Source organism: Thunnus maccoyii, chromosome 8 (assembly GCF_910596095.1).
Source record: "Thunnus maccoyii chromosome 8, fThuMac1.1, whole genome shotgun sequence".
Taxonomy (NCBI): domain Eukaryota; kingdom Metazoa; phylum Chordata; class Actinopteri; order Scombriformes; family Scombridae; genus Thunnus; species Thunnus maccoyii.
Window position 1 is genome coordinate 15443845 of NC_056540.1, and position 69190 is coordinate 15513034.

The window sequence follows — 69190 nt, forward strand, 5'->3', positions numbered from 1 at the left end:
AGAGAAAAAGACCAACATGTCATTGTGTATCAGAGAATCATCAGCAAGCTCTAATTTTAATACAAATCCCACTGAATTAAGTCTAAAATACAGATAACTGTTGTTATTGTTGATGCAACATGGAGAATATTAATGTCAAATTATTACCACAGATGTTTTGATACTGCAACCTTTAGGAAGTTTAATGTTCATTATTGCATACTGAGGAAGACTGTGGTTTGGTTACAGTGATTACACCAAGAAATGTCAGTTTGGAAGATACACAGATGTTGAAAAATACTATAAATTGCATTTTTATTCATCAAGTGTGTGAGTATATGTGTGTGCATGCTCAGACTAACATGTGCAGCAAGTCATACCTCAGAATAAGAAGGTGGCACATTGTCAGTAGGATTGTGTACCTGCAGAGTGACATAACAGTTTAATGGTGGAGAGGCAGGAGAAAACAGGGACAAAAGAACAGGAGAAGTTCTCCCTATACAATGCAACACACACTAACCAGCGTATGAGAAGGCTGAGCGAGGTAGTGTCTCCCAGAGGGCTGACTCAATTCATCTGACCTCGGTCCAACAGCCTCATACTGCAATTTAAATTAAACATATACAGTCCAGAGATACAATGGGAATACAATATTTTACAGCATGACAGTGATCTTTAACCTGACGGTATTGTACACACAAAAAAGTGTCTAGAAGCTGTAAGGCACAACATGTCACCTCAGGTGCAGATGCAGCCACTACTTCAGGCCCAAAAAGGAGTCTGGGGCACTGCTGACAGCAGGTCTTCACGCAAATGCAGAAAAACACCACAAGCAGAAAAACTCCAAAACTAAAAGCAATGTCAGAAAGGTCACCGTGATTTCCGAATGCTGAAACAAAGAGTTGATAAAGAGATTAATCAATGAGAAGAAAACATATCACCAACAATGAATCAATTGTGTAATTTGATTTAATCAAATGATTGATCATTTAAAAATATAAAACTATATAAACCCTTGTGAAAACTTTTGAAACCACTTTAGATAAACCAAAATCTAAAAACAAACAAAAGAAGCTAAAAATAAGTTTTTTTTTATGCCAAGGCAATAATGAAACCGAGGTAAGACGCCCCGCGTGAGAACAATGTCTATTTTCTTTTCAAATATATATAATTTGAATATCAATATAATATTTTCACAAGAAGTATGCTTAAGTAAACACATTTAGAGGGTAATTAAATCATAACAGACTACAACTTTGTTATTATAAAACTAAATGTAAAGTCTTTTCCCCGTGATCTGGGGAAGATTCCCCCCTACCCCCTAAATGTTACATTACACATACAGAAATTACCATTAGAATGGTTTGATTATTGTCAATTAATTTCAAATTGATGGGCCTAGGACAAATCACAACTGGAGAGATTTGTTTAAAAAATATATAACTTTATTATCATTGATATTTAAATTACTGACATAAAAAATATTGTTACATAAAAAACATGCAAGTGTGAACAAATCATTAAAATTATGTGAATAATAGGATTATTTTCAATATTTTCAAATCAATAAAACAACTATTAAAATTTCACACTGATGTGAACAAACCAAAAAACTGTCATTCCAAATCAGAGAAACAAAATTAACAGTCAGGCCTAAAAAATGCCGTTTAAATCAGCAAAACACATCAAATTTCCAAACAGGACTCACAGCAGAAACCTGCCTCTGTTGCATTGCTTCATTCCTCATGAGCCCATTTCATAACGTTTTCACACCACAATATGAGAACAGCTCAGTGCAGTACAGACAGTCAGCATCCTCATCTTCCCGGGTCTTCTTCTTCACTTGATCTTCTTATTTTCTAGGGGCTTTTTCACAATTTTCTTGCCATTGGCCTTCTCCTCCAGATCTCTCCTGTAGGTGCGGCTGTAATCACTGCTGCTGACTCAGCCTTCTTTTTTCTGGGCCTTGCCTGCTGTAGCTTTGGCTGAGGTGAAAGTGCCGGGATGAGACTTGCCATGGACAGAAAACAGCATTGAACTTTATAAATAGCAATGTTGATAAAACATGTAGCCTCTAAAAGATGAAAGGAGACTTTTGTTGTCTTGCCATGAATGGGCAGGTGGTACAACCTTGGAGGTGTGTGGAGCAGGCTGTATGGCAGGTTCTGGATCAAGTTCTCTTCTCCAAAAATGTCCCTGTTACATGGCATAAGACCACAGGCCGTGACCTTTCATCCCCTTTCCCAAACTGGCAGCCTGGCTGTAAAGGCCAGTAATTTCATAGATGTTAATTCTCTTTCCAGGTTTTTGATCATCCATCAGTTGGCCACTTTGTTGTACACTGTGGAAAAAAAAGTTATTTCAAAGAAATGTACTGTATTATTTTACAGTTTTTTTGTTATTTCTACATTAAGTGTAAATGCCATAAAAACACTAAATTATTTTTTATCAAAAATATTCACCATAAAATAAAGGCTGTAATCTGTAAATTAAAATAATGGAATATTATAGTTTTTTAACAGGATTATTCAATTATTTAATGGTCTTGAATGTTAAATTACATTGAATCCTATGTAAAAAAAAAAATACAAAAAATACACATCCTATTACTGAATGTATTAAGGCAACTTTCTCTTTTTTTAACAGCAAAACTTTAAATTTAATGTAAAAAAGAAGAGAAAGATTTTTTTTTTAAAACAAATACAGATATTTACTGTAGACATTATCTGCATTTTTACAGTCCAACTATTGTAAAATAAAAATAAAAATTCATTATAAAATATTGCTAGAATGTTAAACAAATGTATAAATCTGCACAAAAAAAGAAAACAGGAAGACTTCTTTTATACAGTATTCTTTTGTAAATTCATAGAATTATCCAATTTATCCTTAAGAATGTCACATCAAAGCACAGATTTCTGGATGGAAAACATAAAAAGTTATGTAAAATTATATTCAAATTACCCTCCTTTAACACCCATTAATAGTGTCTTGAGAGTTTTAGGCTTTAATTGTATGTGATTATTTCATCTAATTACAGTAAATTCCTGGTAAATATTGGTTTTATGCTGTACAAAAAATAGGATCATGGGAAAATGGCTTACAAAAACATAATTTTAATAATCATTACTTTATATAAACATTATTTGAAAGTAATTACAAGCAACTATCCAATATATCTACAGACTTTTCCAATTAATGTATGAGATTTACTGTATATAAACAGTATTTTACAGTAATTAACTATCCAATATATCCGTCTGACACTCTTCTTCAAAGGGAAATTTTTTATATAATGTGTGTACACTGCCATCATTCTTCAGAACCTGCCACTTATAGGCTATTTGAAGCTAAAGAGAGCTATTGTATTTAGGTCTTGATGCACAGCATATTGGTGTTGGGGCTACATATCAAAATCAAATGGTCATAAAATGTGTGTTTGTTGTATCCTATGTTCCATCCTGGTTGTTGAGACTGAAAGATCTCTTAATGATTGACATTGACAATTATGTCCCTTGCCTGTTTGTAATTATGTAGACATGAATAAATCACAGATGTTGGTATAGTGGTCTGCTAACTCCTTGTGGTAGAGTAGGACTTGTATTTAGCTTAGCAGTTATATGAAGAAAGGTTAACAGCGGTACTGAGACAGGTAGGACCAACCATGCCTTTTTAAGCACTGTAGGAGCCTTTAAACTAGCCTGAACATGAACCCTCACTGCATGGCCTCAGCCACTCCGCAGTTCAGTGAGACAACCCACAAGCAAGGGCTCTTCTAAGTATAGTTGGATCAATCAATGCAATAATTGTTACAGATTGTACACAGTTGATATACCTTCAACAATATCATGTATTCATACAGTTAAAGCCCAACTGTGGGTCTTCTGTCTCCCCCCCAGCAATGAGAGTAATTACAAAAACACTATCAACACTTGCTTACATCACAGGCTCCGCCGCAGAATACTCTGTTGCTACTGTTGTGGCTGTAAAACAGTGGATACATTTTTTTGAGCATCACGCAACCTCCGCAAAATGAGTCGTTTCACCGTCAGAATTTGATCCATGTGGTCCAAACATACTAACGAACTAACTGGAAGCTAGCCACTCAGACAGTGGAAGTCTATGCATTCATCTAACCAGCACAAGAATGTTGCCACCGACATCAGATTAAAAAATCTGTATAATGGCAAATATGAGAGATTTATCTGGCAGTTATAGGCTTAATCAGCATTGTGTGAACTGTGTATTATTGATGTATATGCATTTGTATGTTCTATGGAGGTTTTGCACATGATTAGTCTTTATATTCGCATACATACATTTTTGTATAAACCTATTGATCTCTTATCTATAATAGCTATAATAAAGGCTGTAAATCCACTTTAAAAATGTTGGAAGCTGTCTCCCAATACATTATGTTAGACCACAACTTGAAATTGCATATGTACCATCCATGAGTTTTTTCCTTGTGAAGGTGCAATCATTTGTAGATCTAATTTTTCTTCTCTAAATATTAAGACCCAAACAGTCAGTCTATGTTCAACAAAATTCAAAGCTGTCATTGCAGTCCTACTGCTCCCTCAAATCTTTAGGTCACTCCAACATTTCTACAGGTCGAAGGGAACAAAGAGCAAAAAGCAGAGACAATATAAGGTGAATAAGGAGGGACCTCAATATGAGTAAAGCTTTATAATGGTTTACAAATGTTTTTTGTGTTTTTTTAGCAATAGGTGATAGATGCTAATAGTTGAAAAAAAACCCCATAAACTTAAACATAGAAAATGTCTCTATAGACTCTGTGCTTCAGACAGATGAAGAACGTGCGTGCAGATTCAAATTAATGTTGTACAATCATTGGATGAATGATTGTACAACATTAGGGGGAGATTATCTCGACCAATGATATTGTTTGAGTTCTGGGGGCAGGTCCTCTCGGCGTGATTCGTCCAATGACTGTGCAACATTCAATTGTTTGAATCTACGCGCACTTTGTTGACCTCTGTCTGAGGCGCAGAGACTACAGAGAGACAATTTCTACAGAGAGTCACGCAAGTCATTTGCCAAGCCTGTTGATTTGAGGATGATGATTCACATTCAGCTTTCACAAAAGGTAAAGTAACTTAATCATTTTGTTATTCTTCATACCTGCGCTGAGCTTTAGTTGAGCTTAATATTACCAGACCATTTCTGATTTAGACAAGAAAGCTTATGAATTGACAGCTTTTCATGACAGAGCTTCATTATTCTGTTCGAGGTCCCTCACTAGTTCAAAGTCAATGTAACTCAACCACAGCAGAATGGTCTCTCCTTCTCTCCAGTCAACTGTGTGACAAATGCAATCCTTCAAGATCAGGCAAAAAAGATGGTATTTTTCCTTGATGATGCTTGACGTTTGAACAATTTCAGTGTTCTAAATGAATGAATGTATTAGTCTACACATTCCACAGCAGAAAAAAGTAATCATCAGACAGAATACTGTTTCGTGTTGCCGTTTTCTCATGACATGGATTGCCATTGTACCCCTTTCTGTAGTGTTTTAAGCACTTCTTTCATGGTGACTTGATTTGTGACTTAATTGACTTGTCTTGCTTGATGTTTAGCAGTGACTTGACTTGGCTTACTTGAGTCTAAATACAGTGACTTAGGACTTGCTTGAGCCTTTAAGGACTTGCTTGTGACTTGCACATGTGTAACTCCCATTTCTGATATTTGTGAATTTGTGAACTACTTCCTCCCAAAGCCACAAACCAGAGACGTGAGACTCAAATTTCTGATGCCATCTGCAATAAAGTCTGGGGCTGCTTCATAGACAATGAATGTGAAACTAATTTTGTAGTAATATTTAAATACCCAAGTAGGCTTTATTCTATAGTGACCTTTCATATCTGAAAAAGAAAATGTACAAAAATGGGCGATGTCTACAGAATTGGCATATGATGATGTCCACGGTGAAATATCGTAATGGACAATGATATCGGGTGGGATAAATTACTGCATTTTTCTGTCATTTATGGTTGTGCTAAGTTTCTCTCCTATCGTCTGTTTCATCACAGGTGGCGCTGAGCGATCCTTGCATGTGTGAGTGTGTGTCCTCTGAGTGGAGCAGAGGAGAGACAGTGAACCACGTGAAGTACTTGAGTTGACGTCAACTACAGTCGTTGCGTTAATGTAAGTGCAATAAAAGCTCCATGAGTAAAAAGCCAATAAGAGTAATTTAATCCACGCAAAAGATGGACAGATGAAGGGGGCTTTTAAAACACGATGTTATGATGGTAGAGGCTCAGTGGTTTGACCGTCAGCCATTGGCGATGGACGATGGCATTGCCCATCAGCCCAACCCTACCGTATACTCAGAACATCCCCCTGGGTGTTCTCAGTGTCATCTATAACATCTTTCTCAATTAATTGTTTTTGGAAAAGCTCCAGACATTATCAGATGACATCACAAATTTGAATTTTAGCAAAATAATTTTTGGATTTGGGAGAGATTTGTTCATGTTCACTAACATTTTGAACCATCTTAAAGCATGGGAATAATATGTATGAATTTCTAAATTGGCCATAGTTTCCCTTTTGCCATAATGCAACATGTAAGACATTGTCCTGATAAAATGTACAAAACTGTTTTTGCTTCCATTGATGTCTGTTGAAATCATCTGAATGAGAAAAAAAAAAAAATTCTAGTAAAGTATTCTGTTTGAGCTCTTATTGGGTTGATCAGCTTCAGACCCACATTATAATTCAATATGGCTTTTTATTGGTTCATTATGAAACTTTAAGAATAACACTGTAAAAAAAATACTGAATTACTTTGTAAAGCAAGTAGTGAAAGGTAATTTTATGATACATTATTAAACATCTTGAAATCTCATACACCTCAAATGGGGATCTGCATTGAATGGATTGTAAAATGGCAGTAGAAAAATGTATATAATGATTCAGTGTAAAAGAAGTTGATATAATGGTACTTTTACACACACCTTCTGGTTTTTGTACATTCAGAACCCCATACATAATGTGAAATGTCTGTAGATATATTGGGGAGTTGCTTGCAATTACTGTAAAATAATGTTCATATGAAGTAAACCCCATACATTTATGGGAAAAGCCTGTAAATATATAATATAATATATAATTACTGTCAAATAATGTTTATATAAAGTTAACCTCATACATTAATGGGGAAATGTATGTAGATATATTGGATAGCTGCTTTTAAATACTATCAAATAATGTTTATATAAACTGATCCTGATACATTAATGGGAAAAGCCTATAAATATATTGGAGGGTTGATTTTAATAACTGTCAAAAAGTGTTTATATAATGTATACCCCATACATTTATGGGAAAACCTGTAAATATACTGGAGAGTTGCTTGTAATTACTGTCAAATAATGTTTATATAAAGTAATGATTATTGAAATTATGTTTTTTGAAACTATTATCACATGATCTTATTTTTTTGTACAGTGTAAAACCAACATTTACCAGGGATTTACTGTAAATAGATTGGATAATCACATAAAATAAAAGCCTAAAGCTCTCAAGATACCATTAATGAGTGTTAAAGGAGAGTAATTTGAATGTAATTTTACATAGTTTTTCTGTGTTTTACATCCAGAAATCTGTATTTTGAGGGGGAGTTCTTGTGGATGGATTGAATACTCCTATGAATTTACCAAAGATTACTATATGAAAACAGGAGTCTTCATTTAAATTAGGTCATTTTAAGGTATTTCTGCAATCTTTTTCATTTTTTATGCAGATTTATCCATTTGTTTAACATTCTAGAGATGTTTTAAAATGAGATTTTATTTTTATTTTACAATGGTTTGACTGTAAAAATGCAGACAATGTCCAAAGTAATTGTCCGTATTTTTAAAATAAATCTCTGTCGAATACCTAAAGGTTTTTTTACTGTTATTTGACGGTAAGTGTTTTTGCTGCCAGACTTTTTACCATTTTTTTACGATTTTTTTTTTTTTTACAGTGTAGCTCATCTTCAGGCTTCTGAAAAAGATCCTGTCGAGGGGCTGCATTTTAAGGCTGCAGTGAGGCAGTAGTTAAATCATGATTATGCCAAGATGTCTTGCCAGATGTACAGCCTCTAAGGTTTGATGTGGGTGGTTCACATCAAGTATGAGGATGTGTGGATCACTCTTGCTGGCGTTCAAGTTCTTCACAAAGTGGGTGAGCCACTCCACAAATAGTTTGCTGTTGAGTCAATCTGAAACTCTTCCCACAGATCCAGGAGGTGCCCCTCTCTTTGGAATCTTGGTCATTCTCTTTCTTGGAAAGATAAACATCGGAGGAACAAATTGCCCTGCAGCATTCATCATGCAGACAGTGGTAACATTAAATCCTCTCTCAGCGTTTGTCATCCGCCCGACTTGTCAAGCCCCTTTTGTTGCAACCACAGGCTGCAGTTTCTGGACATTTTGGCCTCCTATCTGATCCATGTTCCACAGCTAGGTGGGAAATATGTTGTTCAGCATCTAAAGCATGTTTTCATAAACATGTCTGGCAGCAGCATGAACTTTGGCTACAAGCCATTTATATTATATTTTTGTATTTCTGGACCTATTTGAATATATTTTTAAATCATATAAACACTTTTTAATCAAATTTAAGTATTTAATTTAAGTAATTAAGTAAGTAATTTAATTTAAGTAATATATGGTGAAGAGTTCCTAATGTGTGGATGATCGATGCATAAAGAAATTTTTGATGGATTGACAGTCCAGGCCTATGGGATCTTCCATCCTCCATACCTGCCTTGCTTGACTATCTCCTCAGAGTAGGCTCCTCAAATCTAAATCTCGATGAACTCAAAAATCAAAATGTCTAGAAGAGGTGAAGAAGAACCTGTCACTCTGTCTGTGGTTCGTGAGCTGCTGGAGCAGCAGAAGACTTTTTACAAAGAATTACTTGAGCAACAAGAAAAGAGCTACAAGTCATGTTTATAAATTTTAGTTGATTCTACTATCTCCCATGTTGATGGTCTTGTCAAAGATATTTCAAGCATATCTAAGGATATTCAGGAGCTTAAAGCCAGTCTACAATATACTCTGGCTGACTTGGATGACTTGAATGCCAACAAGGAGAAAAGTATGGAGGAAATCAGAGCTTTAACAGAGTCTCTCACGTCACCGAACATCCACTAATGACCTGTCTAATGACCTGTCTTCAAAATCTGAATCATGGTCTGACACTGAGAGCAAAGCAAAAAAGCTTTTCTCTGACCACCTCAAAATTGACCCCAAGCTCATTGAAATTGAGAGAGCACATCGCATAGGAAAATATGGACACACTGGACATCCAAGATCTATTGTACTGAAACTACTTTGGTTTAAGGATAACGAAGAAATCCTGAAACGTGCAAAGAACTTCAAGGGTACTAACTTTTTTATTAATGAAGACTTTTCAGAAAGATCTGCTGCCCCAACTCAGAGCTGAGAGACTGAAAGGCAACGTTGCCTACTTGAAGTATGACTGTGCTGTTTTTAGAGTCACCCTACTGAATCATGAGTTGCTCAACTGAATGTGCTAAAGTTGAATGAAGGTGCTAAAGTAATACCCCTTTACAAATCAGGTGATCATAAGCACTTAGTTGAGAGCAACATCCTGTACAAACATCAATATGGTTTTTGAAAAAAATACTCAGAATTGGCACTGTTACAGCTTGTCAACAAGATTTCTTCTGCCTAGGATGAAAAAAAATTTTGCACTCGGCGTCTTTTTAGACTTATCCAAAGCGTTTGACACAGTTAACCACAATATTCTTATTTCCAAGTTTAACAAATATGGATTACAGGATGTTGCACTCAAATGGCTAGTCAGCTATTTAAACAATAGAGAACAATTTGTATCCATAACTGGCTGCATCTCAAATAGATTAAAATTATTTTGTGGATTACCTCAAGGTTCTATCCTTGGTCCACTTCTATTCTTGATTTACATTAATGACTTACCCATGGTTTGCAAAGATTTTTTTCCTATTTTATTTGCTGATGATACTAATCTCATAGCTACTCATGATGATTTCAAAGTACTGATCCAGCATGCAAACAACGAAATGTCCTTCATTTCCAAATGGTTTCGGATGAACAAACTCACTGTCAATGTCGGAAAATCTAATTTTATGATATTTTGCTATAAAAACAAAAAATATTTAAAAGATGATGCTAAAATATTCATTAATGAAAATTCTTAGGAGTTATTGTAGATGAAAGACTAACTTGGAAAAAACATATTGAACATGTTTGCAAAAGGTCAATGAAAATGATTGGAATACTGAGGAAAGTTTGTTCTCTGATTCATCCCTCTTCTTATTTAAATCTGTACTATAGTCAAATCTATCCATATATCAATTATTGTAATATTGTTTGGGCTGCTACGCATCCTTCACACCTCAATCGGTTACTTTTAATCCAAAGGTTTTTAGGAATGATTTGAAACTCCACTAGCCAAGAACCATCTGCACCTTTGTTTAGGAAATTTAAAATTTTGTCAATTTATTCTGTAAATATTCTTCTAACAAGTGTGTTTATGTTCAAATTCATATATCACAGGAAAAACCTTCCAGATACATGTCATAATTTTCTCCTTTCAACATCAGACATTAACTCTTATTCAATGAGGCAATCAAAGGACTTTCATTTACCTTATTGTCTCATTTCCAGTCATCAGTTTTTATCAAATTTAGAGGTCCTCATCTCTGGAAATTCAATTCAAAGTACAACTTTGAAGTCGTCATCCCCTTTAATAACGTTTAAAACACATTTTTAAAAATATATTTTATCTAAATAGAATTTTGTATGATTGGGTATGTATTACACCTCTTGTACGTTTAAAGTGTTCGAATTTCTGTTCTGATTATTTTTTCTTTTCTCTCTTTTTCTCTTGTTTTCTGCTATACATGTTTTTTTTTGTCTATTTGATGTTATATTGTTTTATGACTCACTATATTTTTATGACTTGTTGAAATGAAGGGGAGAACTTTGTTTAAGCCCTCTGGGCTTCCTTCCTCTCCTGCACAATTTAACATAATAATATAATAAATAGTTTTTTCTGTGTAATATTTTATTGTATCCTTTGTGCAAAAAAATTTAAAAAATGAAGGTTTTCACCAACTTTTACTTCATTGAAGCCCACTGCCCAGGCAAGACTGTTGGCCTGTGGGGTGCAAACTGAAAGGCATAGATTTCTCTTCATGAATGTTAGGAACCTTACCTTGTGAGGCAGCTGGATTCACAGGATCATGCAAGAATCCATCTTGTCAGGCTTCAAGTTATGCGCTTGTGTCCAAACCACCAGTGGTTCAGACCATCAGCTTTTCATGAGGATTTTAACGTGATCGCGTGATCTTGCGAATTCAGCTGCCTTGCAGGGTGAGATAGTGATAGACGGTGATAGACAGATGGTTCAGCCTGCCCTTTTCCAAACAGTTTCTAAGGTCAACCTCTCAGTTGGTTCTGTGTAACAAATCATCTGGCGTGTCAGATTACTAGGAAACAGTTTTCCCCAGCAACTTTTTTGGCATCACTCAATGAGCGTTGGATCCCCATCTTTGTAGCCAAATCATAGGCCAGTTTCCGTACATCCAATGATGTTAGCCCAAAGAGAGCTCTCTCCATATGTTGGATGTGGCACACCAGATAATTTTCAAAGACTGCAGAGAACACAGCCGTTTTCCACAGACGAATATGGCCTGGCTTCTTCATCAGCTTGTCAAGGTGCCGACGAAGGGTTTTTGGTGGTCTGCCAAATTTCCAAGACACTGATTTCAGTGATTCGCCATCTTAAATGCATTTAAGTTCATCCTCTAGAACCTGCTTCCCATACGTTCTTCTGTTACTTGTCCTCGCATAGAGCCTCATCTATAATGCAACAAAAATTTAAATTTAACTTTAAATACCCCCATCCACACATACACATACTAGGGATGTGCAGAGAGCCCATTATTTGTATTTGTATTTGCATAAAAATGGAAATAGGTGTAAAAATCCTGTTTTTGTTTTTATTGCAATTCTAATTTTAGGACAAGAAAGTGCTGAAATAAATGTTTATCAATTAACTATTTTGCAAAGGAGGTCCCCTCACCGGGTCTCTAACTCAGGTCATCCAGGCCATCGGCAACTGCAGTAACTACTCAGCTAAAGCTCAGCAATGTATATAACCTGCGCACTGTTATTTTACAAGTTTTTTTTTCTTTCTGAAGACAAATAATTTCCAAAATATTTGTACGAAAGTACACTTGCCACACTATTATCCCCCACCCACCCACCCACACACACACACACACACACACACACACACACACACACACACACACACACACACACACAACCACATGTTTACACAGGCTAGAATTTACCACATCACCACGGATGCTTAACCTACACTAGCAAAGACTTCAAGCTAGACTACAGCAAGCTAATATTGCCTGCTATAACATTATCATCATAACATAAAGTCAGCTAGTTAGCCTCTTAGACTGATAATAATACATTTCTTACTGTTGGTTAGCTATTATGTTATTGTGTTAGATGATGGTGTAAATACTTTCTCAGAAATCTAACATTAATGAGACTAAACTAGACCTCTTTCCTCAAAAATCCTAATCTTACACTTTCACATATTACAAAAAAGTTTTTGTTTTTTTTGTTCAAACTAATGGATCACCCTCCAGACGATTCACATTTTAACAGTAAAAAAAGTTTGTGTATATCCTTATAAAAAACACAGAGACTTATTTTGTACTGTCAAAATATTACCTCCCACAGGTGAAATGATATTGATGCTATTCAAAGATTAGCAAGACAACAACCATCCAAGAAAAGAGCTGAAATGAAAACTAGCTCCATCTAGTGGTCATGGGGGGAATTGGGGGGTGGGGGGGGGGTTAGTTGTGTTTGGCTTCTTACCTCTGGGGGTTATCCTTGCCCTACGTTTTACCCTACGCTTCATTTTCAGTGATGCCACCAAGGCCTTGTTGCCATTCTGATCTCTGACCTCGAAGCGTCCACCACATGAACTTTGGAGGCTCTCAATCAAAATTCCACATGGCTTTGACAGTTGAAACCCACCGCAATTAACTTCATTCAAGTCCTTCCTCTCTAGCCTGCCTTGACGAACTATCTCAGTCTCTAATGCTTTCAGTTTAAGGTCACTTCCTGGGAAGAAGTAAATGTTGCAGGAGTTCGGTTCCAGATCAAAAGTGAAGTCAAGTCTTTCTCCAGGACTCCGTTCATAGGACCTCGTGTTTGCTGGAAAAGAGGATGAACAAGACAGAAAATATTGAAGTGATTCTCCACTCAAAATCTTTTGAATATCAAACACACGTCACAAAAAAAGAAGAAAGATGTCACTTCAGGATTTTAGAACTTGAAGTGGTCATTTCTCACTATTTCCTGACAATTCATCGACTTACAAACCAAATGATTGAGAATTTAAAAACTGAGAAAACTATAAAAACCCTTGTGAAAACTTTTGAAACCACTTTGGAAAAACCAAAAGCTAAAAGCAAACAAAAGAAGCTAAAAGTAAGATTTTTCCTATGCCAAGGCAATGATGAAAAAACACATCTGATATTGATTATAAAGCACACTTACACTTCATTTTCAGTGACACCACCAAGGCCATGTTGTCACTGTGATCTTTGACCTCAAAGCGTCCACCACATGAACTTTGGAGTCTCTCAATCAAAATCCCACATGGCTCTGACAGCTGAAACCCAACGCATTTAACTTCATCCGAGCCCTTCCTCTCCTGTCTGCCTTGACGAACTATCTCAGTCTCAAACCCTTTCAGGTTGAGGTGACTTTCTGGGATGAAGTAAATGTTGCAGGAGTTCGGTTTAAGATCAAAAGTGAAGTTGAAGCTTTCTCCAGGACTCCGCTCATAGGACCTTTTGTTTGCTGGAAGAGAGGATGCACAAGACAGAAGACCTTAAAGTGATTCTCCACCCAAAATCTGTATCAAAGACATGTCTCCTGCAGTCTTGATTGGGGGTATAAGTTTCTAGTTTTGTTTTTCACATAGCAGCTGTTGTCAGCTTAAAGAAACTGTTTGAGATTTTGAGGCATCTTGAGAAGATCAATACCACTCTCATGTCTGTATGGTAAGTATGAGGCAATTGCACTTACAATGTAAGTGATGGTGAATATGAAGCTCAACATTAGTCTTTTTGGTGCCAAAGTCCCTCTTTTCATACTTTCACCGCAGCGCAACAGGGAAACACAAAGAGGGAATTTGATGCTAAAAAGATGGTAAATGTGGTATCCACTTGATATGACTCAGACTGCTGAAGTCTCATACAGTGCTGCTTGAAAGTTTGTAAACGCATTAGACTTTTCTCTATTTCTGCATAACTATGACCTAAACATGAACAGATTTTCCTAGAACTTAATAAAGGGAACCCAATTAAATTAAAATTGAACAAAACCCTCAACGGCATTTCTATAGGATTAAGGTCAGGACTTTGACTTAGCAATTCCAAAATATTAATCATTCCTTGGTAGAACGGCTTGTGTGTTTAATGTCATTGTCTTGCTACATGACCCACTTTCTGTAGAGCTTCAGCTCACAGTAAGATACCTTGACATTTTCCTGTAGAATTTGCTGATACAACTCAGAACTCAAAGCTCCATCAATGATTGCAAGCCGTCCTGGTCCTGAGGCAGCAAAGCAGCCTAAACCATGATACTACCACCATCATGTTTCACAGATGGGATAAGGTTCTTATGTTGGAATGCAGTGTTTGCTCATCATCAAACATTACTCTTCTCATTCAAACCGAAAGCTCGATTTTGGTCTCATCCATCCACAGAACATTTTGCCAATTGCTTTCTGGCTTATCAACGTGGTCTTGAACAATCCGCAGATGGCAGCAATCTTCTTTTTGGAGAGAAGTGGCTTTTTTCCTAGACATGACCCTGAGTTCCCCTGTGCCCCCCTGAGCTATTACATGTTTGCTCTTGGTGTGATCTTTGTTGTTCAGCCACTCCTGGGGAGTGTAATAATGGTGTTTGATGGTTTGATGTCTTCCATTTGTGCACAATTTGCCTGACAGTCAACTGGTGGAGTCCAAACTCTTTAGAAATGTTTTTGTAACTCTTTCCAGCCTGGTGAGATCAGCAACTCTTCTTCTGAAGTCCTCAGAAATCTCCTTTGTTAGAGCCATGACACACTTCCACAAACCTGTGTGGTGAAGCTCAGACTTTAATAGTGAAGACCCAGATTTCTCTTCTTTAAATAAGGTAGGGCCTCCTAAACTCACACTTGATTGTCATCCCATTGATTGAAACACCTGACTCCAATTTCCCCTTCAAATGAATTGATAAAGTTTCACATACTTTTGCCACGCACAAATATGGAAAATTGGATTATTTTCCTCAATAAATAAATGAACAGGTGTAAGGTTTTTGTCTCATTTGTTTAAGTGATGTCTCTTTATCTTTTAGGACTCGCATGGAGGTCATATTTATGTAGAAATAGAGCAATTCTAAAGGGTTCACAAACTTTCAAGCAGCACTGTATAAGCTTCAGATAAACTTTTAATTACATTTTTACTCTAAGCAAGGACTGTGGATTTTGGCCCCCATCAATTGCATTGAAAGCGCATTCGAAGGGGATCTTTTAATAGCCGTTATGAACAGGAGGAACGATTACAGCAAGGCAAACCTCTTTCAGTGTTCATGTGGGCACCTAACTGTTGTTTTAAGATGGACTTGAAAAACTGTGAACATATCCTTTAAAACCAAAAAATCAAGAAAAGAGTGACAGCCATAGTGTCAGATCCAGGAATGGAAATGAAATAAAATGAGCATAAGAAGGATCCTCACCTATTACTTCAATGGTCACATTATGCAGCAGTTTCTTATCTTTGTCTCTCATTGTGTAGAGGCCGCTGTCTTCCTGGGTTAAATAACTCTGCTCATAGTAGTAATATGCAACCCCCCAATGGAGATCTACTATCCTCTTCAGCGGCTTCATCCCCCTCTCAACATGACGTGTCCACAAGACTATCGCCTCTGAGTTGTCCTTGGGGGTGAACTCTAGTGACCGAGTGTCTCTATGCAACATCCACCTGTACGTCTTCCCATATTGTTCCTCAACATAACTGTCATCTGCGAGGCCTAGAGAGGAAACAGAAACAAACACACGCATGAGTACCAACCTGATGAATATATGTTGAAGAGGAAGGACACCTGCCAGCATTCCCAGATACCCTTTGATCCTTTACATATTATAGTGGTGGAATGTAACTAAGTACATTTACTCAAATACTGTAAGTAAAATTTTGAGGTAATTGTACTTGACCTGAGTATTTCCATTGTGTGCTATATTTCAGAGGGAAATAATGTACATTTTACACCACTACATTTATGTAGCACTTGGCTCCTAACACTACTATTTAGTAAGGATTTTAATAATTTTGGACCAGAATCAGAGGATACCAGATTCGGACAGGAGGCAGAAATGGCTATCTGCAACATTAAATGACCACATGAGACAAGAAGCCATAAACTGGTACCATGTATTATTTTTGAAAATAAACAAAATAAATAAAATAACTTTAAGTTCAGTAAATAATTAAATTCCACAAAGTCAGTTTCTCAGTTTCAATTTAGCAACAAATTATTTCTTCTGTCACTTTTTCTTTTGGTTTTGAACCACTGAGTTCTTTTCTGTTTTGACTAGGTGCACCCTTCTATAGGTAAACTAAATTCTCAATATCTGGATCCAATGTTAGTTAGGTAACAATATCAGAACCATATCCTGTTCAATATTATCACTTCACAACACACTTCAACCTTGCAACAGTTCACTATTCACTGCTCTAGCAATAACAAAAATCACTTTAACCAAGGCACAATAATACACCATATCAATAGTATGAATACTCAGTCCACTCATTTAAACCAGGATATGGATGGTAGGGACATGTTGCTGGATTGTCCCTACCAACAATTTTACAGAACTCAAACAATCTAGCCACTTCAACTTAACATAATGTTTACAGTAAGATCTCTAGAGTTGCCAGGTTTGTTAGTGTTCTGCAAAAAAGTGCGCTATTATGATACAGAGTGAAAGAGCAGGATATGGGGGATACTCAACCTGATGATTTGACAACCCTCAACTTCAAGCTGTATGCATTTTTAACAAGCAGCAGGCCAGCAGCAATAATGAAGTCAGTGAAGTGGAGAATCTGAAGCGCTTAGTATTTATAGTTTAAACCTTTCAAATGTCACAGAATTGAAAATGACTTCACTGGGCAAAACTAAGGTCATTTGATATTATATTTAATTTCAGGCATTAGGTGTTGTTAGCTAATTTGTGACTGTGGCTCAGACATGCTGTTTAATTAAACAACTTTATTACTGTTGGTGAAAATTCCTCCCAAAAGCAAATTAAGACATCTGGTCCCTTTTTTAAAAGAACCACAGTATCAGTAACAGTTGAGCTTAGTTAATAAGATTTTCTGTAATCAGTCCAAACATTAATCTTTGAAATTAGTGGGAGAAATATTTACTATTTGATCATTTCTCCCCTTTTCCATACGTGGTTCAAGAGCAGAGTTGTTATTGCATATGTGTCATTAGGACATGGAAATTAATTATAAGCTAAATTAGCCACAGCTTGTCCAACTTATCTGTTTGTGACTGTCAGGCATCATTTCATTATGAAAATCCTGTCAGCAGCAGCCTGCGTAGCACAGAGACACACAAACAGGTGAGCTCTGATATCATAGTGAAAGATCTGGCCATAAGTTCAGGAGTGGAATGAAAAATAATACAAATAGAAGTTTTTAGATGATTTAATGATACGTTTGAGCATCACGTTGGCTGTGCCATGAAAGTCTTGGGTTGTGTCGCCCAATTCCACAAACTGAAAGAAGGACAGAATCTCAGGTAATATTTGAAAACCTTACAGGAGCTAATTACACAGCAGCACATTACCTACAGGTTTCTGTACATTTATTTCAGTGTATGATGTATTGTGACAGTCTATGATATGTTATAAATTATTAAATTTAAATATCAAATTTGGTCTCAGATTAATAGTTAAGTAGTCCATCAATAAAATAAAATGTAAAAATCAGAAAACAAATCGACATCAAGTCCGGTTTCAGGCGAGAGCAGAGGTTGAGAACAGTCACTAGCGCAAACAACTATAAAATCAGAAATGAACTTGACAATGAGTGACAATAGAGATGACACGGCATCTAGGCCACGTGAAGACGCAGTAAATGGACCGGGGGCTACGTGATGACGCAGTAAATGGACCAGGGGTTGCCTCCTTCACTGCATGGAGATTTGCAGAGATGTGAGTAAAAGAGGGGACACACGCCGCGGATGACCCCTCCACAGGAAAGCAGAAAAAGAAGACAGACTCCGTCATCAAAACAGACTGTTTTCTTAATCTCACAAGTAGGCATCTACTATAGGCTGTTTATTTTTATGATGACAGCACGTTGTGCTGTTGCATGTTGTGATTATTTTCTATCCAATACTGAAGTTTGCTGCGCATAGAGTTGAATTAAACAGTGAGAATGACATGAGGTGTTGTGGCTCGTCTGGCCGAGTGGCGCTATCCACAGTGCTGAAAGGAGCGCTGGGGGATTTAACTCTGGCATGTTACATTTAACCTTTTGTTTTGTTCTATATGATCACATCTCCTGTGTGTCCGTATGAGGAAAGGATAAGGCGTGAACTTGACATCACATCGCTTTTATGAATATTACCGTAACAGCTGTAAGAAATAGCCTAACAGGCTTCATAGTCTACACAGGCCCACTGTGGTTATGATTTATTTCCATGAATAAAACACTTTCAAAAACGTCCCCCTCTCTGATTTTTTTTTTTTTTTTACAAATCGCACCCTGTATACACTAACCATACGTTTACACCACTGCAGATACCATAAACTAATCCTGACTGGGAACCAGAGAAATACTGTTACTATTAATCCCTACAATCATTTATACACTCAGGGCAACAGGATACAGTCATACAAGCAGTCTAAAAGAGAATTAATCATTTTCACACTCACCCAAACAAACACAGGCACTAAGCAACAGCAACACTATCATCATCTGACGTGATTCAAAATGCAAAACCCGAATCCAGTGTCACACAAATGTACCGTCTTCGAACGATTAAGCGCACGATATGATTATAATTGATCAATACTTTACTGACACATCCTGGCAGAGTAACCCCTTAACTATATGCACAACATTAAAACAGAAGTTGTACAAAGTACACAACCCGCACTATACTGTTAGTTACTGCGGTTTATGGACGGGGTTTGTTGGGAAAGGCTTTGTCTGGGCCCACCCATCAGGGCGTTTCCATCGCAGTGCTCGTGGTGCGTTCAAGTACGGTCGGAAATGACAGTTTAAGCGCCATGCCGGGCTCTACGGATGACAATTTGTTTTGTTTTTCCATTTGTCCCTTTCTGTGAAATATCTCAACATACAAGATGGATTGACACAGACATTTATGGTCCTATATCCGACTTATGGTATCCCTTGACTTCTCCTCATGACGTTATCACCACTATGAGGATCACATTTTGATTGAAATGTCTCACCAATATTGGATGGGTCGTCATGAAGACTTTAATGGCCCCCTCAAGGTGAAATGGTATAACTTCGGTGATCCCTTATAGAGCCCCTCCTCGCATGTATTAAGACATTATAAAAACCAGTAGCCTATATTTACCACGTTAAAATCCTAAAAATGACATCTACTCTTTCTCCCTCATTAAAAAATCAAAATCTATGAATACGCAAATATACTTCATTTCAAAACTCTAACTGCTAACTAACTGCTGGGTGCACCCTGGTAGCCTATTGGTTAAGACGCATGAAACATACTCACAATGTCTGTGGGTCAAATCCGGCAGCGTACTTGGTTGCATGTCAAAGCCTATCTCTCTCACCTCATTTCATGTCGTCTCTACCGTCCCTATCTGTTAACAATGCCAAAAAAATAAAATAAACAGTTTACAGAAAAGTCTTCTGATACTATATGTACACTGGAAGTTTCAAGTTTCCACACCACATGATGGGCTTCCACAATGTCACAAATTATGCTCTAAACTTGAACTACACTTCAGCAGATGAATGTGTAAAGAGGCTTCCAGTGTCAAACTCTGCACATATATCATTCTGCACAGTGAAGCTCAAACATCCAACTGAAAGAACAAGAATAACAATACGTTTCTGAGTGGAGGGTTAATGTGCAAGTGAACATATATAGAGGACAGCCACTAAAAAACCCACACCCCTTACATTTAGTCAAGGACACACCTTAACAGAAATGATGCTCTCCCCCCATTCTCCTCCGTAGTGAACTGCATGTCACCGCCTCAATATGAGGGGCTGCCCTAAAGACTTTTGAACGGTTATGCAATGCAGGTTTTGTTAAAAACTCTAATTGTTTCCACCCAGTTTTAACAACTAAACCTGGGAGATTGTCCTCTGTCTCTGTGAGCGAAGCATTTAGAGACTGACCTGTGAGTCGAAGTTTTGACTAACTGGACAGATTTGGTCATTTTAAATAAGAAAATTTTAAGTGTTAATGTTTTGTGTTCAGTCCTGTTTATTATTGTCTTTATCTATTTGTAGGCTTATAATAGATCTTAAATGCAGCAGCAGTAATATATCAGTTGGAACTGGGGGAAGCTGGGGGAAAGTTAGCTGTTAAGTATGGGGGGATACATGCTTATCTAGTCCAGTTTAATCAGCACACACTATAGTAGTGTGAAATCAAGTGTGACTAGGGTGACTAGGGTCCAGTGTGTTTGCTGAAATGCTTCTTGCAACGTTACGTGTGTGTGTACCTGCATGTCGATTGCCATAGTGTGCTTATCTAAGTTGGCTGGTTTGGTCTGCTGTGATAGGCTATACAGGGTGGCTGGTTAGCTGGGGGACTGTCTGAGGGGGACGTGTCATAGCTTGGCCATTCTTGTCCTCAGTCCACTAACAACATGCTGTTGTCTGATGAACTCATCTTTGTAAAATAAAGAGTCTATATTCTCCTTACATCGCTGTAAGTGTGTGATGTTCTCAGATCTCTGACAATGGACCATACTGGGGAGCAAAGGTGGTGGCAGTAGTAGCTTTTCAGCCTGTCTAGTTACTTAATAGCTACTCATACTAAAAGCAAGGTTTATTACAGTAATATTGATAGTTTCTATATTGTGTCAATGTATCATGGGAATTAAAGTAATCTCTGGGATTTTTAATCAGAAAGGCTTTTTATTTACCTGCAGAAAAAGCCAAAATAATTAAACCACAATATTTTTACACTAATAAAAACGAATCAGTGACACTCAGAGCTATTAAAATGCTGCAATAGAAAGACTAGTGTTCACAGAGGATTGGATATTTCCAAATGTCAGATTAAAACATATCCTCTTTCTGGATTGTCTCTTCCACAATTGCATTCAAATAAAAACCAAAGCAGAATTTTTAAATAATTGGTGGAAGGTACAGTATCTTATAATAAACTGTAATAATCCAGTATCATTTTTGAGGTCTCAGTTTCAACCCACCACAGTCAACCTGGTCTCTTCAAACCAGGCAGACCTAGGGGTGCTAGCGGTGCTGCAGTACCCCCACCCCAAGGTGCAGACCCCCCCAGGAGGCTGACAACTAATAGGCCCATTTGTGTTGTTGCAATAATTTATTTTTTCTGTCGTGTCTGAGCCGGTCCAGCAAAAATAGATCCTGCACATAATGATAGTGGAGCCGGTTGTCACATGCCAGTTAGCGTTGTCTCAAGCAACCCGACAGAGCCAGGCCTCTGCAGTTTTTCTTTCCAACATACACACTTGTCATGTCCCATCTGGATAGTTAACTTACCTTTTTGTTTCTCCTAGTGTTCTTTATCTCGTACTTCCTATTTTATTTTTATACTTACCTCTTGTCTTGTTTCAGGTCCTTCACTTCCTGCCCGCTTGTGCTTCCCTCCTATGTGATTACCTGCCCTGCCCTACTGTGTTGCACCTGTGTCTCATTGTCTCCCCTTTCCTAGAGCAGTAGTAGTCTTAGTGTTCCTTCCCTCTGTGTCAGTTCATCTTGTTCCCCTGTGACAGTGAACCACTGTTCTTTCCCAATGTGAGCTTTCTCTGAGCCTTATTGTTACCTGACCTGTTTTTGCCTTTTTGCCTGCTGATTTTTACACTGTTGCTTTGCTGACTGATCTCCCATGTACCGGCCCAGCTGTGATTGAAAGGACTGATTTTTGAACTCTCTAACTGAGTCTGTGTCTGCATTTGAGTCCAAGCCTGTGGTTCAGTATTGACAATACAAACTGGCCATAACATGAACTCAGCGGACTCAGACCCAGTGCGCTCTGTTCTCCAGGCACATGTTCACAAGATTCACAGACAAGATGAACAGATCAGTCTCCTTTGCCGTGAAATAAAGGAGCTGACAGATTGCCAGGAGTCACTCATGTCAGCATTCAGAACCCAGCTCACCTTCCTCCATGAACAAATGTAGAACATGCAGAACCAGCCGATTTCCGCTGAACGACACTGACGGCACTTTCAGGTTCTGGTTCTGATGCTGCTTCTCCTGCACCGACCTCACTGTCCCTTCCTCTGCACCTTTCCAGACCAGAGCATTTCTCCAGAGACTCAGGTGATAGCAGAGCTTTCTTAACCCAGTGTGATTCGCACTTTGAGCTCCTGGCTGCTGTCTTTCCCTCCAACCACTCAAAGATTCCATACATAATATCTCACCTGACTGGGAGAATGGAGGCCTGGGCGATGGTGGAGTGGAGCCGGAAATCACCTGTCTGTAATTCCCTGTCGCTGTTCTTCAAGACCTTCACCCAAATTTTCCAGCAGACGGCCCCTGGATGCGAGGCAGCCCGAGCCCTGGTGAGACTGCAACAGGGTAAGAAGAGGGTCTCTGATTATGCCATAGAGTTCTGCACTCTAGAGTGTGATTGGAACCAGCCAGCTTTGTCCAATGCTTTTCTTGATGGACTTTCTGACACTCTCAAGGACCAACTAACCCCCCTTAAACCTGCCTGCAGAGCTGGATTCCCTAATCGCCCTAGTTATAAAGATTGACAAGCATCTGTATGAGAGATAGAGAGGCAGAACCAGACCCTGGAGTTTCCTGCTGCTCCAGCAGAGGCAACAAACTGGCAGCTCCTCTTCTTCTTTCTGGTGACGCTTTCCTCCTGCTGACTCCACCACAGTACCCCCCTCAGCCACAGAAGAGCCTATGCAGCTTGGCCAAACCCATCTGACTTCAGAGGAGTATCAGCAACGAGTTTCAGAGGGACGCTGAATCCACTGTGGTCAACCCGGCCACCTCATCCCTTTCTGCCAGTTTAAAGACCAGGCTCGCCATTGAAGATGAGGGCACTGGTGAGCCTTACTTTCACTGTTTCAAACCCCTATCAATTGCAGCCTCTAATGTCTCTCACATTCCCTGTGTTTTCTCTTAAGCATCCAGTCCTAGTTGATTCAGGCTCAGACGCTTACCTTATGGACTTTGATCTTGCCAAGAAGCTGGGCCTCAAAACTTTCTGCCTCAACCAGCCCCTGAATACCAGGACCCTTGACAGCAGGCTATTATGTAAGATCACTCATCTCACTCACCTGGCATGCCCCGACTCCCATACCAAAAGAATCAGATTTCATGTCTTTCGAGATCCTTAACACCAACTCATCCTGGGATGCCTCTGGCTCACACTCCATAACCCTCACATAGACTGGAAAACAGGTCAGATAATTTTGTGGGGAAAGACTGGTGTTAAAGACTGTTTCTCCTCCTCTCAACCTTCTCCATCAGAGCTTCAACCTCCTAACATCTCTCAGAGTTCTCCCAGCCCAGATCCAGAGTTTCCTGACCTTTCCTGGGTTCCCTCCTGCTACCACAACCTCAAGGAGATTTTTAGTTTAGCAATGCCTGTGCCACGTCCTTGCCTCTGCCCTATGACTGCATCATTGACCTGCTCCCCAGAATTTCACCACCCAATGGTCGCCTGTATTCCATGTCAGCTCCTGAAACCCAGGCCATGAGGAAGTATGTGGAGGAATCCCTGGCTGCAGGGATTATTCATCCTTCCTCCTTTCCCGTCGACAAGGATAAAACCCTGCGGCCTTGCATCAACTACAGAGGACTCAACAAGATCACTGTCCGCAACAGGTAACCACTCCCTTTAATTTCCACTGCTTTTGAACAATTACATGGTGCTTCACTGAACTGGACTTACAAAGTTCTTATCACCTGGTTGGAATAAGGGAGGGGGATGAATGGAAGACAGCATCTAACACTCCAAGTGGTCATTACGAATACCTGGTCATGCCATTTGGACTCACTGATGCCCCAGCTGTCTTTCAGGCCCTAGTGAATGATGTCCTCCAGGAGATGCTCAGTGAGTTTGTTTTTGTTTACCTGGATGACATCTTAATCTTCTCTCCTGATGAGCAAACTCTTATCCAGCATGTCCAGCGGGTTGAGCTTGCTTTCCAAAGACTAAAAACTAGCTTCACCTCAGCCCCTGTCCTCATGCTGCCTGATCCCAACCTGCAGTTTGTGGTGGAGGTGAATGCTTCCTATGTGGGTGTGGGAGCTGTTCTCGCTCAGGGGTCAGCTAAGGATAACAAGATACACCCTGTGCCTTTCTTTCCTGTAAACTGTTGGCCTCAGAGAGATACTATGATGTTGGCAACCAGGAGTTGTTCGCTATTAAGGTGGGGTTGGTTGGAGGGGGCCAAACAGCCTTTTCTTGTCTGGACAGATCATAAGAACCTTGAGTACCTGAGGACGGCCAAGAGGCTCAACTCAAGGTGGGCTCTCTTTTTCAACCTTCTCCATTTCACCCTGCTCTATCATCCTGGCTCTAGGAACTTAAAACCTGATTCTTTCTCCCCTTTGTTTCCCTTTGAGAACTCTAGTAAAGACACTACTCCCAGTCTTCATGCCTTGTGTATTGTGAGCTCAGTCACTTGGGACATTGAGAGAAAGGCCAACAAAGCTAATGTGCACTATTAACCTCCAGCTGGCTGCCTGTCAAACCATCTGTTTGTGCCTCCTGACTTACGTTCACAGGTCATCCACTGGGCCCACTCTACCTGGTTTTCCTGTCACTCTAGAGTACGTAGGACTATGCTCGTCATACGACGGCAGTTCTGGTGGCTGGCCATGGAGAAGGAGGTGACAGAGTATGTGGCAGCCTGTCCTGTGTGTGTTAGCAGTAAGGTCTCTTGACGCCCAGCTTCTGGTCAGCTCCATTCACTCCCTGTGCCACACTGACCCTGATCAGACATCTCCGTAGACTTTGTGACAGGTCTCCCCCCTTCCAAAAGTAACATCACCATCGTTACAGTGGTGGATAGATTTTCTAAAATGGTCCATTATGTTCCCTTGCCCAAGTTACCCTCGGCCGTTATGTTGCATCATGTTTTTCGCCTCTATAGTTTCCGCAGGAACTTTGTGTCTGACCAGGGTCCACAGTTTGTGATACAGTTCTTGCAGGCTTTCTGTTCACTCCTGGGAGCATCCATCAGCCTCTCTTCTGGACACCATCCCCAAATCAACAGTCAGATGGAGCAGCTGAAGAACCAGGAGCTGGAGACCAGCCTGCGTTGCCTTGCCTCCCAGAGCCCCAACACATGGAGCAAACAGCTCAGCTCGGTCGAGTATGCACACAATTCTCTTCCGTGTTCCTCGTCTGGTCTCTTCCCCTTTCTGCGCGCCTATGGTTATCAACCTTCTCTCTACCCTACCCTGGAGAAGGAGGTTAGCGTGCCCTCCATGCTGGCTCTGTTTCGCCACTGTCGCCGCACATGGGCTTATTGAACTTGCTCATTGAGTCAGTGTCTGCATTTGAGTCCACGCCTGTGGTTCAGACACACACTCAGTCACATTTTAGCTTCTGCTCAGTTGAGTTTCTCTTGAGAACCAGTTGGTATGGTGGGAAAGAATTTATATGCTTGGACAAGCTTTTGGCTATGTGGTGACATGCTGGGTTGGTGGTGCCTGCAAGTGAATTAAACTGTATGTGTGTTTTTTGGAGACAGAAGAACAAATACAGATAACCATATACTGTAGCAGGGTGTTAGTTTTAATATACCTGACCTAAAGTTAGAATTTCTATGATACAAGCACAAAATGTTCACATGTATTCACAAATATTTTACAACTCTTCATATTATGCTTCTCAATAATAATAATAAACGTTATGTATAGCACCTTTCATACAAAAATGCAGCTCAAAGTGCTCAAAGAAATTACATGCACCAACTGCGTCACATGAAAATAGACATTAAATGAACATTAAAAACATTAATGTAACATAGGATGGAAAATAAAACCCACTGAAAAGCTATAATACTTTTTTAAGTTTAAAAATCAAATACATGTAATGCATAAAATCAAGTAAAATTCAACATTTTAAAAGAAGTGCAGCAGTGCCTAAGTGCAAAACAGAGTGCAAAAAAGAATTTCAGGCCTGTATCAGGACATAACTTGAAACACTATCGAACACCCACTTTTAAAAAGCTTTAGGTACAGGGTCAATACATGAGGTGGAGGAGTTACATTCAGTGACAGTCTTGCAAAGCTCATTTAGTGTAATACAGGTGAATTTTCCCATGGTTACATCATTTTTATAAGATTTACTGAGATCATCTGTGTTCACATCAGCAGTAATACTGTCTCTACTTGAGGTTATTTTGTTATTGAAGAACAATGCGAGTTCTTCACATTTACATGCAGAGAACTGTGGGGGGTCGGGGGCAGTGTTGAGTAGCTGGTCAATAGTAGAGAATAATATTATAAAGTTCCCAGCATCCTCTCTAATGATCTTGGAAAAGTAATCTTTTCTTGCCAGATGTATTGCTTTGTTATAGGCACTCATGGCTTCTTTGTATATATTACATTGAACTTTGAGTCTAGTTTTCCTCCATTTTCTTTCAGCTGCCCAACAGATTCTCTTGATCTCATCAACACATTGTTTAGCAATGGGGAGATTCTGTCAGTCGACCCCTTTTTAACCTTTAGTGGAGCAGCAGTTTTAAAGCAGATGACAAGGTATTGTTGAAATATTCAACCATATCATTTAAAGAGCAGTCTTCACTGAATGGGTCAAATGATCTCATAATATTAGAAAACATTGTTTCAGCCTTGTCATCTAGGAATCTCTTTGGAACCAAAAATTCCCTTTTAGTCTTTGTTAAGGTTAGGTTAGCATAAAAAAAACACACAGTGATGGTCAGAAAGAGGTAATACTGAAACACTATCAATGTTTAAACCTGTTGTTATTACTAAGTCTAGAGTGTTACCATGCTGATGAGTGGCTTTATTTACATGTTAGGTGAGTTCAAAGCTGTTCAGTAAATTCACAAGCTCCACAGCTTTGGAGTCATTCTTTTTTATTAATATGAATATTCAGGTCTCCATTCAGGATTAAACTATAGATCTAGTGATACCCAATCAGATCAGTTCTCAGAATTCCTGTAGAAATAGTGATGAATATCTTGGTGGCCGATATATTGTAATGATGAGTACTGATTATCCTGCTTTGACCTCAAGAGCAAGATATTCGAATGATGTAAATTCACTCAGGTCAATGTCATTACACACAAACTATGTAGAGAAAATGGCTGCAATCCCTCCTCCTTTCCTGTTTTATCTGACTAATAAAAATGATAAAGGTTTGTTAGTGTTTCAACAGAAAACCAACGAAACTCCTTATTTACACAACAGTCATAAACTCTAACATGAGTTCCAAAACATTAAAACAAATATATTAAAAACATCTACTTAAATAAATAATCAAATAATCAATCCAAAAAGAGGGAAGTGTACATGTGAGAGTGACTGATAAAATGGAGACACATACAAAATAGGCACATTGCAACTGTAGCCAGTTTACTGCTTGTGTGTAAAAGTAAAAGTGTAATAACAGAAAATGTATTGACACAATTACGTTAACTGACTGCAGTGCAGCGGTGTTAAGGCGTTGGTGTCACTCTCCAGTGGATACATGCAGGGCGAAAAGGCAACTGGTGCATTTCATATTTTTGGTAGATGTCAAACAATCACTCTCTTTAAAACATTTAGAAATGTGTGTGACTTGCCTGAGTAAATGAACATGTTTCTGAAATAGCTACAGTATATATGAATGTAACATCTACAGCTCATCATACATAATCCACACTAGAATGTATAATGCAAGCACCAAATATTACAACAAGGATACCCATCAAAATAAGGCCTTCAGAGGAAGTTGAGTTTGTCTGAGGTATAAACATTGGCTGAGTCTGAGGGAAAGGTCATCCCCTTCAGCTCAAACTGCAACTAAGCGTCAGAGTAGAAGGGGGCAGATGGAACAACTGCCTGCTCTGCTGAAGCCGCAACCTGTAGAGAAAAAGACCGACATGTCACTGTGTATCAGAGAATCATCAGCAAGCTCTAATTTTAATACAGATCCCACTGAATTAAGTCTAAAATACAGATAACTGTTGTTATTGTTGATGCAACATGGAGAATATTAATGTAAAATTATTACCACAGATGTTTTGATACTGCAACCTTTAGGAAGTTTAATGTTCATTATTGCATTCTGAGGAAGACTGTGGTTTGGTTACAGTGATTACACCAAGAAATGTCAGTTTGGAAGATACACAGATGTTGAAAAATACTATAAATTGCACTTTTATTCATCAAGTGTGTGAGTATGTGTGTGTGCATGCTCAGACTAACAAGTGCAGCAAGTCATACCTCAGAATAAGAAGGTGGCATATCGTCAGTAGGATCATGTACCTGCAGAGTGACAAAAGAACAGGAGAGGAGAAGTTCTCTCTATGCAATGCAACACACACTAACCAACGTATGAGAAGGCTGAGCGGGGTAGTGTGTCCCAGAGGGCTGACTCAATTCATCTGACCTCGGTCCAACAACCTCATACTGCAATTTAAATTAAACATATACAGTCCAGAGACACAATGGGAATACAATATTTTACAGCATGACAGTGATCTTTAACCTGACGGTATTGTACACACAAAAAAGTGTCTAGAAGCTGTAAGGCACAACATGTCACCTCAGGTGCAGATGCAGCCATTGCTTCAGTCTCAGAATGATCCTCTTTGCTGCAGCATTCCTCACAGCAGGTCTTCACGCAAATGCAGAAAAACGCCACAAGCAGAAAAACTCCAAAAGCAAAAGCAATGTGAGAAGGTTCACCGTGATTTCCGAATGCTGAAACAAAGAGTTGATAAAGTGATTAATCAATGAGAAGAAAATATATCACCAACAATGAATCAATTGTGTAATTTGATTTAATCAAATGATTGATCATTTAAAAATATAAAACTATATAAACCCTTGTGAAAACTTTTGAAACCACTTTAGATAAACCAAAATCTAAAAACAAACAAAAGAAGCTAAAAATAAGTTTTTTTTTATGCCAAGGCAATAATGAAACCGAGGTAAGACGCCCCGCGTGAGAACAATGTCTATTTTCTTTTCAAATATATATAATTTGAATATCAATATAATATTTTCACAAGAAATATGCTTAAGTAAACACATTTAGAGGGTAATTAAATCATAACAGACTACAACTTTGTTATTATAAAACTAAATGTAAAGTCTTTTCCCCGTGATCTGGGGAAGATTCCCCCCTACCCCCTAAATGTTACATTACACATACAGAAATTACCATTAGAATGGTTTGATTATTGTCAATTAATTTCAAATTGATGGGCCTAGGATAAATCACAACTGGAGAGATTTTTAAAAAAAATATATAACTTTATTATCACTGATATTTAAATTACTGACATAAAAAATATTGTTACATAAAAAACATGCAAGTGTGAACAAATCATTAAAATTATGTGAATAATAGGATTATTTTCAATATTTTCAAATCAATAAAACAACTATTAAAATTTCACACTGATGTGAACAAACCAAAAAACTGTCATTCCAAATCAGAGAAACAAAATTAACAGTCAGGCCTAAAAAATGCCATTTAAATCAGCAAAACACATCAAATTTCCAAACAGGACTCACAGCAGAAACCTGCCTCTGTTGCATTGCTTCATTCCTCATGAGCCCATTTCATAACGTTTTCACACCACAATATGAGAACAGCTCAGTGCAGTACAGACAGTCAGCATCCTCATCTTCCCGGGTCTTCTTCTTCACTTGATCTTCTTATTTTCTAGGGGCTTTTTCACAATTTTCTTGCCATTGGCCTTCTCCTCCAGATCTCTCCTGTAGGTGCGGCTGTAATCACTGCTGCTGACTCAGCCTTCTTTTTTCTGGGCCTTGCCTGCTGTAGCTTTGGCTGAGGTGAAAGTGCCGGGATGAGACTTGCCATGGACAGAAAACAGCATTGAACTTTATAAATAGCAATGTTGATAAAACATGTAGCCTCTAAAAGATGAAAGGAGACTTTTGTTGTCTTGCCATGAATGGGCAGGTGGTACAACCTTGGAGGTGTGTGGAGCAGGCTGTATGGCAGGTTCTGGATCAAGTTCTCTTCTCCAAAAATGTCCCTGTTACATGGCATAAGACCACAGGCCGTGACCTTTCATCCCCTTTCCCAAACTGGCAGCCTGGCTGTAAAGGCCAGTAATTTCATAGATGTTAATTCTCTTTCCAGGTTTTTGATCATCCATCAGTTGGCCACTTTGTTGTACACTGTGGAAAAAAAAGTTATTTCAAAGAAATGTACTGTATTATTTTACAGTTTTTTTGTTATTTCTACATTAAGTGTAAATGCCATAAAAACACTAAATTATTTTTTATCAAAAATATTCACCATAAAATAAAGGCTGTAATCTGTAAATTAAAATAATGGAATATTATAGTTTTTTAACAGGATTATTCAATTATTTAATGGTCTTGAATGTTAAATTACATTGAATCCTATGTAAAAAAAAAAATACAAAAAATACACATCCTATTACTGAATGTATTAAGGCAACTTTCTCTTTTTTTAACAGCAAAACTTTAAATTTAATGTAAAAAAGAAGAGAAAGATTTTTTTTTTAAAACAAATACAGATATTTACTGTAGACATTATCTGCATTTTTACAGTCCAACTATTGTAAAATAAAAATAAAAATTCATTATAAAATATTGCTAGAATGTTAAACAAATGTATAAATCTGCACAAAAAAAGAAAACAGGAAGACTTCTTTTATACAGTATTCTTTTGTAAATTCATAGAATTATCCAATTTATCCTTAAGAATGTCACATCAAAGCACAGATTTCTGGATGGAAAACATAAAAAGTTATGTAAAATTATATTCAAATTACCCTCCTTTAACACCCATTAATAGTGTCTTGAGAGTTTTAGGCTTTAATTGTATGTGATTATTTCATCTAATTACAGTAAATTCCTGGTAAATATTGGTTTTATGCTGTACAAAAAATAGGATCATGGGAAAATGGCTTACAAAAACATAATTTTAATAATCATTACTTTATATAAACATTATTTGAAAGTAATTACAAGCAACTATCCAATATATCTACAGACTTTTCCAATTAATGTATGAGATTTACTGTATATAAACAGTATTTTACAGTAATTAACTATCCAATATATCCGTCTGACACTCTTCTTCAAAGGGAAATTTTTTATATAATGTGTGTACACTGCCATCATTCTTCAGAACCTGCCACTTATAGGCTATTTGAAGCTAAAGAGAGCTATTGTATTTAGGTCTTGATGCACAGCATATTGGTGTTGGGGCTACATATCAAAATCAAATGGTCATAAAATGTGTGTTTGTTGTATCCTATGTTCCATCCTGGTTGTTGAGACTGAAAGATCTCTTAATGATTGACATTGACAATTATGTCCCTTGCCTGTTTGTAATTATGTAGACATGAATAAATCACAGATGTTGGTATAGTGGTCTGCTAACTCCTTGTGGTAGAGTAGGACTTGTATTTAGCTTAGCAGTTATATGAAGAAAGGTTAACAGCGGTACTGAGACAGGTAGGACCAACCATGCCTTTTTAAGCACTGTAGGAGCCTTTAAACTAGCCTGAACATGAACCCTCACTGCATGGCCTCAGCCACTCCGCAGTTCAGTGAGACAACCCACAAGCAAGGGCTCTTCTAAGTATAGTTGGATCAATCAATGCAATAATTGTTACAGATTGTACACAGTTGATATACCTTCAACAATATCATGTATTCATACAGTTAAAGCCCAACTGTGGGTCTTCTGTCTCCCCCCCAGCAATGAGAGTAATTACAAAAACACTATCAACACTTGCTTACATCACAGGCTCCGCCGCAGAATACTCTGTTGCTACTGTTGTGGCTGTAAAACAGTGGATACATTTTTTTGAGCATCACGCAACCTCCGCAAAATGAGTCGTTTCACCGTCAGAATTTGATCCATGTGGTCCAAACATACTAACGAACTAACTGGAAGCTAGCCACTCAGACAGTGGAAGTCTATGCATTCATCTAACCAGCACAAGAATGTTGCCACCGACATCAGATTAAAAAATCTGTATAATGGCAAATATGAGAGATTTATCTGGCAGTTATAGGCTTAATCAGCATTGTGTGAACTGTGTATTATTGATGTATATGCATTTGTATGTTCTATGGAGGTTTTGCACTTGATTAGTCTTTATATTCGCATACATACATTTTTGTATAAACCTATTGATCTCTTATCTATAATAGCTATAATAAAGGCTGTAAATCCACTTTAAAAATGTTGGAAGCTGTCTCCCAATACATTATGTTAGACCACAACTTGAAATTGCATATGTACCATCCATGAGTTTTTTCCTTGTGAAGGTGCAATCATTTGTAGATCTAATTTTTCTTCTCTAAGTATTAAGACCCAAACAGTCAGTCTATGTTCAACAAAATTCAAAGCTGTCATTGCAGTCCTACTGCTCCCTCAAATCTTTAGGTCACTCCAACATTTCTACAGGTCGAAGGGAACAAAGAGCAAAAAGCAGAGACAATATAAGGTGAATAAGGAGGGACCTCAATATGAGTAAAGCTTTATAATGGTTTACAAATGTTTTTTGTGTTTTTTTAGCAATAGGTGATAGATGTTAATAGTTGAAAAAAAAACCCATAAACTTAAACATAGAAAATGTCTCTATAGACTCTGTGCTTTAGACAGATGAAGAACGTGCGCGCAGATTCAAATTAATGTTGTACAATCATTGGATGAATGATTGTACAACATTAGGGGGAGATTATCTCGACCAATGATATTGTTTGAGTTCTGGGGGCAGGTCCTCTCGGCGTGATTCATCCAATGACTGTGCAACATTCAATTGTTTGAATCTACGCGCACTTTGTTGACCTCTGTCTGAGGCGCAGAGACTACAGAGAGACAATTTCTACAGAGAGTCACGCAAGTCATTTGCCAAGCCTGTTGATTTGAGGATGATGATTCACATTCAGCTTTCACAAAAGGTAAAGTAACTTAATCATTTTGTTATTCTTCATACCTGCGCTGAGCTTTAGTAGAGCTTAATATTACCAGACCATTTCTGATTTAGACAAGAAAGCTTATGAATTGACAGCTTTTCATGACAGAGCTTCATTATTCTGTTCGAGGTCCCTCACTAGTTCAAAGTCAATGTAACTCAACCACAGCAGAATGGTCTCTCCTTCTCTCCAGTCAACTGTGTGACAAATGCAATCCTTCAAGATCAGGCAAACAAGATGGTATTTTTCCTTGATAATGCTTGACGTTTGAACAATTTCAGTGTTCTAAATGAATGAATGTATTAGTCTACACATTCCACGGCAGAAAAAAGTAATCATCAGACAGAATACTGTTTCGTGTTGCCGTTTTCTCATGACATGGATTGCCATTGTACCCCTTTCTGTAGTGTTTTAAGCACTTCTTTCATGGTGACTTGATTTGTGACTTAATTGACTTGTCTTGCTTGATGTTTAGCAGTGACTTGACTTGGCTTACTTGAGTCTAAACACAGTGACTTAGGACTTGCTTGAGCCTTTAAGGACTTGCTTGTGACTTGCACATGTGTAACTCCCATTTCTGATATTTGTGAATTTGTGAACTACTTCCTCCCAAAGCCACAAACCAGAGACGTGAGACTCAAATTTCTGATGCCATCTGCAATAAAGTCTGGGGCTGCTTCATAGACAATGAATGTGAAACTAATTTTGTAGTAATATTTAAATACCCAAGTAGGCTTTATTCTATAGTGACCTTTCATATCTGAAAAAGAAAATGTACGAAAATGGGCGATGTCTACAGAATTGGCATATGATGATGTCCACGGTGAAATATTGTAATGGACAATGATATCGGGTGGGATAAATTACTGCATTTTTCTGTCATTTATGGTTGCGCTAAGTTTCTCTCCTATCGTCTGTTTCATCACAGGTGGCGCTGAGCGATCCTTGCATGTGTGAGTGTGCGTCCTCTGAGTGGAGCAGAGGAGAGACAGTGAACCACGTGAAGTACTTGAGTTGACGACAACTACAGTCGTTGCGTTAATGTAAGTGCAATAAAAGCTCTATGAGTAAAAAGCCAATAAGAGTAATTTAATCCACGCAAAAGATGGACAGATGGGGGGGCTTTTAAAACACGATGTTATGATGGTAGAGGCTCAGTGGTTGATGACCGTCAGCCATTGGCGATGGACGATGGCATTGCCCATCAGCCCAACCCTACCGTATACTCAGAACATCCCCCTTGGTGTTCTCAGTGTCATCTATAACATCTTTCTCAATTCATTGTTTTTGGAAAAGCTCCAGACATTATCAGATGACATCACAAATTTGAATTTTAGCAAAATAATTTTTGGATTTGGGAGAGATTTGTTCATGTTCACTAACATTTTGAACCATCTTAAAGCATGGGAATAATATGTATGAATTTCTAAATTGGCCATAGTTTCCCTTTTGCCATAATGCAACATGTAAGACATTGTACTGATAAAATGTACAAAACTGTTTTTGCTTCCATTGATGTCTGTTGAAATCATCTGAATGAGAAAAAAATATATATATTTTCTAGTAAAGTATTCTGTTTGAGCTCTTATTGGGTTGATCAGCTTCAGACCCACATTATAATTCAATATGGCTGTTTATTGGTCCGTTAATTCTGAAACTTTAAGGATAACACTGTAAAAAAATAGTGAATTACTTTGTAAAGCAAGTAGTGAAAGGTAATTTTATGATACATTATTAAACATCTTGAAATCTCATACACCTTAAATGGGGATCTGCATTGAATGGATTGTAAAATGGCAGTAGAAAAATGTATATAATGATTCAGTGTAAGAGAAGTTGATATAATAGTACTTTTACATACACCTTCTGGTTTTTGTACATTCAGAACCCCATACATTAATGTGAAATGTCTGTAGATATATTGGGGAGTTGCTTGCAATTACTGTAAAATAATGTTCATATGAAGTAAACCCCATACATTTATGGGAAAAGCCTGTAAATATATTGGAGAGCTGCTTGTAATTACTGTCAAATAATGTTTATATAAAGTTAACCTCATACATTAATGGGGAAATGTATGTAGATATATTGGATAGCTGCTTTTAAATACAATCAAATAATGTTTATAGAAACCAAACCTGATACATTAATGGGAAAAGCCTATAAATATATTGGAGGGTTGATTTTAATAACTGTCAAAAAGTGTTTATATAATGTATACCCCATACATTTATGGGAAAACCTGTAAATATACTGGAGAGTTGATTTTAATTACTGTCAAATAATGTTTATATAATGTATACCCCATACATTTATGGGAAAAGCCTGTAAATATACTGGAGAGTTGCTTGTAATTACTGTCAAATAATGTTTATATAAAGTAATGATTACTGAAATTATGTTTTTTGAAAATATTATCACATGATCTTATTTTTTTGTACAGTGTAAAACCAACATTTACCAGGGATTTACTGTAAATAGATTGGATAATCACATAAAATAAAAGCCTGAAGCTCTCAAGATACCATTAATGAGTGTTAAAGGAGAGTAATTTGAATGTAATTTTACATAGTTTTTCTGTGTTTTACATCCAGAAATCTGTATTTTGAGGGGGAGTTCTTGTGGATGGATTGAATACTCTTATGAATTTACCAAAGATTACTATATGAAAACAGGAGTCTTCATTTAAATTAGGTCATTTTAAGGTATTTCTGCAGTCTTTTTCATTTTTTATGCAGATTTATCCATTCGTATAACATTCTAGAGATGTTTTAAAATGAGATTTTATTTTTATTTTACAATGGTTTGACTGTAAAAATGCAGACAATGTCCAAAGTAATTGTCCGTATTTTTAAAAAAAATCTCTGTCGAATAACTAAAAGTTTTTTACTGTTTGACAGTAAGTGTTTTTGCTGCCAGACTTTTTACCATTTTTTTACGATTTTTTTTTTTTTTTTTACGGTGTAGCTCATCTTCAGGCTTCTGAAAAAGATCCTGTCGAGGGGCTGCATTTTAAGGCTGCAGTGAGGCAGTAGTTAAATCATGATTATGCCAAGATGTCTTGCCAGATGTACAGCCTCTAAGGTTTGATGTGGGTGGTTCACATCAAGTATGAGGATGTGTGGATCACTCTTGTTGGCGTTCAAGTTCTTCACAAAGTGGGTGAGCCACTCCACAAATAGTTTGCTGTTGAGTCAATCTGAAACTCTTCCCACAGATCCAGGAGGTGCCCCTCTCATTGGAATCTTGGTCATTCTCTTTCTTGGAAAGATAAACATCGGAGGAACAAATTGCCTTGCAGCATTCATCGTGCAGACAGTGGTAACATTAAATCCTCTCTCAGCGTTCGTCATCCTCCCGACTTGTCGAGCCCCTTTTGTTGCAACCACAGGCTGCAGTTTCTGGACATTTTGGCCTCCTATCTGATCCATGTTCCACAGCTAGGTGGGAAATATGTTGTTCAGCATCTAAAGCATGTTTTCATAAACATGTCTGGCAGCAGCATGAACTTTGGCTACAAGCCATTTATATTATATTTTTGTATTTCTGGACCTATTTGAATATATTTTTAAATCATATAAACACTTTTTAATCAAATTTCCAAGTAATATATGGTGAAGAGTTCCTAATGTGTGGATGATCAATGCATAAAGAGATTTTTGATGGATTGACAGTCTAGGCCTATGGGATCTTCCATCCTCCATACCTGCCTTGCTTGACTATCTCCTCAGAGTAGGCTCCTAAAATCTAAATCTCGATGAACTCAAAAATCAAAATGTCTAGAAGAGGTGAAGAAGGACCTGTCACTCTGTCTGTGGTTTGTGAGCTGCTGGAACAGCAGAAGACTTTTTACAAAGAACTACTTGAGCAACAAGAAAAGAGCTACAAGTCATGTTTATAAATTTTAGTTGATTCTACTATCTCCCATGTTGATGGTCTTGTCAAAGATATTTCAAGCATATCTAAGGATATTCAGGAGCTTAAAGCCAGTCTACAATATACTCTGGCTGACTTGGATGACTTGAATGCCAACAAGGAGAAAAGTATGGAGGAAATCAGAGCTTTAACAGAGTCTCTCACGTCACCGAACATCCACTAATGACCTGTCTAATGACCTGTCTTCAAAATCTGAATCATGGTCTGACACTGAGAGCAAAGCAAAAAAGCTTTTCTCTGACCACCTCAAAATTGACCCCAAGCTCATTGAAATTGAGAGAGCACATCGCATAGGAAATTATGGACACACTGGACATCCAAGATCTATTGTACTGAAACTACTTTGGTTTAAGGATAACGAAGAAATCCTGAAACGTGCAAAGAACTTCAAGGGTACTAACTTTTTTATTAATGAAGACTTTTCAGAAAGATCTGCTGCCCCAACTCAGAGCTGAGAGACTGAAAGGCAACGTTGCCTACTTGAAGTATGACTGTGCTGTTTTTAGAGTCACCCTACTGAATCATGAGTTGCTCAACTGAATGTGCTAAAGTTGAATGAAGATGCTAAAGTAATACCCCTTTACAAATCAGGTGATCATAAGCACTTAGTTGAGAGCAACATCCTGTACAAACATCAATATGGTTTTTGAAAAAAATACTCAGAATTGGCACTGTTACAGCTTGTCAACAAGATTTCTTCTGCCTAGGATGAAAAAAAATTTTGCACTCGGCGTCTTTTTAGACTTATCCAAAGCGTTTGACACAGTTAACCACAATATTCTTATTTCCAAGTTTAACAAATATGGATTACAGGATGTTGCACTCAAATGGCTAGTCAGTTATTTAAACAATAGAGAACAATTTGTATCCATAACTGGCTGCATCTCAAATAGATTAAAATTATTTTGTGGATTACCCCAAGGTTCTATCCTTGGTCCACTTCTATTCTTGATTTACATTAATAACTTACCCATGGTTTGCAAAGATTTTTTTCCTATTTTATTTGCTGATGATACTAATCTCATAGCTACTCATGATGATTTCAAAGTACTGATCCAGCATGCAAACAATGGAATGTCCTTCATTTCCAAATGGTTTCGGATGAACAAACTCACTGTCAATGTCGGAAAATCTAATTTTATGATATTTTGCTATAAAAACAAAAAATATTTAAAAGATGATGCTAAAATATTCATTAATGAAAATTCTTAGGAGTTATTGTAGATGAAAGACTAACTTGGAAAAAACATATTGAACATGTTTGCAAAAGGTCAATGAAAATGATTGGAATATTGAGGAAAATTTGTTCTCTGATTCATCCCTCTTCTTATTTAAATCTGTAATATAGTCTAATCTATCCATATATCAATTATTGTAATATTGTTTGGGCTGCTACGCATCCTTCACACCTCAATCGGTTACTTTTAATCCAAAGGTTTTTAGGAATGATTTGAAACTCCACTAGCCAAGAACCATCTGCACCTTTGTTTAGGAAATTTAAAATTTTGTCAATTTATTCTGTAAATATTCTTCTAACATGTGTGTTTATGTTCAAATTCATATATCACAGGAAAAACCTTCCAGATACATGTCATAATTTTTTCCTTTCATCATCAGACATTCACTCTTATTCAATGAGGCGATCAAAGGACTTTCATTTACCTTATTGTCACATTTCCAGTCATCAGTTTTTATCAAATTTAGAGGTCATCTCTGGAAATTCAATTCAAAGTACAACTTTGAAGTCGTCATCCCCTTTAATAATGTTTAAAACACATTTTTAAAAATATCTTTTATCTAAATAGAATTTTGTATGATTGGGTATGTATTACACCTCTTGCACGTTTAAAGCGTTCAAATTTCTGTTCTGATTATTTTTTCTTTTCTCTCTTTTTCTCTTGTTTTCTGCTATACATGTTTTTTTTTTTGTCTATTTGATGTTATATTGTTTTATGACTCACTATATTTTTATGACTTGTTGAAATGAAGGGGAGAACTTTGTTTAAGCCCTCTGGGCTTCCTTCCTCTGCTGCACAATTTAACATAATAATATAATAAATAGTTTTTTCTGTGTAATATTTTATTGTATCCTTTGTACAAAAAATTTTTAAAAATGAAGGTTTTCACCAACTTTTACTTCATTGAAGCCTACTGCCCAGGCAAGACTGTTGGCCTGTGGGGTGCAAACTGAAAGGCATAGATTTCTCTTCCTGAATGTTAGGAACCTTACCTTGTGAGGCAGCTGGATTCACAAGATCATGCAAGAATCCATCTTGTCAGGCTTCAAGTTATGCGCTTGTGTCCAAACCACCAGTGGTTCAGACCATCAGCTTTTCATGAGGATTTTAACGTGATCGCGTGATCTTGCGAATTCAGCTGCCTTGCAGGGTGAGATAGTGATAGACGGTGATAGACAGATGGTTCAGCCTGCCCTTTTCCAAACAGTTTCTAAGGTCAACCTCTCAGTTGGTTCTGTGTAACAAATCATCTGGCGTGTCAGATTACTAGGAAACAGTTTTCCCCAGCAACTTTTTTGGCATCACTCAATGAGCGTTGGATCCCCATCTTTGTAGCCAAATCATAGGCCAGTTTCCGTACGTCCAATGATGTTAGCCCAAAGAGAGCTCTCTCCATATGTTGGATGTGGCACACCAGATAATTTTCAAAGACTGCAGAGAACACAGCCGTTTTCCACAGACGAATATGGCCTGGCCTCTTCATCAGCTTGTCAAGGTGCCGACGAAGGGTTTTTGGTGGTCTGCCAAATTTCCAAGACACTGATTTCAGTGATTCGCCATCTTAAATGCATTTAAGTTCATCCTCTAGAGCCTGCTTCCCATACGTTCCTCTATTACTTGTCCTCGCGTAGAGCCTCATCTATAATGCAACAAAAATTTAAATATAACTTTAAATACCCCCATCCACACATACACATACTAGGGATGTGCAGAGAGCCCATTATTTGTATTTGTATTTGCATAAAAATGGAAATAGGTGTAAAAATCCTGTTTTTGTTTTTGTTGCAATTCTAATTTTAGGATAAGAAAGTGCTGAAATAAATGTTTATCAATTAACTATTTTGCAAAGGAGGTCCCCTCACCGGGTCTCTAACTAAGGTCATCCAGGCCATCGGCAACTGCAGTAACTACTCAGCTAAAGCTCAGCAATGTAAATAACCTGCGCACTGTTGACAAGTTTTTTTTTCTTTCTGAAGACAAATAATTTCCAAAATATTTGTACGAAAGTACACTTGCCACACTATTATCCCCCACCCACCCACACACACACACACACAACAACATGTTTACACAGGCTAGAATATACCACATCACCACGGATGCTTAACCTACACTAGCAAAGACTTCAAGCTAGACAACAGCAAGCTAATATTACCTGCTATAACATTATCATCATAACATAAAGTCAGCTAGTTAGCCTCTTAGACTGATAATAATACATTTCTTACTGTTGGTTAGCTATTATGTTATTGTGTTAGATGATGGTGTAAATACTTTCTCAGAAATCTAACATTAATGAGACTAAACTAGACCTCTTTCCTCAAAAATCCTAATCTTACACTTTCACATATTACAAAAAAGTATTTGTTATTTTTTGTTCAAGCTAATGGATCACCCTCCAGACGATTCACATTTTAACAGTAAAAAAAAGTTTGTGTATATCCTTATAAAAAACACAGAGACTTATTCTGTGCTGTCAAAATATTACCTCCCACAGGTGAAATGATATTGATGCTATTCAAAGATTAGCAAGACAACAACCATCCAAGAAAAGAGCTGAAATGAAAACTGGCTCCATCTAGTGGTCATGGGAGGAATTGGGGGGGGGGGGGGGGGGTTGTGTTTGTCTTCTTACCTCTGGGGGTCATCCTTGCCTTACGTTTTACCCTACGCTTCATTTTCAGTGATGCCACCAAGGCCTTGTGGCCATTCTGATCTCTGACCTCGAAGTGTCCACCACATGAACTTTGGAGGCTCTCAATCAAAATTCCACATGGCTTTGACAGCTGAAACCCACCGCAATTAACTTCATTCAAGTCCTTCCTCTCTAGCCTGCCTTGACGAACTATCTCAGTCTCTAATGCTTTCAGTTTAAGGTCACTTCCTGGGAAGAAGTAAATGTTGCAGGAGTTCGGTTCCAGATCAAAAGTGAAGTCAAGCCTTTCTCCAGGACTCCGTTCATAGGACCTCGTGTTTGCTGGAAAAGAGGATGAACAAGACAGAAAATATTGAATTGATTCTCCACTCAAAATCTTTTGAATATCAAACACACGTCACAAAAAAGAAGAAAGATGTCACTTCAGGATTTTAGAACTTGAAGTGGTCATTTCTCACTATTTCCTGACAATTCATCGACTTACAGACCAAAGGATTGAGAATTTAAAAACTGAGAAAACTATAAAAACCCTTGTGAAAACTTTTGAAACAAAAGAAGCTAAAAGTAAGATTTTTCCTATGCCAAGGCAATAATGAAAAAACACATCTGATATTGACTATAAAACACACTTACTCTTCATTTTCAGTGACACCACCAAGGCCATGTTGTCACTGTGATCTTTGACCTCAAAGCGTCCACCACATGAACTTTGGAGTCTCTCAATCAAAATCCCACATGGCTCTGACAGCTGAAACCCAACGCATTTAACTTCATCCGAGCCCTTCCTCTCCTGCCTGCCTTGACGAACTATCTCAGTCTCAAACCCTTTCAGGTTGGGGTGACTTTCTGGGATGAAGTAAATGTTGCAGGAGTTCGGTTTAAGATCAAAAGTGAAGTTGAAGCTTTCTCCAGGACTCCGCTCATAGGACCTTTTGTTTGCTGGAAGAGAGGATGCACAAGACAGAAGACCTTAAAGTGATTCTCCACCCAAAATCTGTATCAAAGACACGTCTCCTGCAGTCTTGATTGGGGGTATAAGTTTCTAGTTTTGTTTTTCACATAGCAGCTGTTGTCAGCTTAAAGAAACTGTTTGAGATTTTGAGGCATCTTGAGAAGATCAATACCCATCTCATGTCTGTATGGTAAGTATGAGGCAATTGCACTTACAATGTAAGTGATGGTGAATATGAAGCTCAACATTAGTCTTTTTGGTGCCAAAGTCCCTCTTTTCGTACTTCCACCACAGCGCAACAGGGAAACACTATCTGAGGACACACAAAGAGGGAATTTGATGCTAAAAAGATGGTAAATGTGGTATCCACTTGATATGACTCAGACTGCTGAAGTCTCATACAGTGCTGCTTGAAAGTTTGTAAACCCTTTAGACTTTTCTCTATTTCTGCATAACTATGACCTAAACATGAACAGATTTTCCTAGAACTAAATAAAGGGAACCCAATTAAATTAAATTTGAACAAAACCTTCAACGGCATTTCTATAGGATTAAGGTCAGGACTTTGACTTAGCAATTCCAAAATATTAATCATTCCTTGGTAGAACGGCTTGTGTGTTTAATGTCATTGTCTTGCTACATGACCCACTTTCTGTAGAGCTTCAGCTCACAGTAAGATACCTTGACATTTTCCTGTAGAATTTGCTGATACAACTCAGAACTCATAGCTCCATCAATGATTGCAAGCCGTCCTGGTCCTGAGGCGGCAAAGCAGCCTAAACCATGATACTACCACCACCATGTTTCACAGATGGGATAAGGTTCTTATGTTGGAATGCAGTGTTTGCTCATTCTCTTCTCATTCAAACCGAAAGCTCGATTTTGGTCTCATCCATCCACAGAACATTTTGCCAATTGCTTTCTGGCTTATCAACGTGGTCTTGAACAAACCCTAGATGGCAGCAATCTTCTTTTTGGAGAGAAGTGGCTTTTTTCCTTGCAACTTTTTTCCTAGACATGACCCTGAGTTCCCCTGTGCCCCCCTGAGCTATTACATGTCTGCTCTTGGTGTGATCTTTGTTGTTCAGCCACTCCTGGGGAGTGTAATAATGGTGTCTGATGGTTTGATGTCTTCCATTTCTACACAATTTGCCTGACAGTCAACTGGTGGAGTCCAAACTCTTTAGAAATGTTTTCGTAACTCTTTCCAGCCTGGTGAGATCAGCAACACTTCTTCTAAAGTCCTCAGAACTCTCCTTTGTTAGAGCCATGACACACTTCCACAAACCTGTGTGGTGAAGCTCAGACTTAATAGTGAAGACCCTGATTTCTCTTCTTTGAATAAGGTAGGGCCTCCTAAACTCACACTTGATTGTCATCCCATTGATTGAAACACCTGACTCCAATTTCCCCTTCAAATGAATTGATAAAGTTTCACATACTTTTGCCACGCACAAATATGGAAAATTGGATTATTTTCCTCAATAAATAAATGAACAGGTGTAAGGTTTTTGTCTCATTTGTTTAAGTGATGTCTCTTTATCTTTTAGGACTTGCATGGAAATCTGATCATGTTTTAAGTCACATTTATGTGGAAATAGAGCAAATTCTAAAGGGTTCACAAACTTTCAAGCAGCACTGTATAAGCTTCAGATAAACTTTTAAATACATTTTTACTCTAAGCAAGGACTGTGGATTTTGGCCCCCATCAATTGCATTGAAAGCGCATTCGAAGGGGATCTTTTAATAGCCTTTATGAACAGGAGGAACGATTACAGCAAGGCAAACCTCTTTCAGTGTTCATGTGGGCATCTAACTGTTGTTTTAAGATGGACTTGAAAAACTGTGAACATATCCTTTAAAACCAAAAAATCAAGAAAAGAGTGACAGCCATAGTGTCAGATCCAGGAATGGAAATGAAATAAAATGAGCATAATAAGGATCCTCACCTATTACTTCAATGGTCACATTATGCAGCAGTTTCTTATCTTTGTCTCTCATTGTGTAGAGGCCGCTGTCTTCCTGGGTTAAATAATTCTGCTCATAGTAGTAATATACAACCCCCCAATGGAGATCTACTATCCTCTTCAGCGGCTTGCGCTCTATGGGTGGATACTTGGGATTCATCCCCCTCTCAACATGACGTGTCCACAAGACTGTGGCCTCTGAGTTGCCCTTAGGGGTGAACTCTAGTGACCAAGTGTCTCTGTGCAACATCCACCTGTACGTCTTCCCATATTGTTCCTCAACATAACTGTCATCTGCGAGGCCTAGAGAGGAAACAGAAACAAACACAGACATGAGTACTAACCTGATGAATATATGTTGAAGAGGAAGGACACCTGCCAGCATTCCCAGACACCCTTTGATCCTTTACATATTATAGTGGTGGAATGTAACTTAGTACATTTACTCAAATACTGTAAGTAAAATTTTGAGGTAATTGTACTTGACCTGAGTATTTCCATTGTGTGCTATATTTCAGAGGGAAATAATGTACTTTTTACACCACTACATTTATGTAGCACTTGGCTCCTAACACTACTATTTAGTAAGGATTTTAATAATTTTGGACCACAATCAGAGGATACCAGATTCGGACAGGAGGCAGAAATGGCTATCTGCAACATTAAATGACCACATGAGACAAGAAGCCATAAACTGGTACCATGTATTATTTTTGAAAATAAACAAAATAAATAAAATAACTTTAAGTTCAGTAAATAATTAAATTCCACAAAGTCAGTTTCAATTTAGCAACAAATTATTTCTTCTGTCACTTTTTCTTTTGGTTTTGAACCACTGAGTTCTTTTCTGTTTTGACTAGGTGCACCCTTCCATAGGTAAACTAAATTCTCAATATCTGGATCCAATGTTAGTTAGATAACAATATCAGAACCATATCCTGTTCAATATTATCACTTCACAACACACTTCAACCTTGCAACAGTTCACTATTCACTGCTCTCACAATAAGAAAAATCACTTTAACCAAGGCACAATAATACACCATATCAATAGTATGAATACTCAGTCCACTCATTTAAACCAGGATATGGATGGTAGGGACATGTTGCTGGATTGTCCCTACCTACCAACCCTACCCTTAATGTAAACCTTACTGTTTACAGTAAGATCTCTAGAGTTGCCAGGTTTGTTAGTGTTCTGCAAAAAAGTGCGCTATTATGATACAGAGTGAAAGAGCAGGATATGGGGGATACTCAACCTGATGATTTGACAACCCTCAACTTCAAGCTGTATGCATTTATGACAAGCAGCAGGCCAGCAGCAATAATGGAGTCAGTGAAGTGGAGAATCTGAAGCGCTTAGTATTTATAGTTTAAACCTTTCAAATGTCACAGAATTGAAAATGACTTCACTGGGCAAAACTAAGGTCATTTGATATTATATTTAATCTCAGGCATTAGGTGTCGTTAGCTAATTTGTGACTGTGGCTCAGACATGCTGTTTAATTAAACAACTTTATTACTGTTGGTGAAAATTCCTCCCAAAAGCAAATTAAGACATCTGGTCCCTTTTTTAAAAGAACCATAGTATCAGTAACAGTTGAGCTTAGTTAAAAAGACTTTTCTGTAATCAGTCCAAACATTAATCTTTGAAATTAGTGGGAGAAATATTTACTATTTGATGTCATCTCTCCCCTTTTCCATACGTGGTTCAAGAGCAGAGTTATTATTGCTTATGTGTCATTAAGACATGAAAATTAATTAGAAGCTAATTAATTTAATTAGAAGCTCAGGCATCATTTCATTATGAAAATCCTGTCAGCAGCAGCCTGAGCAGCACAGAGACACACAAACAGGTGAGCTCTGATGTCATAGTGAAAGATCTGGCCATAAGTTCAGGAGTGGAATGAAAAATAATACAAATAGAAGTTTTTAGATGATTTAATGATACGTTTGAGCATCACTTTGGCTGTGCCATGAAAGTCTTGGGTTGTGTCGCCCAATTCCACAAACTGAAAGAAGGACAGAATCTCAGGTAATGTTTGAAAACCTTACAGGAGCTAATTACACAGCAGCACATTACCTACAGGTTTCTATACATTTATTTCAGTGTATGATGTATTGTGACAGTCTATGATATGTTATAAATTATTAAATTTAAATATTAAATTTGGTCTCAGATTAATAGTTAAGTAGTCCATCAATAAAATAAAATGTAAAAATCAGAAAACAAATCGACATCAAGTCCGGTTTCAGGCGAGAGCAGAGGTTGAGAACAGTCACTAGCGCAAACAACTATAAAATCAGAAATGAACTTGACAATGAGTGACAATAGAGATGACACGGCATCTAGGCCACGTGAAGACGCAGTAAATGGACCGGGGGCTACGTGATGACGCAGTAAATGGACCAGGGGTTGCCTCCTTCACTGCATGAAGATTTGCAGAGATGTGAGTAAAAGAGGGGACACACGCCGCGGATGACCCCTCCACAGGAAAGCAGAAAAAGAAGACAGACTCCGTCATCAAAACAGACTGTTTTCTTAATCTCACAAGTAGGCATCTACTATAGGCTGTTTATTTTTATGATGACAGCACGTTATGCTGTTGCATGTTGTGATTATTTTCTATCCAATACTGAAGTTTGCTGCGCATAGAGTTGAATTAAACAGTGAGAATGTCATGAGGTGTTGTGGCTCGTCTGGCCGAGTGGCGCTATCCACAGTGCTGAAAGGAGCGCTGGGGGATTTAACTCTGGCATGTTACATTTAACCTTTTGTTTTGTTCTATATGATCACATCTCCTGTGTGTCCGTATGAGGAAAGGATAAGGCGTGAACTTGACATCACATCGCTTTTATGAATATTACCGTAACAGCTGTAAGAGATAGCCTAACAGGCTTCATAGTCTACACAGGCCCACTGTGGTTATGATTTATTTCCATGAATAAAACACTTTCAAAAACGTCCCCCTCTCTGATTTTTTTTTTTTTTTACAAATCGCACCCTGTATACACTAACCATACGTTTACACCACTGCAGGTACCATAAACTACTCCTGGCTGAGAACCAGAGAAATGCTGTTACTATAAATCCCTACAATCATTTATACACTCAGGGCAACAGGATACAGTTGTACAAGCAGTCTAAAGGAGAATGAATCATTTTCACACTCACCCAAACAAACACAGGCACTAAGCAACAGCAACACTATCATCATCTGACGTGATTCAAAATGCAAAACCCGAATCCAGTGTCACACAAATGTACCGTCTTCGAACAATTAAGCGCACGATATGATTATAATTGATCAATACTTTACTGACACATCCTGGCAGAGTAAGCCCTTCACTATATGCACAACATTAAGACAGAAGTTGTACAAAGTACACAACCCGCACTATACTGTTAGTTACTGCGGTTTATGGACGGGGTTTGTTGGGAGAGGCTTTGTCTGGGCCCACCCATCAGGGCGTTTCCATCGCAGTGGTCGTGGTGCGTTTAAGTACGGTCGGAAATGACAGTTTAAGCGCCATGCCGGGCTCTAGGGATGACAATTTGTTTTGTTTTTCCATTTGTCCCTTTCTGTGAAATATCTCAACATACAAGATGGATTGACACAGACATTTATGGTCCTATATCCGACTTATGGTATCCCTTGACTTCTCCTCATAACGTTATCACCACTATGAGGATCACATTTTGATTGAAATGTCTCACCAATATTGGATGGGTCGTCATGAAGACTTTAATGGCCCCCTCAAGGTGAAATGGTATAACTTCGGTGATCCCTTATAGAGCCCCTCCTCACATGTATTAAGACATTATAAAACCAGTAGCCTATAATTACCACGTTAAAATCCTAAAAATGACATCTACTCTTTCTCCCTCATTAAGAAATCCAAATCTATGAATACGCAAATATACTTCATTTCAAAACTCTAACTGCTATCTAACTGCTGGGTGCACCCTGGTAGCCTATTGGTTAAGACGCATGCCACACACTCACAATGTCTGTGGGTCAAATCCGGCAGCGTACTTGGTTGCATGTCAAAGCCTATCTCTCTCACCTCATTTCATGTCATCTCTACCGTCCCTATCTGATAACAATGCCAAAAAAATAAAATAAACAGTTTACAGAAAAGTCTTCTGATACTGTATGTACACTGGAAGTTTTAAGTTTCCACACCACATGATGGGCTTCCACAATGTCACAAATTATGATCTAAACTTCAACTACACTTCAGCAGATGAATGTGTAAAGAGGCTTCCAGTGTCAAACTCTGCACATATGTCATTCTGCACAGTGAAGCTCAAACATCCAACTGAAAGAACAAGAATAACAATATGTTTTTGAGTGGAGGGCTAATGTGCAAGTGAACATATATAGAGCACAGCCACTAACAAACCCACATCCCTTACATTTAGTCAAGGACACACCTTACCAGAAATGATGCTCTCCCCCCATTCTCCTCCGTAGTGAACTGCATGTCACCGCCTCAATATGAGGGGCTGCCCTAAAGACTTTTGATTGGTTATGCAATGCAGGTTTTGTTAAAAACTCTTTGTTTCCACCCAGTTTTAACAAATAAACCTGGGAGATTGTCCTCTGTCTCTGTGAGCGAAGCATTTAGAGACTGACCTGTGAGTCGAAGTTTTGACTAACTGGACAGATTTGGTCATTTTAAATAAGAAAATTTTAAGTGTTAATGTTTTGTGTTCAGTCCTGTTTATTATTATCTTTATCTATTTGTAGGCTTATAATAGATCTTAAATGCAGCAGCAGTAATATATCAGTGGGAACTGGGGGAAGCTGGGGGAAAGTTAGCTGATAAGTATGGGGGGATACATGCTTGTCTAGTCCAGTTTAATCAGCACACACTATAGTAGTGTGAAATCAAGTGTGACTAGGGTGACTAGGGTCCAGTGTGTTTGCTGAAATGCTTCTTGCAACGTTACGTGTGTGTGTACCTGCATGTCGATTGCCATAGTGTGCTTATCTACGTTGGCTGGTTTGGTCTGCTGTGATAGGCTATACAGGGTGGCTGGTTAGCTGGGGGACTGTCTGAGGGGGACGTGTCATAGCTTGGCCATTCTTGTCCTCAGTCCACTAACAACATGCTGTTGTCTGATGAACTCATCTTTGTAAAATAAAGAGTCTATATTCTCCTTACATCGCTGTAAGTGTGTGATGTTCTCAGATCTCTGACAATGGACCATACTGGGGAGCAAAGGTGGTGGCAGTAGTAGCTTTTCAGCCTGTCTAGTTACTTAATAGCTACTCATACTAAAAGCAAGGTTTATTACAGTAATATTGATAGTTTCTATATTGTGTCAATGTATCATGGGAATTAAAGTAATCTCTGGGATTTTTAATCAGAAAGGCTTTTTATTTACCTGCAGAAAAAGCCAAAATAATTAAACCACAATATTTTTACACTAATAAAAACGAATCAGTGACACTCAGAGCTATTAAAATACTGCAATAGAAAGACTAGTGTTCACAGAGGATTGGATATTTCCAAATGTCAGATTAAAACATATCCTCTTTCTGGATTGTCTCTTCCACAATTGCATTCAAATAAAAACCAAAGCAGAATTTTTAAATAATTGGTGGAAGGTACAGTATCTTATAATAAACTGTAATAATCCAGTATCATTTTTGAGGTCTCAGTTTCAACCCACCACAGTCAACCTGGTCTCTTCAAACCAGGCAGACCTAGGGGTGCTAGCGGTGCTGCAGTACCCCCACCCCAAGGTGCAGACCCCCCCAGGAGGCTGACAACTAATAGGCCCATTTGTGTTGTTGCAATAATTTATTTTTTCTGTCGTGTCTGAGCCGGTCCAGCAAAAATAGATCCTGCACATAATGATAGTGGAGCCGGTTGTCACATGCCAGTTAGCGTTGTCTCAAGCAACCCGACAGAGCCAGGCCTCTGCAGTTTTTCTTTCCAACATACACACTTGTCATGTCCCATCTGGATAGTTAACTTACCTTTTTGTTTCTCCTAGTGTTCTTTATCTCGTACTTCCTATTTTATTTTTATACTTACCTCTTGTCTTGTTTCAGGTCCTTCACTTCCTGCCCGCTTGTGCTTCCCTCCTATGTGATTACCTGCCCTGCCCTACTGTGTTGCACCTGTGTCTCATTGTCTCCCCTTTCCTAGAGCAGTAGTAGTCTTAGTGTTCCTTCCCTCTGTGTCAGTTCATCTTGTTCCCCTGTGACAGTGAACCACTGTTCTTTCCCAATGTGAGCTTTCTCTGAGCCTTATTGTTACCTGACCTGTTTTTGCCTTTTTGCCTGCTGATTTTTACACTGTTGCTTTGCTGACTGATCTCCCATGTACCGGCCCAGCTGTGATTGAAAGGACTGATTTTTGAACTCTCTAACTGAGTCTGTGTCTGCATTTGAGTCCAAGCCTGTGGTTCAGTATTGACAATACAAACTGGCCATAACATGAACTCAGCGGACTCAGACCCAGTGCGCTCTGTTCTCCAGGCACATGTTCACAAGATTCACAGACAAGATGAACAGATCAGTCTCCTTTGCCGTGAAATAAAGGAGCTGACAGATTGCCAGGAGTCACTCATGTCAGCATTCAGAACCCAGCTCACCTTCCTCCATGAACAAATGTGGAAGATGCAGAACCAGCCGATTTCCGCTAAATCGACACTGACGGCACTTTCAGGTTCTGGTTCTGATGCTGCTTTTCCTGCACCAACCTCACCGTCCCTTCCTCTGCACCTTTCCAGACCAGAGCATTTCTCCAGAGACTCAGGTGATTGCAGAGCTTTCTTAACCCAGTGTGATTTGCACTTTGAGCTCCTGGCTGCTGTCTTTCCCTCCAACCACTCAAAGATTCCATACATAATTTCTAAGCTGACTGGGAGAATGGAGGCCTGGGCGATGGTGGAGTGGAGCCGGAAAATCACCTGTCTGTAATTCCCTGTCGCTGTTCTTCAAGACCTTCACCCAAATTTTCCAGCAGACGGCCCCTGGATGCAAGGCAGCCCAAGCCCTGGTGAGACTGCAACAGGGTAAGAAGAGGGTCTCTGATTATGCCATAGAGTTCTGCACTCTAGAGTGTGATTGGAATCAGCCAGCCTTGTCCAATGCTTTTCTTGATGGACTTTCTGACACTCTCAAGGACCAACTAACCCCCCTTAAACCTGCCTGCAGAGCTGGATTCCCTAATAGCCCTAGTTATAAAGATTGACAAGCATCTGTATGAGAGATAGAGAGGCAGAACCAGACCCTGGAGTTTCCTGCTGCTCCAGCAGAGGCAACAAGCTGGCAGCTCCTCTTCTTCTTTCTGGTGACGCTTTCCTCCTGCTGACTCCACTACAGTACCCCCCTCAAACACAGAAGAGCCTATGCAGCTTGGCCAAACCCATCTGACTTCAGAGGAGTATCAGCAACGAGTTTCAGAGGGAAGCTGAATCCACTGTGGTCAACCCGGCCACCTCATCCCTTTCTGCCAGTTTAAAGACCAGGCTCGCCATTGAAGATGAGGGCACCGGTGAGCCTTACTTTCACTGTTTCAAACCCCTATCAATTGCAGCCTCTAATGTCTCTCATATTCCCTGTGTTTTCTCTTAAGCATCCAGTCCTATTTGATTCAGGCTCAGACGCTTACCTTATGGACTTTGATCTTGCCAAGAAGCTGGGCCTCAAAACTTTCTGCCTCAACCAGCCCCTGAATACCAGGACCCTTGACAGCAGGCTATTATGTAAGATCACTCATCTCACTCACCTGGCATGCCCCGACTCCCATACCAAAAGAATCAGATTTCATGTCTTTCGAGATCCTTAACACCAACTCAACCTGGGATGCCTCTGGCTCACACTCCATAACCCTCACATAGACTGGAAAACAGGTCAGATAATTTTGTGGGGAAAGACTGGTGTTAAAGACTGTTTCTCCTCCTCTCAACCTTCTCCATCAGAGCTTCAACCTCCTAACATCTCTCAGAGTTCTCCCAGCCCAGATCCAGAGATTCCTGACCTTTCCTGGGTTCCCTCCTGCTACCACAACCTGAAGGAGATTTTTAGTTTAGCAATGCCTGTGCCACGTCCTTGCCTCTGCCCTATGACTGCATCATTGACCTGCTCCCCAAAACTTCACCACCCAAGGGTCGCCTGTATTCCATGTCAGCTCCTGAAACCCAGGCCATGAGGAAGTATGTAGAAGAATCCCTGGCTGCAGGGATTATTCATCCTTCCTCCTTTCCCGTCGACAAGGATAAAACCCTGCGGCCTTGCATCAACTACAGAGGACTCAACAAGATCACTGTCCGCAACAGGTAACCACTCCCTTTAATTTCCACTGCTTTTGAACAATTACATGGTGCTTCACTGAACTGGACTTACAAAATTCTTATCACCTGGTTGGAATAAGGGAGGGGGATGAATGGAAGACAGCATTTAACACTCCAAGTGGTCATTACAAATACCTGGTCATGCCATTTGGACTCACTGATGCCCCAGCTGTCTTTCAGGCCCTAGTGAATGATGTCCTCCAGGAGATGCTCAGTGAGTTTGTTTTTGTTTACCTGGATGACATCTTAATCTTCTCTCCTGATGAGCAAACTCTTATCCAGCATGTCCAGCGGGTCCTCCAGTGCCTCCTCCATCACCAAGTCTTTGTTAAAGCTGATAAATGTGAGTTTCACATGCTCCCCATGTCCTTCCTGGGATTCATCGTGTCTGAAGGGGAGGTCAAGATGGACCCAGAAAAGGTTAGTGTTGTTGTTGATTGGCCCATTCCCACTAGACATAAGGAGGTTGGCTGAGCTCGCTTTCCAAAGACTAAAAACTAGCTTCACCTCAGCCCCTGTCCTCATGCTGCCTGATCCCAACCTGCAGTTTGTGATGGAGGTGAATGCTTCCTATGTGGGTGTGGGAGCTGTTCTCGCTCAGGGGTCAGCTAAGGATAACAAGCTACACCCCGTGCCTTTCTTTCCTGTAAACTGTTGGCCTCAGAGAGATACTATGATGTTGGCAACCAGGAGTTGCTCACTATTAAGGTGGTGTTGGTTGGAGGGGGCCAAACAGCCTTTTCTTGTCTGGACAGATCATAAGAACCTTGAGTACCTGAGGACGGCAAAGAAGCTCAACTCAAGGTGGGCTCTCTTTTTCAACCTTCTCCATTTCACCCTGCTCTATCATCCTGGCTCTAGGAACTTAAAATCTAATGTTTTCTCCCCTTTGTTTCCCTTTGAGAACTCTAGTAAAGACACTACTCCCAGTCTTCCTGCCTTGTGTGTTGTGAGCTCAGTCACTTGGGACATTGAGAGAAAGGCCAACAAAGCTAATGTGCACTATTAACCTCCAGCTGGCTGCCTGTCAAACCATCTGTTTGTGCCTCCTGACTTACGTTCACAGGTCATCCACTGGGCCCACTCTACCTGGTTTTCCTGTCACTCTAGAGTACGTAGGACTATGCTCGTCATACGACGGCGATTCTGGTGGCTGGCCATGGAGAAGGAGGTGACAGAGTATGTGGCAGCCTGCCACACTGACCCTGATCAGACATCTCCGTAGACTTTGTGACGGGTCTCCCCCCTTCCAAAAGTAACATCACCATCCTTACAGTGGTGGATAGATTTTCTAAATGGTCCATTATGTTCCCTTGCCCAAGTTACCCTCAGCCGTTTTGTTGCATCATGTTTTTCGCCTCTATAGTTTCCGCAGGAACTTTGTGTCTGACCAGTGTCCACAGTTTGTGATACAGTTCTTGCAGGCTTTCTGTTCACTCCTCGCATCCATCAGCCTCTCTTCTGGACACCATCCCCAAATCAACAGTCAGACGGAGCAGCTGAAGAACCAGGAGCTGGAGACCAGCCTGCGTTGCCTTGCCTCCCAGAGCCCCAACACATGGAGCAAACAGCTCAGCTCGGTCGAGTATGCACACAATTCTCTTCCGTGTTCCCCGTCTGGTCTCTTCCCCTTTCTGCGCGCCTATGGATAACAACCTTCTCTCTACCCTACCCTGGAGAAGGAGGTTAGCGTGCCCTCTGTGCTGGCTCTGTTTCGCCACTGTCACCGCACATGGGCTTATTGAACTTGCTCATTGAGTCAGTGTCTGCATTTGAGTCCACGCCTGTGGTTCAGACACACACTCAGTCACATTTTAGCTTCTGCTCAGTTGAGTTTCTCTTGAGAACCAGTTGGTATGGTGGGAAAGAATTTATATGCTTGGACAAGCTTTTGGCTATGTGGTGACATGCTGGGTTGGTGGTGCCTGCAAGTAAATTAAACTGTATGTGTGTTTTTTGGAGACAGAAGAACAAATACAGATAACCATATACTGTAGCAGGGTGTTAGTTTTAATATACCTGACCTAAAGTTAGAATTTCTATGATACAAGCACAAAATGTTCTCATGTATTCACAAATATTTTACAACTCTTCATATTATGCTTCTCAATAATAATAATAAACGTTATGTATAGCACCTTTCATACAAAAATGCAGCTCAAAGTGCTCAAAGAAATTACATGCACCAACTGCGTCACATGAAAATAGACATTAAATGAACATTAAAAACATTAATGTAACATAGGATGGAAAATAAAACCCACTGAAAAGCTATAATACTTTTTTAAGTTTAAAAATCAAATACATGTAATGCATAAAATCAAGTAAAATTCAACATTTTAAAAGAAGTGCAGCAGTGCCTAAGTGCAAAACAGAGTGCAAAAAATAATTTCAGGCCTGTATCAGGACATAACTTGAAACACTATCGAACACCCACTTTTAAAAAGCTGTAGGTACACTGTCAATACATGAGGTGGAGGAGTTACATTCAGTGACAGTCTTGCAAAGCTCATTTAGTGTAATACAGGTGAATTTTCCCATGGTAACATCATTTTTATAAGATTTACTGAGATCATCTGTGTTCACATCAGCAGTAATACTGTCTCTACTTGAGGTTATTTTGTTATTGAAGAACAATGCGAGTTCTTCACATTTACATGCAGAGAACTGTGGGGGGTCGGGGGCAGTGTTGAGTAGCTGGTCAATAGTAGAGAATAATATTATAAAGTTCCCAGCATCCTCTCTAATGATCTTGGAAAAGTAATCTTTTCTTGCCAGATGTATTGCTTTGTTATAGGCACTCATGGCTTCTTTGTATATATTACATTGAACTTTGAGTCTAGTTTTCCTCCATTTTCTTTCAGCTGCCCAACAGATTCTCTTGATCTCATCAACACATTGTTTAGCAATGGGGAGATTCTGTCAGTCGACCCCTTTTTAACCTTTAGTGGAGCAGCAGTTTTAAAGCAGATGACAAGGTATTGTTGAAATATTCAACCATATCATTTAAAGAGCAGTCTTCACTGAATGGCTCAAATGATCTCATAATATTAGAACACATTGTTTTAGTCTTGACATCTAGGAATCTCTTTTGAACCAAAAATTCCTTTTTAGTCTTTGTTAAGGTTAGGCTAGCATAAAAAAAACACACAGTGATGGTCAGAAAGATGTAATACTGAAACACTATCAATGTTTAAACCTGTTGTTATTACTAAGTCTAGAGTGTTACCATGCTGATGAGTGGCTTTATTTACATGTTAGGTGAGTTCAAAGCTGTTCAGTAAATTCACAAGCTCCACAGCTTTGGAGTCATTCTTTTTTATTAATATGAATATTCAGGTCTCCATTCAGGATTAAACTATAGATCTAGTGATACCCAATCAGATCAGTTCTCAGAATTCCTGTAGAAATAGTGATGAATATCTTGGTGGCCGATATATTGTAATGATGAGTACTGATTATCCTGCTTTGACCTCAAGAGCAAGATATTCGAATGATGTAAATTCACTCAGGTCAATGTCATTACACACAAACTGTGTAGAGAAAATGGCTGCAATCCCTCCTCCTTTCCTGTTTTATCTGACTAATAAAAATGATAAAGGTTTGTTAGTGTTTCAACAGAAAACCAACGAAACTCCTTATTTACACAACAGTCATAAACTCTAACATGAGTTCCAAAACATTAAAACAAATATATTAAAAACATCTACTTCATAAATAATCATTAAAGCTCCAAAAAGGAGGAAGTGTACATGTGAGAGTGACTGATAAAATGGAGACACATGCAAAATAGGCACATTGCAACTGTAGCCAGTTTACTGCTTGTGTGTAAAAGTAAAAGTGTAATAACAGAAAATGTATTGACACAGTTACGTTAACTGACTGCAGTGCAGCGGTGTTAAGGCCTTGGTGCCACTCTCCAGTGGATACATGCAGGGCGAAAAGGCAACTGGTGCATTTCATATTTTTTGTAGATGTCAAACAATCACTCTCTTTAAAACATTTAGAAATGTGTGTGACTTGCCTGAGTAAATGAACATGTTTCTGAAATAGCTACAGTATATATCAATGTAACATCTACAACTCATCATACATAATCCACACTAGAATGTATAATGCAAGCACCAAATATTACAACAAGGATACCCATCAAAATAAGGCCTTCAGAGGAAGTTGAGTTTGTCTGAGGTATAAACATTGGCTGAGTCTGAGGGAAAGGTCATCCCCTTCAGCTCAAACTGCAACGCAGCGTCAGAGTAGAAGGGGGCAGATGGAACAACTGCCTGCTCTGCTGAAGCCACAACCTGGAGAGAAAAAGACCGACATGTCACTGTGTATCAGAGAATCACCAGCAAGCTCTAATTTTAATACAGATCCCACTGAATTAAGTCTAAAATACAGATAACTGTTGTTATTGTTGATGCAACATGGAGAATATTAATGTCAAATTATTACCACAGATGTTTTGATACTGCAACCTTTAAGAAGTTTAATGTTCATTATTGCATTCTGAGGAAGACTGTGGTCTGGTTACAGTGATTACACCAAGAAATGTCAGTTTGGAAGATACACAGATGTTGAAAAATACTATAAATTGCACTTTTATTCATCAAGTGTGTGAGTATGTGTGTGTGCATGCTCAGACTAACAAGTGCAGCAAGTCATACCTCAGAATAAGAAGGTGGCACATCGTCAGTAGGATTGTGTACCTGCAGAGTGACATAACAGTTTAATGGTGGAGAGGCAGGAGAAAACAGGGACAAAAGAACAGGAGAAGTTCTCTCTATGCAATGCAACACACACTAACCAGCGTATGAGAAGGCTGAGCGGGGTAGTGTGTCCCAGAGGGCTGACTCAATTCATCTGACCTCGGTCCAACAGCCTCATACTGCAATTTAAATTAAACATATACAGTCCAGAGATACAATGGGAATACAATATTTTACAGCATGACAGTGATCTTTAACCTGACGGTATTGTACACACAAAAAAGTGTCTAGAAGCTGTAAGGCACAACATGTCACCTCAGGTGCAGATGCAGCCATTGCTTCAGTCTCAGAATGATCCTCTTTGCTGCAGCACTCCTGACAGCAGGTCTTCACGCAAATGCAGAAAAACGCCACAAGCAGAAAAACTCCAAAAGCAAAAGCAATGTCAGAAGGGTCACTGAGATTTCCGAATGCTGAAACTGAGTTGATAAAGTGATTAATCAATGAGAAGAAAATATATCACCAACAATGAATCAATTGTGTAATTTGATTTAATCAAATGATTGATCATTTAAAAATATAAAACTATACAAACCCTTGTGAAAACTTTTGAAACCACTTTAGATAAACCAAAATCTAAAAACAAACAAAAGAAGCTAAAAATAATTTTTTTTTTATGCCAAGGCAATAATGAAACCGAGGTAAGACGCCCCGCATGAGAACAATGTCTATTTTCTTTTCAAATATATATAATTTGAATATCAATATAATATTTTCACAAGAAGTATGCTTAAGTAAACACATTTAGAGGGCAATTAAATCATAACAGACTACAACTTTGTTATTATAAAACTAAATGTAAAGTCTTTTCCCCGTGATCTGGGGAAGATTCCCCCCTACCCCCTAAATTTTACATTACACATACAGAAATTACCATTAGAATGGTTTGATTATTGTCAATTAATTTCAAATTGATGGGCCTAGGATAAATCACAACTGGAGAGATTTTTAAAAAAAATATATAACTTTATTATCACTGATATTTAAATTACTGACATAAAATATATTGTTACATAAAAAACATGCAAGTGTGAACAAATCATTAAAATTATGTGAATAATAGGATTATTTTCAATATTTTCAAATCAATAAAACAACTATTAAAATTTCACACAGATGTGAACAAACCAAAAAACTGTCATTCCAAATCAGAGAAACAAAATTAACAGTCAGGCCTACAAAATGCCATTTAAATCAGCAAAACACATCAAATTTCCAAACAGGACTCACAGCAGAAACCTGCCTCTGTTGCATTGCTTCATTCCTCATGAGCCCATTTCATAACGTTTTCACACCACAATATGAGAACAGCTCAGTGCAGTACAGACAGTCAGCATCCTCATCTTCCTGGGTCTTCTTCTTCACTTGATCTTCTTATTTTCTAGGGGTTTTTTCACAATTTTCTTGCCATTGGCCTTCTCCTCCAGATCTCTCCTGTAGGTGCGGCTGTAATCACTGCTGCTGACTTAGCCTTCTTTTTTCTGGGCCTTGCCTGCTGTAGCTTTGGCTGAGGTGAAAGTGCCGGGATGAGACTTGCCATGGACAGAAAACAGCATTGAACTTTATAAATAGCAATGTTGATAAAACATGTAGCCTCTAAAAGATGAAAGGAGACTTTTGTTGTCTTGCCATGAATGGGCAGGTGGTACAACCTTGGAGGTGTGTGGAGCAGGCTGTATGGCAGGTTCTGGATCAAGTTCTCTTCTCCAAAAATGTCCCTGTTACATGGCATAAGACCACAGGCCGTGACCTTTCATCCCCTTTCCCAAACTGGCAGCCTGGCTGTAAAGGCCAGTAATTTCATAGATGTTAATCCTCTTTCCAGGTTTTTGGTCATCCATCAGTTGGCCACTTTGTTGTACACTGTGAAAAAAAAAGTTATTTCAAAGAAATGTACTGTATTATTTTACAGTTTTTTTTTGTTATTTCTACATTAAGTGTAAATGCCATAAAAACACTAAATTATTTTTTATCAAAAATATTCACCATAAAATAAAGGCTGTAATCTGTAAATTAAAATAATGGAATATTATAGTTTTTTTAACAGGATTATTCAATTACTTAATGGTCTTGAATGTTAAATTACATTGAATCCTATGTAAAAAAAAAAAATACAAAAAATACACATCCTATTACTGAATGTATTAAGGCAACTTTCTGTTTTTTTTTACAGCAAAACTTTAAATTTAATGTAAAAAAGAAGAGAAAGCAGTATGTGTATTATTGATGTATATGCATTTGTATGTTCTATGGAGGTTTTGCACATGATTAGTCTTTATATTCGCATACATACATTTTTGTATAAACCTATTGACCTCTTATCTATAATAGCTATAATAAAGGCTGTAAATCCACTTTAAAAATGTTGGAAGCTGTCTCCCAATACATTATGTTAGACCACAACTTGAAATTGCATATGTACCATCCATGAGTTTTTTCCTTGTGAAGGTGCAATCATTTGTAGATCTAATTTTTCTTCTCTAAATATTAAGACCCAAACAGTCAGTCTATGTTCAACAAAATTCAAAGCTGTCATTGCAGTCCTACTGCTCCCTCAAATCTTTAGGTCACTCCAACATTTCTACAGGTCGAAGGGAACAAAAAGCAAAAAGCAGAGACAATATAAGGTGAGTAAGGAGGGACCTCAATATGAGTAAAGCTTTATAATGGTTTACAAATGTTTTTTGTGTTTTTTTAGCAATAGGTGATAGATGTTAATAGTTGAAAAAAAAACCCATAAACTTAAACATAGAAAATGTCTCTATAGACTCTGTGCTTCAGACAGATGAAGAACATGCGCGCAGATTCAAATTAATGTTGTACAATCATTGGATGAATGATTGTACAACATTAGGGGGAGATTATCTCGACCAATGATATTGTTTGAGTTCTGGGGGCAGGTCCTCCCGGCGTGATTCATCCAATGACTGCGCAACATTCAATTGTTTGAATCTACGCGCACTTTGTTGACCTCTGTCTGAGGCGCAGAGACTACAGAGAGACAATTTGTCTAGATAAAGTCACGCAAGTCATTTGCCAAGCCTGTTGATTTGAGGATGATGATTCACATTCAGCTTTCACAAAAGGTAAAGTAACTTAATCATTTTGTTATTCTTCATGTGAAGTTTCATACAAAGAAAGGTATGAACTGAACTTGTCATGAGTTGAGCTAACCCCAAGGGCAGCAGAAAAGGAAAGTAAGATAGCAATGCTAAGTTAATTACAACTTGACATAACTAAAGTGTTGACGTTGCATAATTGTCAGAATTTTAAAATGTATGTGGAGTCAGCAGTGCTAACGTTAGCATTTGCTTTTTGCATGCACCAAGCAAGTCTGTGTGGCGTCAGATAACATAACGTTATGCCAGTCCTAATGAAGCTATTAAGGTTAGCCTTGAATCAGAATCTCACATCAGTCATAGTAACGTTAAATAAGTTAGATTTGTCAGTTGACCATTTACATATTTAAGCTCATATTCTGTCCTGTAAACATTAAATAAAAGACTGTGGGAAGTTGTGACCTGAGAAAGACTTTGAGTGTAAGCTAGTATGCTAGTGTTAATAAGTTTAGTGAGCCCAGCTGCTCCTATTTACTGCTAGTAAACACATTACCAGTAACCTGCTGCCTACCAGCTAAGTTGGTGTTGGTGTGTGTGTTCCTCGGCTTTGCAGCAGTAACAACTAGCAATAATAACAATCAAATAGCAATATAGCAGCACAGTAACAGCAATATAGCATTTAAAAAAGAAACACAATGCAGTAAGACTTACAGTGTGGTAGTGGTATGTGTAGTGTGACGTTAGTGTGTGTAAACTGCTGCATGAGTGTGTGAGTGTGTGTGTAATGTGCAGATAGGCAATTAGTGTTCATTTTTCATAAGCCTGGTTGTCTGGTGGAAAAAACTGTCTCAGAACCTGCTGGTCAGGGCTTTGAGGCTGGGGTACCGTTTACCAGATGGCAGAAGCTGAAACAATCTGTAGTTGGGGTTAGAAATACATTTGTAATACACTTGGAAAATAATAGAACACCTCAAAATATGTATGTTTTAATGTAATGTTAGTATATCAATGTGTCACAAATTTACTGATAAAATAAGTATTTTAATCATGATAATTACTATTTGAACTTTGCATCCCCCAGCCTCTTCCTGAGTTGTTTTGCATCGCTGGCATGGTTTTCCCAGGCACAGCCTTCACATACGGCATGCATGGTTATTAGAAGGTTCCGGGCCTCAACATCCTCACCACCCTGCAGGAGGGCGTTCTCAGCCAGGGGAAAGCCAAGTGGAGCTTCAGGAATTGCTTCTGGGTGCTACACTGCATGACCGAGGCCTACTATCTGTTTACCAGGTGTATGCACTAGCTCACTCATTATATAGATCAGTGGCTAAACCGCACTGTCACGCTGGAACTATTGCATGACATAGGGCTAGGTAGAGAGAGTGCGATGAAAACTGGAGGAAACTCGGATCATGTCAACACTAACGCACCTAAGAAGCGCTGTGTGTAAGCATTTTGGATTTGACTCTATCAATGGCAAAATTATCGATATAGATAAGGCTGTTTGCCGACTTTGTATGAAGCAACTACTTTACAATAACGTTACCACAACAACGAATGGAGTCACCTGTTAGCTTCTCACCCAAGCGAGGCTAAAGAATCAGAGCACCAACAGCTACACAACCTTGCCTAACTTTCTATTTTTTGCCTATAAATTACATAATGCTAATGTTCTGTATAATTTGAATGAATTCCATAGCACTGTGAATTCATTCGAACTTTATTTTGGGAAAAAGTGACAGCCCTAGTGCGTATGCTGCATGGGAGATAAACCTGCTATTCTGCTGCTCTCTTCTTTTTAAGCTTCAAGTCTGTTTTCTCCCAACCCTGCGTGTCAGTGAAGCATGGATATACATACTTTGACTGCTATGCAAATTAACTACATATTCACAATAAAGAAATCCATACATAATTATGTTAAACTAATGTTGGCCATCTGCACCAAGATTTCAGTTTCTACTGATAGGCTAGATGATCAGTAATTTTGAGAATTTTCACTGTATTGATGATAGGGATTAATCATGTTATTTTATATATAATGTGTATATTTGTTGTTTTTTTATTTTAAACTGTATATTCTGCATAATTCAATCACTGTATTGCAAGTCAAAAACTGAAAATCACTCTCTTGCCTAAAGCTTGTGCAAAATACTGCACCAGAGTTTTAACTGGTTCCAAATGTAGAGACTACTACATCACTCTAAATTAAGCATCCCAACAGAGGATACCAGTCAGTTTTACAAATGGTTTTAAGATTTTGCTGATCACATTTAAAGAACAGCTTGATCTGGCCCCAACCTTAATTTCAGACCTTTTTAAACCCTTAATGTTCCTGCACTAAAAGAGGCTAGGTTTGATCATGCTCAATTTCTGTTCAAGCGGCAAACAGCACTCCTTTAGAGCTGCAACCTCATGGCTCCCCTCTGCCACTGCTGTGAGGGTAGGAGGCAAAGTTGACATTGTGTGTACATTAAAAAAAAATACAGGCAACAACGTTGCCACCTGTTGGTGTGCAGGCACTTCTAAGAGCGTGATACATATTTTCTATTTTTGTATTCTCAGGACAAGGCTTGCTGAGGCTCATTGCAGAGGCTCACAGCCATTGTTGGAATTCTGAAAGGAAGTGGGTAACTTTCAATGAATGACTTTCATATGAACTTGAGACTATTTTTAGCACGCAGATTCACATTTGTATGTTAATACTGATCATGTATTAGCTTATTTGTTTGTTTCTGGAAGGAATTTAGCTCCTGTTTTTGAATTTAGCCCCTATTTCCATGGCCAAGGAAAGTTCAGTCAATATTTGTCAGGGGTGGGGGACTCAAATCGCATGACTGGACACAAGTCACAAATTTGAGGACTTGCGACTTGCTTTACTAACACTGATAAGACTCGACGTGACTTTGACTTGAGGCAGATGACTCGAAAAGACTTGACAGTTTTTATTTAGCTGAATCGCCTATTTGCGCTATTGTAGATATTGAGCATGAACAGTTAACGTTTTGAGACATGATAGGGTAACTTCTAGTGTAGTGTGTGCAACCCAGGCTTTAAAGACAGTGTCTACCAGGACCTAGAAAATGATGCAAGACAGGATTGAGCTGAAAGCTTGTTGAAAGCATTTTCCCATACCTGCGCTGAGCTTTAGTTGAGCTTAATATTACCAGACCATTTCTGATTTAGACAAGAAAGCTTATGAATTGACAGCTTTTCATGACAGAGCTTCATTATTCTGTTCGAGGTCCCTCACTAGTTCAAAGTCAATGTAACTCAACCACAGCAGAATGGTCTCTCCTTCTCTCCAGTCAACTGTGTGACAAATGCAATCCTTCAAGATCAGGCAAACAAGATGGTATTTTTCCTTGATGATGCTTGACATTTGAACAATTACAGTGTTCTAAATGAATGAATGTATTAGTCTACACAATCCACAGCAGAAAAAAGTAATCATCAGACAGAATACTGTTTCGTGTTGCCGTTTTCTCATGACATGGATTGCCATTGTACCCCTTTCTGTAGTGTTTTAAGCACTTCTTTCATGGTGACTTGATTTGTGACTTAATTGACTTGTCTTGCTTGATGTTTAGCAGTGACTTGACTTGGCTTACTTGAGTCTGAACACAGTGACTTAGGACTTGCTTGAGCCTTTAAGGACTTACTTGTGACTTGCACATGTGTAACTCCCATTTCTGATATTTGTGAATTTGTGAACTACTTCCTCCCAAAGCCACAAACCAGAGACGTGAGACTCAAATTTCCGATGCCATCTGCAATAAAGTCTGGGGCTGCTTTATAGACAATGAATGTGAAACTAATTTTGTAGTAATATTTAAATACCCAAGTAGGCTTTATTCTATAGTGACCTTTCATATCTGAAAAAGAAAATGTACCTGTATACTAGGGTTGGGCGATGTCTACAGAATTGGCATATGACAATGTCCACGGTGAAATATTGTAATGGACAATGATATCGGGTGGGATAAATTACTGCATTTTTCTGTCATTTATGGTTGTGCTAAGTTTGTCTCCTATCGTCTGTTTCATCACAGGTGGCGCTGAGCGATCCTTGCATGTGTGACTGTGTGTCCTCTGAGTGGAGCAGAGGAGAGACAGTGAACCACGTGAAGTACTTGAGTTGACGACAACTACAGTCGTTGCGTTAATGTAAGTGCAATAAAAGCTCCATGAGTAAAAAGCCAATAAGAGTAATTTAATCCACGCAAAAGATGGACAGATGGGGGGGCTTTTAAAACTCGATGTTATGATGGTAGAGGCTCAGTGGTTGATGACCGTCAGCCATTGGCGATGGACGATGGCATTGCCCATCAGCCCAACCCTACCGTATACTCAGAACATCCCCCTTGGTGTTCTCAGTGTCATCTATAACATCTTTCTCAATTCATTGTTTTTGGAAAAGCTCCAGACATTATCAGATGACATCACAAATTTGAATTTTAGCAAAATAATTTTTGGATTTGGGAGAGATTTGTTCATGTTCACTAACATTTAGAACCATCTTAAAGCATGGGAATAATATGTATGAATTTCTAAATTGGCCATAGTTTCCCTTTTGCCATAATGCAACATGTAAGACATTGTCCTGATAAAATGTACAAAACTGTTTGTCTGATGTCTGTTGAAATCATCTGAATGAGAAAAAAATATATATATTTTCTAGTAAAGTATTCTGTTTGAGCTCTTATTGGGTTGATCAGCTTCAGACCCACATTATAATTCAATATGGCTGTTAATTGGTTCATTAATTCTGAAACTTTAAGGATAACACTGTAAAAAAATAGTGAATTACTTTGTAAAGCAAGTAGTGAAAGGCAATTTTATGATACATTATTAAACATCTTGAAACCTCATACACCTTAAATGGGGATCTGCATTGAATGGATTGTAAAATGGCAGTAGAAAAATGTATATAATGATTCAGTGTAAGAGAAGTTGATATAATAGTACTTTTACATACACCTTCTGGTTTTTGTACATTCAGAACCCCATACATTAATGTGAAATGTCTGTAGATATATTGGGGAGTTGCTTGCAATTACTGTAAAATAATGTTCATATGAAGTAAACCCCATACATTTATGGGAAAAGCCTGTAAATATATTGGAGAGCTGCTTGTAATTACTGTCAAATAATGTTTATATAAAGTTAACCTCATACATTAATGGGGAAATGTATGTAGATATATTGGATAGCTCCTTTTAAATACAATCAAATAATGTTTATAGAAACCAAACCTGATACATTAATGGGAAAAGCCTATAAATATATTGGAGGGTTGATTTTAATAACTGTCAAAAAGTGTTTATATAATGTATACCCCATAAATTTATGGGAAAACCTGTAAATATACTGGAGAGTTGATTTTAATTACTGTCAAATAATGTTTATATAATGTATACCCCATACATTTATGGGAAAAGCCTGTAAATATACTGGAGAGTTGCTTGTAATTACTGTCAAATAATGTTTATATTCAGTAATGATTACTGAAATTATGTTTTTTGAAAATATTATCACATGATCTTATTTTTTTGTACAGTGTAAAACCAACATTTACCAGGGATTTACTGTAAATAGATTGGATAATCACATAAAATAAAAGCCTGAAGCTCTCAAGATACCATTAATGAGTGTTTAAGGAGAGTAATTTGAATGTAATTTTACATAGTTTTTCTGTGTTTTACATCCAGAAATCTGTATTTTGAGGGGGAGTTCTTGTGGATGGATTGAATACTCTTATGAATTTACCAAAGATTACTATATGAAAACAGGAGTCTTCATTTAAATTAGGTCATTTTAAGGTATTTCTGCAGTCTTTTTCATTTTTTATGCAGATTTATCCATTCGTATAACATTCTAGAGATGTTTTAAAATGAGATTTTATTTTTATTTTACAATGGTTTGACTGTAAAAATGCAGACAATGTCCAAAGTAATTGTCCGTATTTTTAAAATAAATCTCTGTCGAATAACTAAAAGTTTTTTACTGTTATTTGACAGTAAGTGTTTTTGCTGCCAGACTTTTTACCATTTTTTTACGATTTTTTTTTTTTTTACAGTGTAGCTCATCTTCAGGCTTCTGAAAAAGATCCTGTCGAGGGGCTGCATTTTAAGGCTGCAGTGAGGCAGTAGTTAAATCATGATTATGCCAAGATGTCTTGCCAGATGTACAGCCTCTAAGGTTTGATGTGGGTGGTTCACATCAAGTATGAGGATGTGTGGATCATTCTTGCTGGCGTTCAAGTTCTTCACAAAGTGGGTGAGCCACTCCACAAATAGTTTGCTGCTGAGTCAATCTGAAACTCTTCCCACAGATCCAGGAGGTGACCCTCTCATTGGAATCTTGGTCATTCTCTTTCTTGGAAGGATAAACATCGGAGGAACAAATTGCCCTGCAGCATTCATCATGCAGACAGTGGTAACATTAAATCCTCTCTCAGCGTTTGTCATCCGCCCGACTTGTCAAGCCCCTTTTGTTGCAACCACAGGCTGCAGTTTCTGGACATTTTGGCCTCCTATCTGATCCATGTTCCACAGCTAGGTGGGAAATATGTTGTTCAGCATCTAAAGCATGTTTTCATAAACATGTCTGGCAGCAGCATGAACTTTGGCTACAAGCCATTTATATTATATTTTTGTATTTCTGGACCTATTTGAATATATTTTTAAATCATATAAACACTTTTTAATCAAATTTCCAAGTAATATATGGTGAAGAGTTCCTAATGTGTGGATGATCAATGCATAAAGAAATTTTTGATGGATTGACAGTCCAGGCCTATGGGATCTTCCATCCTCCATACCTGCCTTGCTTGACTATCTCCTCAGAGTAGGCTCCTCAAATCTAAATCTCGATGAACTCAAAAATCAAAATGTCTAGAAGAGGTGAAGAAGGACCTGTCACTCTGTCTGTGGTTCGTGAGCTGCTGGAACAGCAGAAGACTTTTTACAAAGAACTACTTGAGCAACAAGAAAAGAGCTACAAGTCATGTTTATAAATTTTAGTTGATTCTACTATCTCCCATGTTGATGGTCTTGTCAAAGATATTTCAAGCATATCTAAGGATATTCAGGAGCTTAAAGCCAGTCTACAATATACTCTGGCTGACTTGGATGACTTGAATGCCAATAAGGAGAAAAGTATGGAGGAAATCAGAGCTTTAACAGAGTCTCTCACGTCACCGAACATCCACTAATGACCTGTCTAATGACCTGTCTTCAAAATCTGAATCATGGTCTGACACTGAGAGCAAAGCAAAAAAGCTTTTCTCTGACCACCTCAAAATTGACCCCAAGCTCATTGAAATTGAGAGAGCACATCGCATAGGAAATTATGGACACACTGGACATCCAAGATCTATTGTACTGAAACTACTTTGGTTTAAGGATAACGAAGAAATCCTGAAACGTGCAAAGAACTTCAAGGGTACTAACTTTTTTATTAATGAAGACTTTTCAGAAAGATCTGCTGCCCCAACTCAGAGCTGAGAGACTGAAAGGCAACGTTGCCTACTTGAAGTATGACTGTGCTGTTTTTAGAGTCACCCTACTGAATCATGAGTTGCTCAACTGAATGTGCTAAAGTTGAATGAAGGTGCTAAAGTAATACCCCTTTACAAATCAGGTGATCATAAGCACTTAGTTGAGAGCAACATCCTGTACAAACATCAATATGGTTTTTGAAAAAAATACTCAGAATTGGCACTGTTACAGCTTGTCAACAAGATTTCTTCTGCCTAGGATGAAAAAAAATTTTGCACTCGGCGTCTTTTTAGACTTATCCAAAGCGTTTGACACAGTTAACCACAATATTCTTATTTCCAAGTTTAACAAATATGGATTACAGGATGTTGCACTCAAATGGCTAGTCAGTTATTTAAACAATAGAGAACAATTTGTAACCATAACTGGCTGCATCTCAAATAGATTAAAATTATTTTGTGGATTACCTCAAGGTTCTATCCTTGGTCCACTTCTATTCTTGATTTACATTAATGACTTACCCATGGTTTGCAAAGATTTTTTTCCTATTTTATTTGCTGATGATACTAATCTCATAGCTACTCATGATGATTTCAAAGTACTGATCCAGCATGCAAACAACGAAATGTCCTTCATTTCCAAATGGTTTCGGATGAACAAACTCACTGTCAATGTCGGAAAATCTAATTTTATGATATTTTGCTATAAAAACAAAAAATATTTAAAAGATGATGCTAAAATATTCATTAATGAAAATTCTTAGGAGTTATTGTAGATGAAAGACTAACTTGGAAAAAACATATTGAACATGTTTGCAAAAGGTCAATGAAAATGATTGGAATACTGAGGAAAGTTTGTTCTCTGATTCATCCCTCTTCTTATTTAAATCTGTACTATAGTCTAATCTATCCATATATCAATTATTGTAATATTGTTTGGGCTGCTACGCATCCTTCACACCTCAATCGGTTACTTTTAATCCAAAGGTTTTTAGGAATGATTTGAAACTCCACTAGCCAAGAACCATCTGCACCTTTGTTTAGGAAATTTAAAATTTTGTCAATTTATTCTGTAAATATTCTTCTAACATGTGTGTTTATGTTCAAATTCATATATCACAGGAAAAACCTTCCAGATACATGTCATAATTTTTTCCTTTCATCATCAGACATTCACTCTTATTCAATGAGGCGATCAAAGGACTTTCATTTACCTTATTGTCACATTTCCAGTCATCAGTTTTTATCAAATTTAGAGGTCCTCATCTCTGGAAATTCAATTCAAAGTACAACTTTGAAGTCGTCATCCCCTTTAATAACGTTTAAAACACATTT

The 69190-nt window shown here is 38.3% G+C and overlaps 2 protein-coding genes and 1 long non-coding RNA gene across 4 annotated transcripts in view; 1 reads left to right on the plus strand and 2 right to left on the minus strand.

Annotated features, from left to right (window-relative positions):
- Positions 1 to 11806: 11806 nt before the first annotated feature.
- LOC121901432 lies at positions 11807 to 19109 on the minus strand. Its single transcript, XM_042418215.1, has 5 exons — positions 19039 to 19109; positions 15828 to 16121; positions 13596 to 13901; positions 12909 to 13250; positions 11807 to 11861 (listed from the first exon to the last, which is right to left on the minus strand). Exons 1-5 carry the CDS (start codon positions 19079 to 19081, stop codon positions 11836 to 11838), a joined length of 1011 nt encoding a protein of 336 aa, XP_042274149.1. The 5' UTR covers positions 19082 to 19109; the 3' UTR covers positions 11807 to 11835.
- A 9604-nt stretch (positions 19110 to 28713) lies between these two features.
- Positions 28714 to 47955, minus strand: LOC121901431. Its single transcript, XM_042418214.1, has 6 exons — positions 47931 to 47955; positions 44195 to 44515; positions 41927 to 42232; positions 41273 to 41614; positions 29070 to 29227; positions 28714 to 28789 (listed from the first exon to the last, which is right to left on the minus strand). Exons 2-6 carry the CDS (start codon positions 44460 to 44462, stop codon positions 28742 to 28744), a joined length of 1122 nt encoding a protein of 373 aa, XP_042274148.1. The 5' UTR covers positions 44463 to 44515; positions 47931 to 47955; the 3' UTR covers positions 28714 to 28741.
- A 12305-nt stretch (positions 47956 to 60260) lies between these two features.
- LOC121901435 overlaps positions 60261 to 69190 on the plus strand; it is a 9001-nt gene continuing 71 nt past the window's right edge. The window contains exons 1-5 of one of the 2 annotated variants that reach the window (XR_006097290.1): positions 60261 to 60384; positions 61439 to 61647; positions 62920 to 62980; positions 64407 to 64521; positions 66689 to 69190. The exon at positions 66689 to 69190 is cut by the window's right edge and continues 71 nt beyond it. This is a non-coding gene — a long non-coding RNA (uncharacterized LOC121901435). Of the gene's footprint in view, positions 60385 to 61438; positions 62981 to 64406; positions 64522 to 66688 lie in introns of both variants that reach the window. The other variant, XR_006097289.1, reaches the window with a different exon arrangement.

Bases quoted from the DNA above. Each gene is read 5' to 3' on its own strand.
- LOC121901432 (XM_042418215.1), bottom strand. From the start codon at position 19,081: ATGATGATAGTGTTGCTGTTGCTTAGTGCCTGTGTTTGTTTGG. The intron at 16,122-19,038 runs GTGAGTGTGAAA...TTTCCTCTCTAG, and splicing joins TAGTGCCTGTGTTTGTTTGG to GCCTCGCAGATGACAGTTAT. The intron at 13,251-13,595 runs GTAAGTGTGCTT...CCTCTTTTCCAG, and splicing joins GGTGTCACTGAAAATGAAGT to CAAACACGAGGTCCTATGAA.
- LOC121901431 (XM_042418214.1), bottom strand. From the start codon at position 44,462: ATGTTGCACAGAGACACTTGGTCACTAGAGTTCACCCCTAAGGGCAAC. The intron at 42,233-44,194 runs GTGAGGATCCTT...CCTCTCTTCCAG, and splicing joins TGTGACCATTGAAGTAATAG to CAAACAAAAGGTCCTATGAG. The intron at 29,228-41,272 runs GTAAGAAGACAA...TCTTTGTTTCAG, and splicing joins GGCAAGGATGACCCCCAGAG to CATTCGGAAATCACGGTGAA.